Genomic DNA, 60,948 nt, shown 5'->3' with positions numbered 1-60,948 from the left:
GATAAAAAGAATCTGCTTGTAGATAGCTGGATGATTTGAAGTAGATGAGCAAGGGATCTGGACTCCCAGTGGTCTAGTAACAGCAGCAACAAAAGCCTCTTTAGCCTACAATGTAGGCTGTTAGACTCTCCTATCTATAGCTACTCAGATGTAGGCCGTTCCAGTGTTTGTCTCATGAAAGTAATTGGCTCTAGTCTCTATGCTACCATTTTCCAGGTGACCCCACTCCCTATTTTGTGATGGGTGACTCTCCCATTAGTAGACTTTGCAGTTCTTGGAAAAACCCAAAGTAGATTCCCTTAAGCCTGAAATCTGCTCACACCTAGCCTATATGTTTCCTTGAGTCTCTCTCATTCTGTGACACCAGCAGAACTTATTTGGGACTATACATTATATTACCATATACATAACCATATATTTCTATTTTTGTCCCAATAAATTCCTGTGTCTGAGAAACGTTTTTCTGTACCTTGTCTTCTAAAGCTCTGAATGCTTCCTCCTTCTGAATTTTCTTATCTAACTGCATGTCACTCCATTCATAAAGCTAGGTAAGAGTCTGGGAGTGAGCGCATTCTGTTGTTTGCAGGATGTGCTTACACAACAGACCCTGCTTCACATTTCTTTGTGCTTCCACTCCTGCCTCAGCATCATCCACTTCCCATTTAACTTCCTCCCTTCTGCCTTTAACCAGGTCACTTTAGCAACACCCCACCTTTGTCCACACCCTTCTTCAAATAAAAAAGGGCAATTGCCACTTTCTCTCTGGTGGAGTCAGTTGGAAATGTTTTAGGGAGAAATGCGCTATTGCAGGTTGGGGAGCTCTATGCTGAGTGGGGAAAACACTGTTGTACAGGTCAAATCACGGCGGAACACTGCCTTAGAATGTTTTCTGCTAAACTCTGCATATGAAGCTTTACGCCGCACCTTTCAAAAAACTTTCAGCGTTCATTTATGCTGGCTCCGAATCATGTGTTTCTATTTCTTTGCAATTTCTTGAGCGCTTTCGCCCTCTGGCATCACCACACCTGGATAATACTGTAAATAATAGTGTCAGTTTAAGTAGCCAATTTAAAACCTGGGCCACCATATGCAAAGAATGTATGGATCTTAAGTAGCGCTGCTTTGTGCCTTTAGTCTTTTGGATACACAATACAACAACTTGAGACTTGCAGAAGGTTCCTTTTAGACTGCAGGTGACTGGTTGTGGACGGCATTAAGCACTATTTCCATATTACTACTTTTTCTAATGTGTTATATTAAGATTGCAATAAGGAATCATAGAATCATAGAATCATAGAATCATAGAGTTGGAAGAGACCACAAGGGCCATCGAGTCCAACCCCCTGCCAAGCAGGAAACACCATCAGAGCACTCCTGACATATGGTTGTCAAGCCTCTGCTTAAAGACCTCCAAAGAAGGAGACTCCACCACACTCCTTGGCAGCAAATTCCACTGTCGAACAGCTCTTACTGTCAGGAAGTTCTTCCTAATGTTTAGGTGGAATCTTTTTTCTTGTAGTTTGGAACCATTGCTCCGTGTCCGCTTCTCTGGAGCAGCAGTAAACAACCTTTCTCCCTCCTCTATGTGACATCCTTTTATATCTTTGAACATGGCTATAATATCACCCCTTAACCTCCTCTTCTCCAGGCTAAACATGCCCAGCTCCCTTAGCCGTTCCTCATAAGGCATCGTTTCCAGGCCTTTGACCATTTTGGTTGCCCTCCTCTGGACACGTTCCAGTTTGTCAGTGTCCTTCTTGAACTGTGGTGCCCAAAACTGGACACAGTACTCCAGGTGAGGTCTGACCAGAGCAGAATACAGTGGCACTATTACTTCCCTTGATCTAGATGCTATACTCCTATTGATGCAGCCCAGAATTGCATTGGCTTTTTTAGCTGCCGCGTCACACTGTTGGCTCATGTCAAGTTTGTGGTCAACCAAGACTCCTAGATCCTTTTCACATGTACTGCTCTCAAGCCAGGTGTCACCCATCTTGTATTTGTGCCTCTCATTTTTTTTGCCCAAGTGTAATACTTTACATTTCTCCTTATTAAAATTCATCTTGTTTGTTTTGGCCCAGTTCTCTAATCTGTCAAGGTCATTTTGAAGTGTGATCCTGTCCTCTGGGGTGTTAGCCACCCCTCCCAGTTTGGTGTCATCTGCAAATTTGATCAGGATGCCCTTGAGTCCATCATCCAAGTCGTTGATAAAGATGTTGAATAATGTTTTTAACATCAGAACTAGGCTAGGTTAATGCTGCAAAATATAAAATCAGTCTAAAGTTTCTTAATACTGTACAGGCATTCTTGGAATCGGCTTTTGAGCACTTGTGTGTACATGTACACACATGCATCTGATAGCGGCACTAAAATTGAGTGTTTACACGGATGGCTTCTGGCAAATACTGCAGACCTTTTCAGAAAGATTGCCCAGGACAAGTCCATGAGGTAAAGAACAATCAGTCCTCAGAGAGGTCTGACTTGCTCTGATCTGGCTGAATAATGGTCACAATCCATAAAACTATGACCCATTTTTGCCCATGGACGAGATACCTTAGAATGGGCAGGCATCCTTCTGCACAGCTAGGCTGCTTCTACCTCTCCTCCTCACCATTAAGGGATTCCAGAGCAGATTTGTGGGGAGGAGAATGGGGAGAAAGGAAAACCAAACTCTTGTGCAATTTATGGGTTATAGTCAACTAAGTTCTATTCAGATTAGACCCATTGAAATCAATGGACCTAAGTGAGTCAATGCCATTTATTTCACTGTGCTTCCTTGAGCAGAGCTAATGTTGGGTGCAACCTTACGTCTTTTCTTGGCGTTAGTTGCAATGAAACAAGAGGCACATTCTTGCTTCCTCCTTAGGTAAACACTCATGATGGACTTCAGGTTTCCTTTGTAATATGAGGATTTAAGTCAATAGAGCTAGTGAGATCATAGCTGACCAAGCCTTGGATTTCCTCCTCCTTTTTTTTTTAAAGTTAAAAAAACCCCCACATTGATTGGAAAGCCACTTTGGAATTGGTTACTGCCTTCAGCAAAGCCAGTTGTCTTTGTGTCAAATAAAGTAAGAACACATATAGTATCAAGCGATTTATTACACAGGATCTTGACACTAGAGTCACAAGTCTGTCGATTACATTTCATCCTCTTTAGTTCATAGCAGCTATTTCTGGAAGTGATCTGGTCACATACACCCTGGTGGAAGAGATGCTATCTTTCCTTGGATCAAGACAGGCTTTGGGTCATGTTCCAAAAGTGATACATGTGTATATTTCAGAGAGTGAATTGAAAAAAAAGGAATTCTACAGCAGTCAGGGGTTGTGACACAGCAAACAAAGTTGAAGACAGCGTGCCAGTCTGATTTCTAGTCAAATTAGAGGGAGCTTATTTATAAACCCCTTACTCCTAACTGGAATCAAATTACATCTGGCTAAGTTGGATGGTTTTTCCTTTCCCAGGTGCTCTGGGAAAGCTGACAGAGTGAGTAAGCACTTGCTGCAGGTCCTTGGGATCTGATGCTTTTCCAGTGAAGATGTCCTTGTATATTATTTTGCTACAGTAAGTTCCAAGTTATTGTTATCAGGAGGAGATGAGTAGAATATGTTCTGTGATTACAGGGCTTGCCAAAAGAGAGGAACGGGTTATAACAAGATGAAATGCAGGATTCAAATTTGGAATCTTTGGTGTGGACTGTACTATTAAGAAGAGGGAAACATCTAGTGAATGTGAACTATTAGGCTTTCATACAAGCAGAATGAAGGAAAATAAATTATTTTAGAAATGATAATTTCCAAACGGATAATTAATGATAATTAGTTGACTAACCTCACTTGTAGATATTGTAAATTTTAAATATTGTACATGCAGGACTTGGCAAGTGGATAGCTGATGGTTAAGGATAATATGTTTTTTAAAAAACACTATTGTAATATAAGGTTAATTATAAGGGATGGAATGTGAATTAGAAATAACTAGGGCAGCAACAAGAAGAACCTTCGGACACATCAAGAACGGAACATGGGAAACCACTTTTTGGAAAATTTGTATTAAATTTGTTTTAATGTGGCTGATTTGGTAAAAAATTGGAAAAATCAATAAAAATGATTCAGAATTTTTGCTTCCTCACATGATCCAGAATGAAGCCTGGCACTAGGTTAGCTGGCTTCAAATCAGGAGAGAATCACAGTCTCCTACAGTAATAAATAACACTCTTCTATCCCAAACAAACAAGAGGTCCTGTGAGGTTTAATATACCATGGGCTTTTTCTTGATACAACCTGCTAGCCTTGATTGCTTAACTCCACGCAAGCACTTGGCTGGGTTAGTCTGCTGTCACTATTATTTAATTGTGGTCAGAAACAAAATGGATCCAACTGTGTCATGGGCATAGCCAGGATTTATGTTGGGGATGGGGACAGAACCTAAAAAAAGGTATTTTTATTTATTTCCTTGATGGGGGCAGCTGCCCCCTGTCCCCATCTGGCTATGCTCATATTTTGATGTCGTACTGATTTGTTGCCTTTTCTTGGACAGCATTTAGATGCACACAGGTTGCCCTCTAGGCATCAAGGTAAAAGTCAGTCGACTGGCACTTAGTGGTAGAGGTAGGGAAGGAGGGGATGTTAACAGTTTGTCGCAAGGTCTCCCCTGCATTTCAACTATCCTTGAGTAAAGCATGGCAAACTGTAGCATCAGAGCCTTGCTTTGAAAGAAAGTACAATAACATACCCACCCAAGTAAAGTCCTTTCAATAACAAAAACTTGCAGTGTATATTTCACTGTTTATTCAGATCAAGGCTTAACCTGTTAGCATCCTGACCCCCCCCCTTTAAGTTGCAGTAGCACAGAGTGTTACATTACATTACATCCCACTCTGCTAGTTGTTAGTCTTGCCCAATGAAAAACAAAAATTGCTTATATGGAGACTTGGCTGAAGACAAAATTTCCTGAGGACAAAAACCAACAGTGAAAACTTCCATTTGCATGATAAGCTGGTAGGCAGCTGAAATCCTGGAGCCCCTTGCTGATTTTGTTCTTCTTCCTGGCTTGCAAATCTCTAAGAAATCAATGTGTTATGCAATGTATCAACCTCAATTAAGTGAATCAAGAAGAGAAGAGAAAGTAAGCAGGGAGGTGAAGAAATTTTCAAAATGCAAGCTGTCAGCAATATGAAAACTAAACATTGCCGAGGGGCATAAAATATAGCACATATTGCTTTGTGGAGGAAAAAAAAGTAGCATGAGCATGGTATGATAAATTTTCAAGGGTGAGGTTGTGGGTGTAAAAGTTTGTGGTCTTGACTCGTAACTAGAATGGATGTCATTTCACATAATCACATTTCCAAAGGTAGGATCATAGAACTTGAAATATACTCCAAGTCCTGTAGTGCTTTCATGATCTTTATTGCAGCTTGTAAAACAGTAATTGAATTGCCCCCCAAACCTCAGGCTTTTATATACATTATTTATACAATGAGTCCCGTCTGATTGGCTGCTTCCCTCCTGGAGCCTGATTTGTCTTTTCCTGCAGGCCAATCAGTTGTTGCATTCTACATCCTACCAGCCTAATAGGCTGATTAACTTCCTCCTGGAGCCTGATTGGTCTTTTCCTGCAAGCCAAACGTTGTTGCATTTTAGGATCCTACTTGCCTATTATTCTAGGAACCAAGCTTAGTACATAACAGAACTGTAGAGTTGGAAGGTACCACAAGGGCCACCGAGTTCAACTCTGGCCTGCAATGCAATGCAATACCTCATGGTCCCAACTTTTGCCTTGCTCTGTTCCCTTACTCTTTGCAATGGGTTTACCTTAATTAAGCTCATGGCTTGCTCAAGAGACAATTCATAGACAATTTACGTTGGCCTTCTTAGCCACATCCTAGATGCCCAAGTCCCCTGATTTAGGCGGTTTCTGGATTCCTCTGCACGGGTGTGATTTTTGTCATGACAATTAAGCACAGCCTTTGAACTAATTTTTAGCTTTCCCATCACTTCACAGGTCAGAGCTTGAGAAGCAAGCGGGGATCCAAATTAGGGTGCGTGGGATCAGTGTTGATGTATAACATCTTTTGGACTATGAGTAACCAACGGCCTAAGCCGTGTTTCTGGCATCCCCGCTGCCACGGAGAGCTCGCCTGCTCTCCCAACGCAACGCAGCCTTCCTATTGCGTCTGCCATCCGGAATCGAGAGAGAAAAAACCCCACACAAAAAAGAGGGAGCCAGCCCGTTTCAGAATGTTTTGCGCATGTGCACAGACTTCTCCCCACCCGGCCTGCCCTTGCGCGCGTGCGCCGTTTCCTCCCGCGACCGGCGGGGCATTCCTTGGGCATGCGCTGGCCCGGCCTTTTAAAGTCTTTAACCCTTGAGGGGCGGCAGCTGGCCGGCGAGCTTCTCCGCGCTCCCTCGCTTGCCCTTCCTCCCCGTGGCTAAGCGGGAGCCCCGTCCGACGGGGCGGGAGAGAGCCGCGGCGTGGCAAGCGCGGAGGCGGGCGGAGCGGGGAAGCGCTCGCTTCCGAGGAGCGGCCGGCGCCGGGAAGCCCGCTGGGGGGAAGCCCTGTCCCTCGGGGGGCCTCCCAGCTTCTTCGGAGCCCGAAGGGATGGGTGAGTTAAGAGCCGCTCGTTATTGGTGGAGGAAAGGAACTCTTCACATGTTCAGAGGCTTCTGCAATGATGCTCCTGTGTCTTGGGGGTTTCACCTGAGCTCTGCCAGAAAGTACTTTCTGGACCTCCCCGGGGATGAGCGTGGGAAACAGGGTGGGCGCAGGGATAGGGACCGTCCATAGAGCAGAGAATTGTTTTCTTTCATTCTTTCTTCCAGGAATGGGGAAAGTGGGAGGGGAGGAGTCCTCCCTGATGAGGCGATACGTAAAGTGGCACAACAAATAGGAGGAGTAATTGGATAGAGTAGAGGTGCTCCCCCCCCAACCAATGTTGGTTTTGTGGTTAGCAGTGCACTCTGCACGTCCCCAGTTTCCTTTTGGAGTGGTAGAATGTGTGACTTCCCTTTATGAGTTGCAAGTTAATGCAGGAGCTGGAAGGACTTTTGAACTCGAGGCATCAGAAAGACAAGTCATTTCCAACTTGTCAAACTCACAATGAGATTTGAGGTTTGGTTTTGTAGGCGGCTGTTACTGTGCCTGCGCTAAGCTGAATAATGCTAGATAAGGTACAAGGAGATAAAAGAGTATCTATTTAGTGGACTAACACATTGAGCTGAGAGAATAAGAATATTTGAGGTTTTTATAGAAAGTCTTTTCTAGCCCGCAGAGTCTGCTTTGTAGTGCTCTTCTGGGAGTACAGGAATTTGTCAAGGGTTGTATGTAAGCTTTGTTGCAGCCTAGGGTTGTTGCAGCCTAGGAGCAGTAGCCATGCTAGAGAGCTGAAGCACCCTGCACACAGGTATTGAGAGCACTAAGTCATGGTTTCTTTGCCCTCAAAGTTTAGGATGTAAGAATTGCCTCACTGGGTTACATCATGGTCCCTCTAGTTCTGCAATCTGTTGCTTCTGAAATATAGCCAGGAAAATGTGAAAGTAAGCGTTGGCCTTCCCTGTATATTGCTACAGCTAGCAGCTGTAGATGTGTCCTCTCCTTAGGACAGTGATAGGGAACCTGCAGTACTCCAAATGTTGGACTATAATTCCCATCATGCCAGACCATTTACAATGCTGGTGGGGCTGGTGGAGTCCACAACAACATCTGGAGAGCCACATATTTTCCATCCTGCTCTCATAGGAGTTCACCTGCTCATTCCTCTGAACGGAGACTCTATGAAAATTGGATTCAACAGATCTTGGGGTTTTGTTTTGTTCTTTGAGAAAATAGTCCTGTGGAGATTAACTTCCAATTCACACAATTTCTTTACACAATCATTCAGTGCCTTTGCTGGGGTTACAATTTTTTTCACCTTCCGAATAGTGGTGATGCTATGCATTCCTATGTTTACATTCAAATGCTGTTTTATACTTCGTATGCATGTATTTATTACTACTACTACTACTATTAATACCAGGCCCTCTGTGTATTTCTTAAACAGAAAAAAATTGCCTGACATGCAATAACATCTCGCCCATTGCCTGAAAATAACGCATCAATTGATGTAGTCAAGGCCCTCCTTTTCTTGTCAATGAAACTACAGTAGACGTTCTTGGAGATAGTTCAGTATATGGTCCTGGAAATGGCATAGCTCCTTGTAGTTGTGCATTTGTTCTGCACTACACACAGGGCCGGATTTAGGTTTGAAGAGGCCCTAAGCTACTGAAGGTAATGGGGCCCTTTATATCTCCAGCTGTCCTTTGTCAACAACAAATTGCCACTGTTTTTTGTGTTGATTATATGCTATATGGTAATTTATGGACCTAATAGGTACCTAAAGCCATTTGCACATAACAAAATATGTATTTTATCAAAGTAATTGATATAGAAATGAGCAAACCAGTGATATGGGTGGGGCCCATTACTTACATCATAGGAGCCTACACAACACACAACACTGTTGCTGTATGTAGGTTTTATTTTATTTGTTTTTTATCTTATATTTTGGAAATGTACATCCAGGTGTTTTTTTCTTTCAATTTTTTGGGGCCTCCCAAGAGAGTGGGGCCCTGAGCTATAGCTTGTTTAGCTTATATGTAAATCCAGCACTGACTACATGGCCAACTAATGTTGACAGATATTGTGGGATATTCTTATTTTCTAGGGTGCATACTCAAATCCTTATTTGGGGGCAATGCCTTTTCAAGTAATAAGCTCCATTGAACATAGTGGGACTTACTTCATAGTGAACATGCACAGGGTTATTGATATTGAAGGGCAAAGTATTTGTGTATCTGTTTGCTGCCTTGGACTCCTTTGGGGAGGAAGGGTGGGATATATAAATTCAACAAATAAATAAATAAATAAATAAGGAAGAACCTTAAAGCATAGTTAAAAAAAAAAAAAAAGCTTGTGTTAAAACAGTCCTATTTAATTTTAGAAGGATTGCATAGAAGACTTATCTTACCCCAGGACTGGATTTTCTTTTTTTAGGCCTGGGATTTTAATGTGTTTAGAGGGTTAATGGGGACTCAAAGGTAGTATAATGATAAAGTGCTGGGAGTGAAACATATGCTGTGGACATCTTAATGATTGAAGTATAGGACCTTATCTTGTATAAATTTGGCTACCTCTGTTTGCTCTGTAACAATAAACCAGTTATTTCTGATCTTATGATGCAACCCATCTAATATTATAAATCAGTCTTGAGTGGGTTCTGATGAGATCCTGTCAGTGCCTCTCATGAGAAGTTATTACCCTTTGTAGCTTGGACATTTAAATCAGGTAGGTGGTGAGTGTTACTTTAAAATGGCTCGTGGATTGACTTGCAAGTCCTGTGATTGTCACATAAAGAGATGGTGTACAGAACTCTGAGAATCTCAGCAATATTATGCCTGTTTTGCAGGTCAGGGATAATTTTGCTACTTTCAGTCTTTCCACACATGATGAGTCGCAATAATATTTTGGAATGGAAGATCTTCCCTTGTTCTGTTGAGGTAAAATGTGAAGAGCCTCTGGTTAATTCTTCATGTTCATGAGCTGTTAATTAATTAATTAAAATGTGTATCCTGCACTTCCTCCCAAAGGGACTCTAGATTTCTTGATACATTCATGTCCATTAATGTATATATTATATATTTAAAAATAGCTATGATATGGCTTTAGGAGGAGGTTTTGTCTTAAACATGCTGCTGACTATTTCATCTTTCTAGAAATGAGGTCTCCAAAGTTGGAAGAATCCTAACATATTGCGGAGGTTTAGAAACTGGGTTCCTAACCAAACCTGTCTTTGCCCCCCAAAGGGCTTCAAGTTGACATCTGCAGGGGATGGACTACCTCCTTAGTGAGCCATTGTTCAGTGCTTCTATTCTGAGTACTGAATCTGTCTATAACATGCTTTAAAAACCACCCATGTTGGAAAATCCACTAAGAATTCTTTTTTTAAATCTTTTTATTCTGGATTCCGTAGGCAGATGCAATGGCTAAAAGGCAGCCTATAAATATAATTAATAATTGGCAGGACAGTCCAAACCCTGGATAGGCAGCAACGGAGGCAGTTCTGCATTTGCAGCCCCATTGCTCGTGCTGCCAAAAGGTAGTGGCGGCAAGCAAATCACTGCAGAGTGACTGCAGTGGAACTGAGTTCAGATCCAGAAGATCCTGGCTCAGCTCTTTTCCCTCCCTGCTCCCAGAATGTCCTGGTTTGAGGGTTCTTGCAGGCTAGCACCAGTGGGGTATTCTGATAGTGGTCCTTCCATCCGCCTGTTTGGTGGACAGAGTAGGGAACATTCACCCAATCCAAATCCTCTTTCCCTGCCCTCTAGCCCAGTGCAAAAGGAGTTTGGATTGCAGCATAAATAATGCAGCCTGTTGCTGTGCTCCAGCATTCCTACATTTAGAAAGTTGTTCCTAATACCCTGCCTAAATCTTTGGATGCAGTCTGAGCACATTCTTTCTTGTCATCTGTTTTAACCAATGAAACCAATTCCCACGCTTCTCAAGGCAAAAAATGCTTCTGAAGACTCTTAGTTGTATTTTCTCCATTCTTAGCTCTTTTGGTAGTTCTCTGCATGTCTTAATTTTTCATGTTTGTTATTCTTACATCCAGCTGCTTCATATCTTTAAGCATGTTGACCAGAACTGAATGTACTCCTCTTGCTGTTGCCTTGCCAATGCAAAATACCTAAATTCCAGCGTCATACATAGTACCGTATCATTGCAATCCAACATGGCATTGCTTTTCTTTGCAGTGGCACTACAGTACATTGCTGAGTCATATTTATCTTTTCATTAGCTACAATTCTCAATTCTAGACTCTTGAAACTTATACCATCTTAGTGCTACACTGTATCTCCATCAGCACCATACATTTAAAGCAGTATCATGAGCAGTCATAGCTTCCCCTAAAGGATCCTGGGAACTGTAGTTTGTTAAGGGTGTTGAGAGTTCCCTATTTCCCTCACCAAACTTGTTCCTAGAGTGATTTAACAGTCAATCTCTCTTTCTGGGGAATGCTGGGAATTGTAGGCCTGTGAGGGGAAATGGGGCTTCCTAACACCTCACAAGACCCGTAACAAGCTTCAGTTCTGAGGAGTCATTGGGGAAAGCCTTGACTGTTTAAAGGGGTATAATATTGTTTTAATTGTGTGGATGGGACTTGTAACCAAAATTTCCAATCTGCTTATCTCTTCCATAGGTTTGGTAATTGGGGAATAATCCACAAAACACTTTTCAGATTGCCAGTCAGATCCGTTGACCAAAATGCCTTGCAGCAGGGTAACTCTGAGCCTGATGGCAGAGGCTGCTTTTCCAAGAAGAGGCGTAGATAATCAGTGGCTGCACTTTAGATGCAAGTACTGGAAGTACTGGTTCCATTTTGCATTGTATGCAACACTGTGAGCAGCTTAGAAAAGGTGAACTTGCCCCTTACCAGCTGAGTGAGAGAGTGACTCACAGAATCGCAGGAGGAGTCCAATAGAGTTTCAGGGAAGACAAGCTTTGTTCTTCTCAGAAGTTAGGGAGATTTTATTGGGTGGTATAGAGCACTTTTTTACCCTGCCCCCAACCTATCATTTTTATTTCCTCCCTCCTTGCTTTACTCCTGAGAGAGAGAGAGAGAGAGAGAGGAAGAGAGGACCTTTCAGAGTCATTTCCTTCCTAACCCTCCACAGGGTATTTGGAGAGCACTTGGGAGTCTTCTGGGAGGAGGAGGAAAAAAATCCATTTGCACAACATTGGATCTTGCCCAATGTACCGTAACTTTTATAAAAGCTTCACTTAAATCTCAACAGACAAAGCTGTCAATAATTATAAAATAATAAGCACAGATTACACGTTATATATAATTTTTTTAATTTATTAGCTAAGACTGTATGGAAGCAAATGCATTAAACAGATAGACTGCTTCTATTAAATAATAGTTGGTGATTCAGCCCAGTAACAGTTCTAGGCTCTCTATATAGAAAGAAATATATTCATTCACTTTCACTGTTATCTCTGAGTTTTAGTACTAAGAATACAAAAGTAACCCAGCTTGTTTTTGTGAATTTTGTTGTATTGGTCTACTTTGTTCCTACTGACATGCTGCATTTTTCTTGATTATTTATTTTGTGCTTTATTTCTGTTTATTTCTAGGAGCATGTTGACAGTTTGTACTCCACCCTTACTGGGAGGATATATAGTAAATCTAAAATGAGGTTTATAAACTAAATAGCTCATTCCTTATGTTGAACACAAATTTCCAGGCAGTGTGAGGTTTTGCAGTTGTAGACTCTGTCACTCTCTTTTCCTGGACCTCAAAGGTATATGTAGTGTGAGAAGCGGGCTAGGAGCTTCTTTTTGTTGACTACATGGCAAATTCAGACTGTCATTCTTGGACTAAATTTCCCTGGGAATTAGTCTTTTTGGTTATCGGGACAATGTGTGCAAAGAAAAATGGTTCATGCTGGTGAGTAAATCTTCAATCAGGGATTGTAGTGATTAAATATGATACATGTATGAGTGAATGGTTGCTTGGAGGGTAGATGAGGAGGAAGAGAATGTGACGTATATATAACAAGATATAACAAATATAATGTCACACTGCCAAATAATTTGTGGGTTCTCTTGAGAAAAGAGATGCCTACAAATGCATATAATCAAAACATACTTTCCCTAGAAAAAATCCATCTTTATATTAGGTAAGGAGACAAACCCCAAGTTTTTGAAATGAGATTGGGAAGCTTATTCATACATCCCTTAATGTCTGAAATAACTGTTCTCGCTTGGGGAATTGTAAAATGTTGATTCACATGCTATATACACTAAATGTAGGGGAGGAAAATAACTTTTTAAGTCTGTTTAAGGAAGTTGTTGCATTTGACCTGTAGTATCACTCATCTTTGCTGTGTGTGCACTCTCCCATTAGAAATTTGAGACGGGGGGAATATGGTGTCCACTTCTCAATGACATTATTCTCTTTATAAACATGACTAGTCTAGTCTGTCCGTCTTGAGCTATGTTTTCATCTTTTGCTGTTCCTAATGAAGCAATGCTTGGAGTCATCATCCATAGCTCAGTAGCAAAGAACATGGCTTGGCATGCAGAAGATCCCAGGTTCATTGAAACTGCATTGCAAATATACTGTCTGTTAAGAAACTAACCAAACTCATAGCACCAGTGCAACAACGCAGTTTGAAAAGTCATCCAAAGGACTGTGCTTTTTGAAGGCAGGCACCTTTTAAAAGTCTGTTTAATAAATAGGTAGGGCAGGGTAGATTGGGATCGGCGAGGAGCAGAACTTAATTGCAAGTGTGCTGGTGATGATTCCTCTGGACCTGTGCTCAGGAGACAAGAGGAACTTAACTTACAAAATTGGTGCAGAACCTGCTAAATTGTGAGATTCTTACAGGCAAAAGTACAAGTGGTTGTCTTTTTCTAGTAGTATTGATTGTGCATTACATGCTGAGAACAATTGTGCTTTTTTAAAACGTGCAGAAGAGTGCTTGAATACGCCCTTTGTTTGTTCCATAAATCTTGGCTTATCCGGGGTCGGCTTTGGAATGATTGCCTTGTGTTTCTCTGTGTTTTGCGGAGACAGCAGAGTCACCACTTGGTCTGCCCAGAGATCCCTTTTGCCTGAGTGTACTCCCTGCACCACGAGATCTCAAGTTCTACAAAATCAAAATCAGCATATATAAATTAAGCAAATGTGTGTAATTTGCGATATTTGGCACAATTCTTCCGTTCTTACTATTTCACATAATGCATTATCCTTCTTGTTTTGGGGGTGGGCATCTGACTACTAGAAAATATAGTCAGCAGCTCTTGGATGTAACCGAGCACTGCAAACAGACTTCAGAACCATACCAAGAGAAAGATTGCTCTTTTGATGAAAACTAAATTCTGTGGGCGTGCAAGACTGCATGGCATGCATATGTACATCTAGTTCTGCAATCTGCTGTGAACCACATGTGTATGGGGAAGTATGAGTTTTTTGTCTGCAGGAACCCGCAGCTTCCTTGAGAATTGTAGTTGCAGTGCACAGTTGTTCATGAGAAGTACTCTGCTTTAGGGAATTGAGAAACAGAGAGAGAATGGAAAGGTTTACTTCTCAGAACATAAAGTCTGCCCAGTCAAGATCAAATGGCATCATTTACTTTCTGTCCTTGGGAAACCCTAAGTGCTACCCCCATAAACATTATCCACCCCATGCCCTTATATAATCTTCACCAAATGAAGAGTCTCTTTAATGGACTGCTAGGAGTTAGTGTTCCCAATTAATGAACCTTCCCTGAGTTCAGTTTGCCCTCCCGGAAACATGCAACTTTGGCAAATGTGCCTCTGGTGAACTAGTTTATTAAGAAGCTGGATTAGAACTAGGACTAGGAGGTAGTAAATGTCTCCAGTTGCCGTATTTATTTTATTTATAGTGCCATGCAGAGTTTCTTGTGGAAAAACAGATACTTCTCTTAGGATTTTGGCTTAAGATACACAATGGGGAAAACAAAGGGGAGGAGTAAGGAATATGCACAAATGCAAATGATGGGGCATCAAGAGAGAAGTGTTAATTCTGTCTTCTGAGTTTGCTTAGCGTGTATATGCATGTATTCTGCAGCTGCAAATAAGGGATAAGCTTTCTTTTGTATGTGCAAATGGGTAACCTCTGTTGCTGAGGGTTTGCCTTTTGTTATATCTCCTTGTACTGTATAGTGCATAGTGGGTATTTTCTAGGCGCTAACCTGCAAAACTAAATAGGGTTTTGTTACTTTCAGTCACAAAGCCAACCTTCACTGAGCTCGCTTGTGGGTGAAACGTGTTGCCTGGCTACACCAACCATCTTTTCAGCGAAACCAATCCAGCATAAACCAGGTATCTTGCTTTGAATATTAAACTGCTGTGCTTATATTTATCCCTGTGGTACACTTGTCCTTAGAATATTCAAAAGGACAAAATTATCCATGGTTGCCTACCGAGCAGGTGGGTGGCAAGATACCCTTTGCTCTGACTGTTGTAGACTTGCTTATCTATATGGATAAATATAGGCTAGCTACGTATCTACAGCTGGCCTACTTAACTGAGCATTAGCAGTTAAGCAATAATTCATAGATTATTAGAATTGTAGAGTTGGAAGGGACACCAAGGGTCATCTAGTCCAACCCCTGCAATGCAGGAATTTCAGCTAAAGCATCCATGACAGATGGCCACCCAACCTCTGCTTAAAAACCTCCAAGTAAGTAGTGTCCACCATCTCCTGGGGGAGTCCGTTCCACGGCCAGACAGCTCTTGCTGTTGGAAAGCTCTTCCTGATGTTTAGTTTTCCTTTCTGGTAACCTTCATACAGGTTGTTTATAAAAAACATTGAAAAACTGTGGGCCCAGGACAGAACCTAGTGGCACCCCACCCGTCACCTATTTCCAGGAAGACGAGGAACCATTAATGAGCACTCCTTGGGTTCATTCAGTCAATCAGCTACAAATCCACCTAACAGTTACCTCATCCAACCCACATTTTACCAGTTTTTCTGCAAGAATATCATGGGGGACTTTGAATTTCTTCACTGAATTTGCAGTTTACAGTTTTCCAATTCTTTCTTTTACTCCCTAAATATTGGTATCTTATTGGACAGTGCCTGCCAACCTAGCAGTTCGAAAGCACCTCCGGGTGCAAGTAGATAAATAGGGACCGCTTACCAGCGGGAAGGTAAACGGCGTTTCCGTGTGCGACTCTGGCTCGCCAGAGCAGCGATGTCACGCTGGCCACGTGACCCGGAAGTGTCTCCGGACAGCGCTGGCCCCTGGCCTCTTAAGTGAGATGGGCACACAACCCCAGAGTCTGTCAAGACTGGCCCGTACGGGCAGGGGTACCTTTACCTTTACCTTTATTGGACAGTGCAGTCTAGATTGCTCATAGCTTTCTTTAGCCAGTTAATTAAATATAAATATTGCTAAACATTTTGACATTCTTAAATAAATAGAACGCTTTCCTGCAAATACATCATTTTAATACTTGAATACATCTGCTATTCATCTTGAGAAATGCTGCCTTTAATATTTGTTTTCTTGTCAGATTATATACCAGAGCTACCATATTTTTTGCTCTATAAGACTCACTTTTTCCCTCCTAAAAAGTAAGGGGAAATGTGTGTGCGTCTTATGGAGCAAATGCAGGCTGCGCGGCTATCACAGAAGCCAGAACAGCAAGAGGGATTGCTGCTTTCACTGCGCAGCAATCCCTCTTGCTGTTCTGACTTCTGAGATTCAGAATTATTTTTTTCTTGTTTTCCTCCTCCAAAAACTAAGTGCGTCTTGTGGTCTGGGGCGTCTTATAGAGCGAAAAATACTGTAAATACTGTTTCAAAAATGAAGGCCTGAGACCCATTGCTGAAAAATGGAAGGCCCAGATTTAGAAGGCACATCAATGTTGATTTCAGTGCACACTGTCATTAGTGGCACTGGAACCCATGGTCGTTGTACCATGAATGGACAGAAAACTGCTCACTTTCAATAAAAACTAGAAGGGAGAAATCTTCTTGAAGTTTGTCAAATTTGGCTGCAAGAGGCTAGCAGGACTTCAAAGTCTCTTCTTTCTGATGTTTCCAAAATTACAATCTTTCTCGTGATTTCTTCTAGTTGACCAAACAAAGCTTATAGTTGTATTAAAACACATTTAATTGAATGTGGGTGGCACTGTGGGACGCGGGTGGTGCTGTGATCTAAACCACAGAGCCTAGGGCTTGCTGATCAGAAGGTTGGCAGCTTGAATCCCCGTGACGGGGTGAGCTCCCATTGTTCAGTCTCAGTTCCTGCCCACGTAGCAGTTCGAAAGCACGTCAAAGTGCAAGTAGATAAATAGGTACTGCTCCGGTGGGAAGGTAAATGGTGTTTCTGTGCGCTGCTCTGGTTCGCCAGAGGCGGCTCAGTCATGCTGGCCACATGACCCGGAAGCTGTCTGCGGACAAACACCGGCTCCCTCGGTCTATAGAGCAAGATGAGCGTGCAACCCCAGAGTCATCCGCGACTGGACCTAACGGTCAGGGGGTACCATTACCTTGACCTTAGTTGAACGTTACCCCAAACAAGTGTTCAAACTGAAAATCCAAATGTCATTGATTATCAATAATCTTAGATAGTAGATTGCTCAGATAAGCCCTGGTGTCCAGCCCACTTCGGCTGTGCAGCTCTGCTGGACTTCAAAGGCCACATTCCAAAGGCTCTGAGCAAAAAAACGCAGAGTTTACGCAGCAGCAAGAGAAAGCTGCAAAAACTTCTTCAGAGCTTTCTTCAGTGTGCTAAAATAAAGTCCACTCAGGATATTAGCAGCTAGAAGCAGTTTATTTACAGCAGACTATCCATTATCTATCACAGCGAACAGCATCGTGAAAACACGTCCTCTCTCCTCAAAAGCGAAAGTAGAGAAAAAGAACAAAGACTGGAGACTCTCGGACATGACGTAGAATCTCCCCCCTCCCAACAGTGGGCAGTGCGTACACTCTGAGCTGTTTTAACCCTGTAAGCTCAGGTTATCCTCACAAGATGAGCGTGCAACCCCAGAGTCATCCGCGACTGGACCTAACGGTCAGGGGTACCATTACCTTGACCTTAGTTGAACGTTACCCCAAACAAGTGTTCAAACTGAAAATCCAGATGTCATTGATTATCAATAAATCTAGTTTGAAAACATAAAAGGCACCTTTTAATGAAACAGATCGTAGGACAATCTAGTTCACTTTTGTGTCCACTGGTTAGCAGGGGCTCTCCTGGGTTCCTGGCAGATGTCTTTCCCAGCTCCACATGGAGATGACAGGGATTGAGCTTGGGACCTCCAGCAAAGCAGATAAGCTACAGCCCTCCCCTATCTCTGCATTTGTATCACAGAAGTTGTTTAGATTGAGCCAATGTCTCATAATTAATCATTTTACAAAGCTGAACTTTCATCATTTCTCTCTTTTTATTTTTAAATATATATTTGTATGCTTTACAAACAGAAAAATCACCAACACAGTTCCAGTGCAGCCAATGATCTAATATAGAGAATTTCACCTCTTCTTCTTTTTCACATAAATTTGATACATCTAATAGATGGCAGTATTATAAAACAGACTAACAAATAAGTAACAGTGATCGTCACTCAATTTTATTAGTGTTGAAATTTATAATCCTTAATTATTTAAATTGCTTAACTTTCCCTAGCAAAGTAGATGGATTTGATGAGTCCTGCACTATATTATTCCCATATTGAACGAAAAGCCTCGGCTTCTCTATAATTACATTTCCAAATTGTCTGACCTGTGCACCTCTAATTAAGTTTGTCAGCTTTCCCATGCATGTGAAGTCCTAAACCTTTGTTAACCAGACATCTAAAGAGGGACAATTAGTATTTTTTCCAATTTTGGCAAACTGTCATCCTTGCTGCAGTTAACCGATGAACCATCATTTCCATACCTTCCTTTTGTACAATATATTTAAGATAGCCAAGCAGTATTGCTTACCCCAGGATGCTGTTTATTAATGCCAAGGCTGAGTTTTTGTGCATGTCCACACGATATGTTAGCATGTCTTACAAACATAAACTTTTCTCAAGGTTAATTAAGAAAGTGATTTGCTGTGAGACGCTCTTGACAATCTTGGGCACTGGAAGATTTGCTCATTAAAAGTAGATGAGTGGGATCACTTTTAACTGTAACTGTTTTACTAAAGTGGACTTTAAACCAGCCTTCCCCAAGCGGGTGTCTTCCAGGTGTTTTGGACTACAACTCCCATCAGTTCCAGGGAGCCTGGCCAATGGACATGAATGATGGGACTTGTAGGCCCTACATAGGAAAGGCACCATCATGAAGAAAGCTGTTCTAGAGCGTAATGAGTATTTGTTTTTACGGTGCCATAGGGCTCTTTATTTTTGCTGCATCAGACTACACCCTTTATAAAACAGTGAACTGTAGATTGGCTAAGAGGACTTTCAGAGGTCATTTGTATGCACATGCACACATACAAAATGACATTAAAACGAGCAATGTGTGTTTCGTTCTTGCAAAGAAAGTATCCTTAGAAAGCCTGAGGTCATGCAAGGATATGTCATGCATTTCTGATTGTATACCTCAGGCTGAATAACCTGCCAAACTAACACCTCTTGTATGCCTGCCTGAACACAAGTTGGAGATATCAACAAGCCCAGTTATTTTCTGGTGTGAAAGAAAACTCTTTAACCTCTAAAACAATAACAAAAAAATGAACCATGATATGTTTTCTGTTGAGTTGATGGATGACAATTCATCCATTAACAGTTGAGGGAACTGGGTATGTTTAACCTGGTAAAGAGGAGACTGAGCGGAGATATGATAGCCACCCTTAAATATCTAAAGGGCTGTCACATGAAGGATGGAGCAAGCTTGTTTTCTCTTGGCCTGGAGGCTAGGACCCGAACCAATGGATTCAAGTTGCAAGAAAGGAGGTTCTGGCAAAACGTCAGGAGGAACTTTCTGACATTAAGAGCCATTCGACAGTGGAACCATGAGAACCATGAGAAGTGGTTCCTTGGGAGGCTTCAAAGCAGAGGTTGGATGGTTGTCTGTCATGATCTGGTTGAGATTTCTGCATTGCAGGGGGTTGGATTAGACGCAGTGTTTCCCAACCTTGTGCCTCCAGCTGTTTTTGAACTACAACTCCCATCATCCCTGACTAGCAAGACCAGTGGCAAGGGATGATGGGAATTGTAGTCCAAAAGCAGCTGGAGGCACAAGGTTGGGAAACACTGGATTAGAGGACCCTCAGGATCCCTTGCAACTCTACAATTCTGTGATTCTATTAATTTTATTTACATAGTTTGGTTCATTCCAGGAAAGTTCTGTCCCCTTCTGCAAATAGAAACCTTTAGACACTAGCATGGTTTCTACAACATAGTAGCATTGTAAGTACAGATTCAGAGACTGTTAGTAGGAATAAAAAAAACCTGTGTTTTTTTTTAATAAAAAGGATAATATTGCAGCTCTGTAGAATGGATTTATTTGGAAGTCTTAGCAAAAGCAGTAGAGAAGTCAGACCGACACTGTTGCTTCTAGTCTCTCTCTTCATTTCTGCCCATACATGATGGTGCATTTTCCTTGAGCATTTGTTGTTTGGAAACATACAAATAATTCTTAATTACTCTGTTTTTCTACAAATAAATGAAGATGAAATAGTCTGCTAGTATTTGTGAGGGTGATGGAAGATAATACTTAAATATATATTGGAAATATTATTTATTTGTTACGGTTCATAGGAAATAAAGGGGAAATCTTTGCAGTTCTCTTAAATCTTTGCAGGAACAAATTGCCCCCAAAGTACACTCGGTCAAATATAAGTGTTCATACTAATAACTCCATTGCTGTCACTTGAGGCACAGGTGGCTTGGTGGCATGGGGTGCCTTCCATCAGCTTACGCTGGTTACCTAACTATGAACCTATCTGGACACGGATAACTTGGCTGCAGTTATCTATGCTCTGGAACCTCAAGGTTGAATCATTTCAATGCATTTTATATGGGGCTGTTGGAAAACTGTTTGGAGGCTTCAGCTAGTGCAAAATGTGGTTGTCTCACTGTTGACAGGATCAAGACAAACAGATTCTGTACCACCAGTTCTGTTCCAACCACTTACACATTTCTGAACCCAATTCACAGTGATTGGTTCTGCTCACAATAACTCTGGATTCAGCCCAAGGTGTTTAAGCCAAAAAAGGCCAGGGCACTACAGTAAGGCGTGGTATGGCCTAGTATAGTGATTTCTTGTTAGTAGATTTGGCCTGAATTCTGCTGCCTCCTTGCCTTGTTTAATACCATTTCACATTCTTCTCTCCACCCTTATTGTTTTGTTTCAAGCATAACAAAGATGGTTCTACTTTAGTTTTGAAAACTGAAATGGTGAAGAAATAATACTGTTCCTATTAAGAACAGACCAGTAACCTGCGGTATGGAGATCCTGCAACTGGGCACTCTTAAAACAGCATTGGTGGTTCTGCTGAGCCAGTTTTCGCTCTATAACACACACCTGACCATAACACGCACATAGTTTTTAGAGGAGGAAAACAAGAAAAAAATTAAATGAAACAGTGGATGTATCATTTTTGTGCTTCATGCTGTGGCCACAGACATGTGATTTTACAGTGAGTTTGGGGTAGCCCAATGCAAAAATCCTGAGAATCCATGTGGATCCTGTAGCCATGGACATGCTATGTGATCTGATGGTGAATTTGGGGTGACCCAATGCAAAGATCCTGAGGATCCATGTGGATCCGTGCTTTGTAACCACGTTTTTGCACCATTGCAGCCCCAGGCAACAGTGGATGCGTGATTTTTTTGGTGCAGGCTGTAACCTGGTGCAGGCTGTAAACGTGCTTTGTAACCACGTTTTAAGTGGGGAGGGAAGGAAAAACACAGAAGGGACAAGGAGCACAAGAGGGGTGTGTGGAGAAGCAGCTGGCTAACAATGCAGGAGAGGGGTTTAATGGGAGGGAGGAAAGGAAGGCAAAAGTTTCCCTCCACCCACCCAAGCCAGCCCCCCCCCTCTCTCCCACCTGCATGTTTTCCGGCTGCCTGCGATTCCCTAGAATGCTGGACGCAGCAGCAGCAGCAGCAGCAGCAGCAGCACCGAAGCATGGAGAGGAGGAAATGGTCGCTGTCGGCTGCGCTCCTAGCCGACGGAACCTGAGCCGGGTGGGCTGGAGCCTGCGCGCAGTGTGACTAGGAAGGAATTAGAAGGAAGGACGCGATCCTTTCCTTTCCCCTCTGCTTGCCAGGAGGGCAGGGGAGTTCCCTGCTCTTTGTTGCGTTTGAGCAAACACAGCAACCAAAAACAGAAGCGGGGGGCAGTAAGACCCTGAGGCAGAATGCAGGAAAGCAGCATCCTCCTCTCTGCAGCGCGCGATCTGATTTTTGCCTGATTTTTGTCCCTGCACTCAGGCCAGTCAGCTCCAGGGACCACACATTTCCCCTTACTTTTTAGGAGAAAAAATGTGCGTGTTATAGAGAGAAAAATACGGTAATTGCCATAGTATAAAAAGACAGTGCTGCTTTTCAGAGTAGATTCTCTATAACTACTTCTTAGCTTTTCTTTTTATGATTTGGAAAACAGTATTGTTCCTTTGGTGTAACCAAAAATTGTTGGGTTTTAAAGACTCAAACAGAGAATGATTTTTTAAAAATCTGAACACTGGAATCTTTAAGAGCACAATGACATATTATCTCCCTCTACATATACAGACGTTAACTCTAGCTTTCTTCTGCCATGTAGAGATGGTCATTAGCCAGCCTGTTCCCATATCAGACAATGGGAAAAGAAAAAAGAAAAAAAGAACCAGAGCTACAGACCATGTCCCTGGAAGGTTTGAAGGTTGGTCCCATGTTCTGCTTTCCTTTTGTTTCCTCCTGATCTTTCACAGTAGTTAAGCAGTTGCTCAGTGTTGCTGTTTGCTTCATGGCAAAAACTCTGTTGAGCCATTGCATTTCTATAGCCCCTTTTGTGGGGGCTGCATTATGCCTTTGTGGTTTTGTTGTGTGGCTTCCCTCTTAGTGCTTTGCTTTCTTTGAAAGGCAGCAACGTGTTGAAATTATATGTGATTGTATAGTTTCATTTCATGGGGAGTAGTCTTTCTTCTGCTGTCATAGGATTATTTCAAAACAATTTTTAGAGAAGGAAAAGTTATCACTTGAGCCTGCAGTCCTATGAACATGTGTATGAGGGTATGCTCCCTTGAGTTCTTCAGGGCTTATTTCTGTATAAATGTGCACTGGATTAGGTTGCACTGCGCATGTTGAATTCATTGAGGCTTAATGGGCACTCTAGATCAGGGTCAGCAACCTTTTTCAGCCGTGGGCCCGTTCACCGTCCCTCAAACCTTGTTGGGGGCTAGACTATATTTTGAAGAAAAAAATGAATGAATTCCTATGCCCCACAAATACCCCAGAGATGCATTTTAAATAAAAGGACACATTCTACTCATGTAAAAACACCAGGCAGGCCCCACAAATAACCCAGAGATGCATTTTAAATAAAAGGACACATTCTACTCATGTAAAAACATGCTGATTCCCGGACTGTCCGTGGGCCGGATTGAAAAGGCGATTGGTCCGCATCCGGCCCACGGGCCTTAGTTTGCCTACCCCTGCTCTAGACTGTGACCCATCTGTTAAACATCTTCATTTACTGAGTTATTTCCTTGGTGCAGCATGTTCTCATTGTAGTTACTGTAAGATGTTATCACAAAACTACTCTAATGATTCAGATTTCCTCTGGAGACACCCTGCTCCCCATTTCAAAGAAACCTTGAAATATCTTGGCTTATATTAGTTAAGTTATCTTATCTCTATTTCATATTTTATTCTGCTTGTTTTATAAGACAGAAAACATAGGATCACAACCTTCCTGGGCATAGTCTAATATTTTTATGGTAAGAAGGTCTCAACTTCACTCCTTTGCTTTTGTCTAACTGAGAACAGATTGATCATAAAACTAAAGCTGCTGTTTCAACTCAGTTAATTACCAAGGGAGCACCTGTTCTTGTTTTATTATCAGGGGTAGTGATTAGCTCAGTTGTTTATACGTGCAGTTCATAAAAATGTTTTCTAATAATGATTTCTGTATACTGGAATTCTTTGGCAGATCTGTACAAACTCACTGCAGAGTTACTTGGTGAAGGATCATATGCCAAGGTTCAGGGAGCAGTTAGCTTGCAGAATGGGAAAGAATATGCAGTTAAGGTAAGTAAAGTACTCCAGTATTATTTTCATTCATTAAAGGTCTTCGCTGCCTAAAAATGTTCTTCACAGATGCTGCTGTACTAATGTATTCTGTCATAAATCATTGATATTGCTAACATCATGGAATTTAGATTCAGGTAGGTAGCCGTGTTGGTCTGACACAGTAGAAATAAAAAATAAATAAATAAAATTGTCCAGTAGCACTTTATAGACCAGCTAAGTTTGTTCTGGTATAAGCTTTCGTGTGCATGCACACTTCTTCACTGAATTTAGTTTTTAGATTTCTGATTCTTTAAACCATGGTATGTGGGATTTTGAATGAGCCCTGTGCTTGTGCAATACATCTTCCTACTTTGCCTACTTTGCTTAGTTTAATGAGTATTGTCCTAGCTTGGAAATAATAATAATAATAATAATAATAATAATAATAATAATAATAATAAATTATTTATACCCTGCCCATCTGGGCAGCTTCCAACAAAATATTAAGATACAGTAATGCATCAAACATTAAAAGCTTCCCTAAACAGGGCTGCCTTCAGATGTCTTCTAAAAGTCTGGTGGGAGGGCGTTCCACAGGGTGGGTGCCACTACCGAGAAGGCCCTCTGCCTGGTTCCCTGTAACTTTGCTGCTCGCAGGGAGGGAACCACCAGAAGGCCCTCAGCAGTGGACCTCAGCGTCTGGGCAGAACGATGGGGGGTGGAGACGCTCCTTCAGATATACTGGACCAAGGCTGTTTAGGGCTTTAAAGGTCAGCACTTTGAATTGTGCTCGGAAACGTACTGGGAAAACTATGCTTTGGTCAAACAAGGAAGATTGTCTTTTAGCTGAATGTGTGAGGAGGGAGCATGCAAGAACAAAACTCTTCCCCTCTTGTTAGACCATGGTTTTGAGGATTGGAATTGTCTGATTCATCCCAGTAAATTATTAAGAGATGGAAGCGGCTTCAGAGAGGCATATTTTCCATTGTGAAAATACATTTATTTTGTCCAATCAAATAGGCTGTGCTAGTTTTCCAAACAATACAGAAGCCTGCTCACCAAGGACAAAACTGAAAGAGGGAAAGCTGGTTGTAGTGTATATGCTCATCCAAAAGAATCTACAAATCTATGAGAAAACAGTGGCCAATTTCCAGTTTAAAATAAAGCTTGCTTTCTATCCTATGTTAACTAAATATTAAATAATCATTCAGAAAGTCTTATCCCAAACATTTGCACTAATATAGGCACATTACTTTTTAAATCTACAGCCATGCATATCACATGAGACTGCAGTGTTTGTGACTGCCAGGACTGTGCCCCATGCCTTATCTCCCATGATATTATCTCCCACTTCCTCTGCTCCTCTTTCTAGGTAGAAATTTGATTTTGAGAGGGTTCTAAATGTCTTCATTTACTTGTCTTCATTTCTTGTTGGGAAATAAAACTGTTGAAATAGGAACAACTTTATTCAACGTCACTAATTTTATTCTTTAACCTTTGGCCATGACTCAAGAAGGGAGATGGGTTGCATTAGAATTACCAATGCAGAAGTCTTGTCGATTTTCAGTGAGAGATGGGCAGAGCAATCCTAGTTCCCAGTCAGTGCTACTGGAAGGGTTACAGCCTTTCTCAACCTTGGGTCCCCAGATGTTTTTGGCCTACAACTCCCATCATCCCTGACCACGGGTCCTGTGAGCTAGGGATCATGGGAGTTGTAGACCAAAACATCTGGGGACCCAAGGTTGAGAAAGGCTGGTTTAGGATGAGACAGAGGTGTTTCTTGGCTGTGTTCTACTGCTGTGGATCTTCCCACTGTGCCCAGCAAAAGTGCAGTAGGCTACATGCTACTGCCAGCAGTGTTTCCTGCAGTGGTAGCCATTGTAAGATCTTGAAATGGAAACAGGCCATTATGGGGGCTTGGTGGATGTGGAACATGCAAAATCTGTATCATGCCAGTAAACATCTGTTATCAAACACAAAGCAAAGAGTGCCTAATATTTATATGGACACTTTTTTTGAAAGGTGACAAGATAGTAACAGTAGCTGCTCAGCATGATGTTTCTTGCTTTTTTTAAAAAAAACTGGCTTTTGTTTTTATAACAGATAATTGAGAAGAACGCTGGGCATAGTCGTAGTCGGGTATTTCGGGAAGTGGAGACATTGTATCAGTGTCAAGGTAACAAGTAAGTAATTGTTACAGCATTTAACAATACAATTACGAGTTTTAAGTCTTTAGTGTAATCATGTATTGGATGTGACATTGCTTTGAACCCAAAACAGTGTACAGTGGTGCCCCGCAAGACGAACGCCTCGCAAGATGGAAAACCCGCTAGACGAAAGGGTTTTCTGTTTTGGAGGCGCTTCGCAAAACGAATTTCCCTATGGGCTTGCTTCCTGCGGGTTCCCCCCCCCTTTTTTCCCTTTTCCTAAGCCGCTAAGCCGCTTATCAGCTGATCCGCTGATAAGCCGCTTATCAGCTGATCCGCTAAAAGCCGCTAAACCGCTAATAGCGCTAATCCGCTAAGCTGTCAATGGGCTTGCTTCGCAAGACGAAGAAACCGCTATACGAAGAGCCTCACGGAACGGATTAATTTCGTCTTGCGAGGCACCACTGTAGTTCGCTCAGTGAAACTTGGAAATGAAAACAGTTACGCTGTTTTTATGTTGATTAGAGCACTCCTCCATGTTTAGCAGAAAACACTACCAAAATATTAAACAATGATACCTTTTCGGTGGGTACCCCATAAATATTTTGGCTTTATTTATACAGAACAACAAATTTAACACAGATGCCTTTTTTTTTTTAAAGGAACATTTTGGAATTAATAGAATTTTTTGAAGATAATGCAAGGTACTACCTTGTCTTTGAAAAACTGCATGGAGGTATGTATGTACATGATTTTTTAAATTTTCTTGTAATAAATTAGCTAGATAAAGATAGAATTGTTCCCCCTCCCAATGTGGGTGGGCTGTTTTGTGTGGAAAAGGGTTCAGGTTCATTCCCTGGCATTTCCAGCTAAGGCTAGGAAGGATAGCTAACTGAAACCCTGGAAAGTTGCTACTGGTCAGAACTGAGACTTGGGAAATGTGTTTCCTGTGATAATGCATGCTTCTCTTACATCAGGGCTTGCATTTAGTTCAGCTCTACATAACTGTCCCATCACTGCCGCTTGTGTAATGGGACTTCCTCCTTCTCCCCTTGTGTTCCCCCTAAATATGTATGCATCCCCCCCAACACTCCAGAGTAGATTTGGGGATGGTGCAGCACATGTGTGGAGTGGGGAGTCCCATGGCACAAGCAGAAATCTTTGTGCCGATGGGATAATTACTTAGCACTGCATTAGAAACAAGCCAAGGCATCTTAAAAGACAGTGGATACTGATGTGTTTGGCACATGCTTGTGTAAAGACAATTTTATTCCATTGGACATTATCCTGATTTGAGCTCTTGGATGTTCTGATTACTTCTTTGCTTGTAAAAGAGATCTTGTATTTTATTATCTACAATTCTTTTGATTGCATATATTGAGTGTACCTCAGCACAGAAGCTGGGGTAGAAATTATTTTAAAAATACTTCTTCAGAGGTATCATTGTTAACATTTATTAAAGAAAATGAACTCACAATATCTGGGTTTGGGAACTGAAGATAATGTTGGTTTATATAAAGTGAATTTGCTGGGTGTTATGTTGAGTAATTTTCTATATATAGCTGACAGATGAAGAATTGGAGGTTCTCTTTTCTTTTTCTTTCCATTTTTTCTTTTTCCTTCATCTTTTTCTTCTCTCTCTCTCTTTATGTGTTCTTATCAAGATTAGCTTTTTAGTTTAGATGAATATCTGATATTCATCTTTGTATTTCCCCCCAAATTTTAATAATCTATTAAAAGAAAAAACCTATTCAATTATTTTTTGACATGTTGAAGCTAGATAGTATCTACAAAGCTTGTGTGTGTGTCACATGTGACCTTTGGGGGCAGTTATTTTAAAGGGAGGATGAGCACATAGTCTTAGTATTCATGTTACTGGAAACCTATTAAAAGAATGTGTAAATGGTTTCAGAATTCTAACTGCAATATACATTGACGCAAGCTTCTCAATAGTAGTAGTAGGAATGATGGTGATGATGATGAGTAGTTAGTATTTCCCCCTGTTTAGTCATTGGACAACTTGGATGTAAATCTGGTTTTTAAATAACTATTTTTTCATATTGAAACTTTTAACAGGTATGTAAAGCTTTACCCATCAAATGAGATCATAATAGTCACTTGTATAATTACAAGTTGTTACAGACTTCTCTGTGGATAAGTGTATAGGACAAATCTGAGAACTTGATTCATAAGAACATCTTATTCTGTCACCACCTACAGAGGCTTTGTCTGATTTTCTTAACATGCTGATAATCTATCAATAAAAGCCCATGCTCTGTTCCAGGAAGCTTCAAGTCTGGAATGTTTGTTGGCAGGATCCTGAACTCATTCAGGAAATTGTGCTCACAACTCATAGTGAAAATTTGAATATTATCGTGTAGCACTCTGGGGAGGGAGACATTGCTTTTGAGCACTAGAGCAAGCTGCTGTACTTAGCCATTAAAATAGATTAATTAATGAACCATTGCTTCCCCCTGCAAATAGCTGGAAGTCCATAAAATGTCACTGGTCCTGGTGGTTAGTTCTTGGGTCCTTTGGATGCTTGTTTCACACTGGATGTCTGCGACATCACCTCTGAAAATTATTTTCTGTGCTTACGGATAGCAGTTGGCATTTTGCCAGTTTTCCATTAATGCCGATAGGATGTTAAGTGCACAGAACTAGGTAGACCTAATGGAGAGGCCCTCAAAAACCCAGACTATTTTATGTTATTTGCCGGTTAGATGTGTGTTTACTTGCAGGGAACAGGCAGGGGGAAAGAACTTGAATGCATGAATTTCAAAATCGCAGGAACAAACATATGAGCTCTTGGCCTTGTGCCTCTCTGAAGTTAGCATGTTGCAAAACTCAGTGAAGTCTATTCTCCATTACTATTTAAAAAAATGGATTGCTTTGGCAAATTCTATAACTAGATTTATCACTTTATGGATCATATCCTCCCTCTACTTCAAGGCCACTTTGGCAGAGATAATCCAAGCCCTTTTTGTGCCAGGCTTGGGGGGCTGTATTGGGAAGAGGATTCCTTCCTCCCAGCCCTGCTGGCCCCTGTTGGCCTGCTGCCACCTGGGGAGTGATGCCAGCATCACTGCAGACCCAGAGCTCCCTTTCCACCCACCCACCAAACATGCAAGCAGACAGAAGTGCCACTGGTACCAGACATCAGAAACTGCAAAGTGGGCCTTTCCAGGCAGAGGGCAGGGCTGAGCCAAACCAGAATCCATTGGGTCCTGAGTTGACTCTCCTGAGATGTGCCAGTTGCTGAATGCCACCCCCTACAACTTCACCCTGGCCGCTGTGCACAGCTTTAGGCAAGGTGCAGCTATTTGCTTCAGGTGGTGGATCCAACACCCGCCCCCCCCACCCCCATGCTGCCAACACAGCCCTGTTACTCTCATCACTGCTACTGTGCCCTTGCCACCATGCTGTGGTGGCAGCGCAGGTGCAGCTGCAGGTGAGGGTGCAGTTGTGGTTATGGGGCTGACAGCAGTGTGGGGGCAGAGAGACAGCAGGGTGGGGAACTAGATCTGTAGCAGGGTGTGGTGTGGAGGGGTGTTCTGTCTACAGTGGCACAATGTCTCGAGCCAACCCTGGCAGCAGATGTGGTTGTGGCCTTTTCACCCCGGAGAACACTTCTAGGAAAAGTTGGGTTTCTTCTTATGGTGCACACGTACCAGGGTGATACACACCTAAAGTCAGATTGGATTTCTTCTTATAAGAAGAGTTTGGTGCATTCTGGCAGCTAGAACAGTTAAACGATAGTAACATGCTCAGGATTTGTCGAGCCTTTGGTTTTGGGAAATGAACAGAGGGGTAGAGACAAAGGGAGTGGGGAATCTGCTTCTTCTGTGCTGTGACAAGGATCATAAAGAACTTCACATCAATCGGTTTTGAGTATGCCCCAAATGCATGGGAGGGCTTTTCCTAAATTCCAGCCAGGCCCTCTCCCAGGGATGATGGGAATTGTGCTCCAGCAACATCTTGAGGGCAACAGGCTCCTTGCCCCTGTAGTATATGCACTTAGATTTGGAATAAGTCCTATTGAATTTAGGATTTGCTTCTGAAAAAATCATGCATAGGTCAAGCCGTGTGTTCTCTATTATAGAGCTGTGGAATTGTTGGCTGCTAAAAGCAAATACTTTACCATAGTTACCTTTGGCCTTGTTCATGTTGAGAGGAGAACCGTGCTATTCAATTTGAATCTTAGCATGTGTGTTCACACTACATAGTCTGTTGGATGCTTTGAGTCTAGCATAGTTTGCTTTCAAGTCACACTGTATTTTTCAAAGCACCTGCTTGCCTTTTTCTCCACAGGTTCTATCCTGGCCCACATACAAAAGCAAAAACACTTTAATGAGAGAGAAGCCAGCAGGGTGGTGAGAGACATTGCCTGTGCTCTGGATTTCCTCCACACAAAAGGTGAAAATGCGTTTCCTCCATTTTACAGGCTCATTAGCCGGCAGTGTTCAAGCCAGACAAGGTCTGCTAACATAAATACAAGATCAGCATGAAAAGCAGGGCATTTCCGTGATTTACTCCCTTTCTCCCCACATATGGCATGCCAACCAGCGCTGGCCATTGGCTTTGTGCCACCGTGTCTGTGATTAGCAAGAATTGGTTGACACGGTGATTCAGGGTACATGTCATTTGCAAAAGCCTACTGGTATTTGGAGATGATGACTAGTATTCATGCTGCACTTAAAGGTAACTATTGTGTCTGGTAGCCAAATAGGTTTGGGCTTTATGAAGGAAGCTGGTTGTTTGATCAAGCTCTTGAGTTAGGGATATTGAGCAAATTAAGGTTGATAAATACTTCTGCAAGCTAACTGCTTTTTTTTGCAGTAGGCTTTTAAAAGTTTAAGGCTCCACTTCATTACTACAAATGTTCCTGAGAGCAGGTATCAAGGGTTTAGTGATAAATGTAAGCTATATTCATCTGGTTCTGGAGTGGCAGAGGACCTGCCATGTTCATTTGTTGTGGGAACTGCCTGCAGTGCCCCCAAAATCACTTTGCTATCATTTTGCCCGTGTAAAATAAGTGTCAATGAGAGTGTTGCTTCAGGAATCATAAAGCAAATTATACATTTTTCTACAATTTTAAGCATGGTTTTCAGATTCCTGCATTTTATTAGGATTGGATCTTACCAGGGTTAGATTTAGTTCCCATTGATTTGAATGGAAACTTAAGTAGAAGTAACTGTCTGGATTCATCCCTTAGTAATAGTAGTTTGGTTATGCTATACTGATATTATTTGGGTGTGATCTACATTGGCTCCCAGTACATTTCCGAGCACAATTCAAAGTGTTGGTGCTGACCTTTAAAGCCCTAAACGGCCTCGGTCCTGTATACCTGAAGGAGCGTCTCCACCCCCATCGTTCAGCCTGGACACTGAGATCCAGCACCGAGGGTCTACTGGCGGTTCCCTAACTGCAAGAAGCAAAGCTACAGGGAACCAGACAGAGGGCCTTCTCTTTTTTTAAAAAATAATTTTTATTAAATTTCCATTTACCAAACCAATCATATCATATTAATTATTCCAAATTATACCAATAAAAATCATAAAATCCAAATATTTTGCCAAATTATAAATTTTGTGGGGGGTACCCATGCTTCGAGATCGGTAGGCGTCCAATCAACTTATATTTCTGCTGCTTTGATGTTCACAGTCCCATCTTCTAATCTCCTTGTTGTTACCCTTTTTCTTCTCAGTCACCTCCGAGTTGTTTCCACAAGTGGGTTAAAAGAAACAGTCTTGTTTATATTTCTGTGTGAACTTTGTAATGCTCTCCCGTAATTCCCATAATTCATCTCACATAGATCCTGTAATCTCCCGTAATTTATCTCACATAGATCCAATAGTCGAGCGGCCGTCGCCATCTTATTCAGTTCCGATGAAATACATTCTAAATGTCCGTTTGTTAATTTTCTCCGACCCGTTGTATCATAAATCAGCCTTTCCAGGAGGATTATCGCCCTTTTGAATTTACGATCCAAACCTAATACCAAATCAGTGGCTCATCCTCCCTAAGACTACAGATCTTACAACTGCTTCTTTCGAACTCGGGGGTGATTTATGGGTACAGCGGGCGAGGCAGCATCTTCCCACCCCCTGGGAAGACGAGGGAGACTGATTTACTCCCCATAATCAGCCTCTAATTACCCCGTGCGAGCCGGGTAGATGGTATTGTTGGCCATCTTCCAAGGCGCCCCTAGCGGCCCCTGACAGAGGGCCTTCTCAGTAGTGGCACCTGCCCTGTGGAACGCCCTCCCTTCAAATGTGAAGGAATTAAGCAGCTATCTTATCCTTAAAAGACATCTAAAAGCAACCCTGTTTAAAGAAGTTTTTAATATTTAATGCTGTATTGTTTTTAACGCTCGATTGGAAGCCGCCCAGAGTGGCTGGGGAAACTCAGCCAGATGGGCGGAGTATAAATAATAAATTATTATTATTATGCATTTTTTTTCTTTTAAGAAATCTGACATTACGTCACAAATGAGCAGCTGTTAATTTCCAGGCAAGCAGTTTAATTTCAGAGAAACTGGTGTGAGAAACAATCTCCAGCCAGACATTCATGCCAGAAATTTTAATTTTGCTCTTTTAGATCTCCAGAATATTCTTTTTATGCTAAATTAAAAGTTAAAAGCCAAGTAAAAGCTATAAGAAAGATTGAGGGAGTTTTCTTACTCATAATTTGATTAAAAACTGATGTAACTACTTTCGTATGTTGTTTTCTGGTACCACCATTGCAACAGCTTACCAGTGTGCTTTGAAGGTGGCAGAATTCCATTTGAGGGCTTAGAATTGGAGGGGCTTGAGTGGCTAGTCTGCTAGAGAAATTGATTTGTGGAAATAGCATTGCTGAGTTGAATAGCTTGACTTGAGATGGAGAAAGTGAAAACAAATACTGAAGCAGAGATGTTTTGTTTAGAGTGGCTAAGGACTGAAGCTTGGAGTCAAACACAAGTTGGGCGGACTTGAGGTGAAAACAGAAGATGAAGCTATTGGTTATAATCTGCACTGAATAATCGTTAGTAATGACTTAATGAGGTGTAACAGGGCTATGAGAACATCCTTTGTTTCTTGAAGTAAATAGAGGGGGGATGTCTGCCTGCCTACGCAAAATAACTTTGTATTATTAGCTTCTATCTGAAACCACTGAGAGGTCACTGGCATTTTGGCACTGGTGTGTGTGTGTGCGTGCTATCCTCAGAATGTTGATGACATATAGCTCTAGTTCTCCTTTCTATTTGACTCCAGGGGAGCAGTGGAAGTCCTAAATCAGTGCATGATATCTTTAAACGCTCTGGGCTGACCTAAACACCACAGAGGGTTTAACTTGGTGGTGACAACCAGGAAGGAGTCCCAAGGTCACGAGGAATGACTCGGTGACAATGCTGGTCCAGTGTGTGGCAGCTGTGAAAACAGAGAAATTTATGTTAGGGACCATTAGGAAATGGATTGAAAATAAAGCTGCCAGTGTCTTCCGGGTTGGCGCCATCGCCGAATGGCGGACTCCCTCCGAACTCTGGAGGGAGCCTGCTCGGCAGGGGCTGGGTTCTACCGCGCCGGCGACGCGGGGACCCTCAAAAACCATGGGCGCTGAAACCCATGGGCATGGTGACTCTGGCACCGTTTGCGTCCCCCCCGACCCGCGAAGGAGCCTTTTTAAAGGCTGCGGAGCGGGTGACGGGGGGGTGCTGTGAGTCCTCCGCTTCCCCTGCCGAGCGAAGCCGCATGCCATTCGACGGAGAGCGCTGACTTCTTCCATTGAAAATTTGGACTTTAAAAGAATAACCCGTGAGTAATTGGAACTTGGATTAAAAATGGGGAAAAATTCTTTTTAAATTCGGAGCGAGCGGGGGAGGTGCAAAAAGGAGTCAGCCTCCCCCCTGTTGTAGAGGAGCTAAAGCAAAGGATTTGACAACTAAGATCGAGTGCAACCTTTTTTTGATAAAATTATTAACTTCGCGATGGAAAATTATAAGACTGGGCTGGAGGAGAAAAGTGGAATGTGAATTAAAATGCAACTCCCCCCCCCCCGAAACCCCGGGAGCGATCCGTAAGAGCGCCGGGAGAGGAGAAATAGAGGTTTTGACAGCTGTCAAAGGAGCTGTCAAAGCGGAAGAACAAAAAGAGAACTTTGTTACGAGGACTTTGCTGGTCACATTTGTTACAAATTGGATATAAATTGTTTAAAACAAGGAATAATAAGTTACTTTGACTGTTGGGTGTGATCGGGAAGGAAACTGAGCTACTATAATCCCTCTAGAGGAGCTGTGGGACACTACAAGTATTGTTGGCATCGAATTTGAATAGGACTTTTTATCTCCTGGGAAACTGCAGAAATGGAACACTATTTTGTCTACAGAGGTCTACACACTAAAGGAGACAATAGATTTATCTATTGAAGAATGGAAGGGACTTGACGTAATGTTTTGTTCCTGAATAACAAAGCCTCTGCAGAGGAATTAGAAGCTTTTTGGAATTAGAACATTTGTGCAGGAGAGCAGGAAAAAAAAAAAAGAGGAGGAGAGAGAACAACAAGAATAACAAGAACTGGACAAAGTTGGAAGATAGACTCCTTCCAAGATTGGACATGTGAAATCAAAGATGACCAAAAGACGGCAAAGACTAATAAAAAGACGGCAAAGCGGACTGGTGAAGGACTGTGGTTTAGATGTGGGAGCTCCAGGATGACAGTAGATATTGACGGACATTGGGAACGCAACCGGGAAAGGGGGGAGGGAAATTTGGAATCCAAAGGGTGTTAAATTACATTTTATTCTTTTTTCTATTTTTCTGTTTATTTTAATCTGTATTGCATATTAAAGAGGGGAACTTGTGGAAGGGAACAGGTCGATTTTAGGGGATGGGAAAATATTTTTTAAATTGGGTCAATGATAAATAATTTTAAAATTTGGGGTAAGAATTTGTTGAATCTATTTGAAAGAATTGGAATACAAGAGGGGGAGGGGAGGGGAAGTCCTGGAAGGATGCCAATGAAAATTAGGTTTTAAATTTGGATGTTTTTCTTTTTCTGTTATATTTGAAAATCTTTAATAAATATTATTTTTTTAAAAAAAGAAAATAAAGCTGCCAGTACTATATTATATTATGTGAACCTGTGGTGAAGCCACTTGGAGTGCATTGTATAGTTCTGAATGAATACTGCAGAGCTGGAAAGGGTTCAGGAGAGGGCAACCAAGATGATAAAAGGGTTTCAGCAACTCACCTATAAGGAAATATTACAGTGTTTGGTGCATTATCGTTTAGGGGAAAAAGTTGACTATGGGGGAGAGATGATATGCATAAGATCAGGTCTGATGTGAAGAAAGTGGGCAGAGAGGTGTTTTTCTGTCTCATAAGATCCCGGGGCCACCCAAGGAAGCTGAATGTTGGAGAATTCAAGAAAGACAAAAGGAAGTATTGCACACCACATGCAATTAAACTGTGGAATTAGCTACCACAAGATGCCGTGATAGCCACTGATTCAGACAGCTTTGAAAGAGGATTGGACAAATTCATGAAGGATAAGACTTCCAGTGGTTCTGTACAACCTCCAGAATTGGAGGCAGTGTGCCTCTGAGTACCACTTGCTGGGGTCATGAGCAGGAGAGGGCTGTTGCCCCTGTGTCTTGGTTGCAGCCTTCCCACAGGCATCTTGTTGTCCACTGTGAGAACAGAGTGTTGCACTACATGCTCCTTTGGCCTGATCCAGCAGCCTCTTCTTATGTTCTTACGTTCTCATCCAGCAAGTTGAAGCTTAATCTTCAGACTGAAGCTCCATCCAGATGAGATGGAGGTGGAAATACTGTGAAGCCAATCTGGAAGAAAGTGTTTGACACGTTCTAGATATTTGAGGGAACTGTGTTTAGTCTGCAAAAAGAGCAAAGAGTCTTAGGGTACCTTAAAGACTAACAGATTCCATACGACGTAAGCTTTTGTGAACTAGACAGAAGGGTGGCTGTGGCCAGGGGCACTTCTGCTCATCTTCAACTGGTGTATCAACTGCAGCTTTTCCTAGAAAACGCTGACCTTGCCACAGTTACACATTCATTGGTTGCTTTGAAATTAGACATACACTTTTTGGGTTTGCCTTTCGAAAGGGTCCAGAAATTTCATTTGAAACAAAATGTTATTGGGAGTTCAGTCCTATTAAAGGATTGCACTAATAGGAGTCTTAAAAACAGCCAGGGTTGCAGGGAGGAAGCACAGGTCCCATATCATTGCCCTAAATGGTTTTAGACTCGGATGTTTGAGGGATTGTGTACATTATTCCACACTGAGGTCATTAAAAGAGGCTTTCTCCCATACCTCTGCTGTATTGGATCTTCTCATTAGGAGCATTCAGAGTACGGAATTCACTGTTCCAGGCAGTGGCGTAGCGTGGGGGGTGCAGGGGGGGCCGGCCGCACCGGGCGCAACATCTGGGGGTTAGGGTTAGGGGGCGCAAATCCACGGGTTAGGGGGTGCAAATCCATGGATTAGGGGGCGCAAATTACTTGCCTTGCCCCGGGTGCTGACAACCCACGCTACGCCACTGGTTCCAGGCATGCTTCTTCACTTCTTTCAGCATGTAGAGATAGCCGGTTAAAAAGATTACATTTCAATATTTTATGGTGCTGTTCAATGTTTTGTAGTTTTATTGTGTTTTATTCTTAAATCGATACTAAGCCATAGAGAGGCTGTGATTTCAGTGGAAGATGTAGGGTATAAATATTTTATATAAACCAAATAGGGAGCTAGGAGTAGTATGAATGCTTGCTGATCGCGAATTCTGTGGCTTGCTTCTTTTTAAACTGTCCATGGAGCTTGCTGCTCACTAGAGGAGAGAAATGGCAAGAGCAGTGATGCCCTGCAAAAGACTTTACACGCAGAGCTGTTAAAATTATGTTTTGGGAAAGAAGCCATGCAGTGGGAATACGTGTTTCTGGAATCATCTACTCCCATTTCTCTTGATTTTTGTCATTTAGTTTATGGTTCCACTGTGTACTATTAACATCTTTATTAAACAATAGCATGCACAATATTAAACAGGAAACTGAAGCAATTGTTGCAGTTTAGCACTTAATCATTTTGCTGTTTAAAATTATAGAAATCTCAGAAGGGGAGAGAGGCTTGTTTTTCATCACCTTGCTGCAGTAGAATGCTTGTTTTTTTTTTTCTTGCTGCTATTTAGATGTAAGATACTGTATTAGTGTTGTGCAGAAAGTTCCAAAATAAACTTTTTTTTTTCAGTACGTATTTTTCTTAAACATCTGAACAGTGCTACATACTTTATACAATATGAGGATTTCCTGTGGCGGGTTCAAGCCTCCCAGCAAAAGCCCCTTTCTATTTAATTTAGTGTCATGAAAACTACTGCAGCGTGGCTCTTTTCCATGCTGCTTGGAAATGTCAGAAGCCTCTGGTCACATGGAAGGAGATGATGCCCTGTCCTCATCTTACATTGCCACTGCCCTTCTCAGAAATATGATCAGTGCTGGCAGGGGAAGGAGGCATGGCGTGGGTTCCATCCCCATGTGACTGTGGCCATTTAGGGCTGCTCAATCTGGTTGACTGTACCCTAGTATCCTGGTTGGGTACACAGTGCAGCTTGCAACCTGCTTGATTACAGCTTCAGCCTGTATGTTAACACCAAGAAGCAAATACCGTTCTTTTCTTTTAAGTTTGACACAACTCACTTCTTATTGTTTTATATGTTAGGTATTGCTCACCGAGACCTAAAACCTGAAAACATATTGTGCGAATCTCCCAGTAAGGTACATCCTTCTTTTGTGATACTCTTTTGGTTGTTGTTAGGTGGGTTTCAGGGTTGAGTGAATTAGTTTCTGGTTTTTCTCCTTCCCTCGTTTCAGGTGTCGCCAGTGAGAATTTGTGACTTTGACCTTGGAAGTGGGGTGAAACTCAACAGCGCATGTACTCCAATCACTACTCCTGAGTTGACCACTCCAGTATGTAGACTACTATGTATTAGCTATACACTTGAAATGCAGGGAGAAGGATGGGCATCTTATCTGCGACACTTAATCTTTTGTGCCTCAGAGTTGCACAAATGTGCATAGTAATCAAGTTGCAGTTCAGTAGTATTGCCAAAGGTGGAACTTCAGACATGTTAGTTGAGTGTACTCCAGTCTCTTGCAGATATCATATGGTTGGTGCCCCGACAACTTCATATTTTTTAAAGGGCACTCAAAGTAAACTAGTCTTTTGCAGGGCAAATGTTCTTAAGTTATGTGAAGTGTGTATAGCAGACCTCACCCAACCTTCAAATCTGCATGCTCAATTTTTGCAGCTAAAGGAGACAATTTCCTACATAGTAATATTGCTCCAGCCCTAGTTCTAGTATGTATGATGTTGCACAAAGTCTGACTTCAAAGAGGTGCTTGAGAGGTGTCTTACATGTGTTTCCTCTCTCCCTCTCCCTCCAATCTCTGCAAAGAAATGTAACATCACATTCATGAGATCTGCTTCCAGTTTATGGGACCAAACTGCCACCCAGCCATTTGCGTGAGGGCCTCTGGGTCACAAGACTGGCGTATGTGGCTGGTAGCATGCAAAAATGACACATTGTGGGGAAGGACTTAAATGCTGCATAGAAGAATAGGAAGCTGCAAAAGTCAGACTTTTGGCCTATCTAGCTCAGTCTTGCCCTCACAAGAAGTAGCCAACAATGGTGCCCCTCCAGATGCTGTTGGACTACAACATCCATCATACTTGATCTTTAGTCGCGGTGGCCAAGGCTCATGGGAATTGTAGTTCAATAACATCTGGAAGGCACTGTGTTGGCTACCCCTGGTCTGCACTCACTGGCAGCAGTTCTCCAGAATTCAGGATGGAGACTTTTTGCAGTCTCACCTGGTGATGCCAGGGATCAAATTTGCATATGTAACCCGTGTGCTGTACCATGGAGACTATGGCTCTTCCTCAAGCCAACGCTCAGGGCTGTATTTAATTGGTAGACATGGGCATGTGGGAAGTTTCTGCTGCAGCATAACACAGTTTTACTGGAGGCAAGTTAACTAATCATTAACATTATATTGATAATGCTAATATTTCACCATCCTTTTAGGGGAATATTGATTTTAAGGGTTTAAGAGAACCAGCTGCAAAATGAACGTGTTTGATCTGAAAGGCATTAACTTCGTTAGTATTAAATAATATATGTGTTAATATAGCACCACCAATGTGTTGGGTGTTTTAACAAAAAGAAAGGCCTTGAGGAACTTGCAATCTAAAGTTTGATATGGGATAAAATAGAGGGAAAGGGAGAAAGTTATAAATTTGGGTAAACATGGGGGGCAGTGAATATGCATTCAATTACATTTCAGCTTATGGCTTCACAGCATCAGTGGTATTGAATGAGAGAGAGAGAGAGAGAGAGAGAGAGAGAGAGAGAGAGAACGAGCAAGCTGTTCCAGACATAATGGGCATGAAAGAAGAATGAGTGGAATGATTTAAGGGAGCAGGAAACCTGAAAAAAATGTAGAATTGCGGAAGCAAATATATACACGCTTCATATTTGCAAGTCCAAAGTATTGCAAGAATGAATTATGTCACCACATTAACAATTTCTTACTGTGCAGAAATAGTCTAAAATTGTGCTTTTTCAAATACCAATGTAATGTGAAATAATTGTATTCACACTTTTGTACACTGCCCTGGAATCTGTTGATAAAGGGCAGTTAAGCAATATTTGTAATGAATAATTACTGAAATAGCTAAGAATTAAAATCCTTCATGATATCATTTGCTTCTGCATAAGTCTTGCTGTTGCCCAGCAACTGTTTGGTATTTTATTGCCAGAGTTGTGGGTGGCAAACCAGCAATCTCATGCTTATTTGCAAGGAGTGTGAAATTTGCAATGAGTGAAAATCATTGGTTTTAAACGTGTTGGCTTGGTATTGTGTTATGAGTGTGAATTAGACTTACACTACAGATTTGTTCCTGGTGTTTCAGAGTCTGCATTTGCCTGCCTTGGAGTGAATGATTTGCAGTAGGTTGAATTTCCAGATTGTTAACCATCTGCATCTGTGGTAAAGTAGGTGGTTAACAAGGCAAGTACTGAGTACTTAGTTCCCTCCTGACCACTATCCTAGCATCCACCTATCACCTGGCCATTATCTTGCCTTGGATTTCCTCAACCATGTGTTCAAAAGTATCAGTAGAAGAACTCCCTGCACTGGGTTTATACTCTGCCAGCTTTGTATGAAAAGGTTGGATATTCAAAGAGCCATGAGGTTTCAACAGTTTTGTGAAAAATAATAATCTGATGTGGTAACATTAAAAAAAAAATGTATTAAAATGGTCTAAAAACAGCAACCACCAAGCAGAGGAGCATCTATTGACCAGTATGTTTTAGATGCTCCTTTGAAAACAAAAGTCCTGGGGCAGTTAGCAGAAGTTTCTCTGTCACTTTCATTTGGCTTGGTTTTGGTTTTTGTCTTAACTCTCTCATATGTGCTTTGCTAGTGTGGTTCTGCAGAGTACATGGCCCCCGAGGTGGTGGAAGTCTTCACAGAAGAAGCCACATTCTACGACAAGCGCTGTGATTTGTGGAGCTTGGGTGTGATCTTGTATATCATGCTCAGCGGGTACCCGCCGTTTGTGGGGAACTGTGGCGCAGACTGTGGCTGGGACAGGGGAGAAGCCTGCAAAACTTGCCAGGTAACTAGAGGAGTATGTTGGGTATGTGTGGAGGAAGGTAGCAGCAATTTCCACCCCTGCACATCTTCAGAAGTGATTTGATTGGAGAACGGCTATATGTTGTTGCCCTCGAGACATGCAGAGTTCCATTCTAAAGCTGTGTTAGCGAATACTGTTTGCTGCCCATAACTCCTTTGTCGCAAAGGGGTGGGATATGGATTCAATTAATAAAGACTAGTGATGCTAGTCTTCCATCAAAATTCAGGAATATAGGACTGTAAGGGTTTTAAGGTGACGGGTCATTCTGTAAAAGGTTGGAAATTACAGTTTTAAGTCAACTTCTGTCAACATAGTATATTTATGTGTGTGTGTGTGTGTGTGTTTATTCCAGAGCAAGCTGTTTGAGAGTATCCAGGAAGGCAAGTATGAGTTTCCGGAAAAGGACTGGTCTCATATTTCCAGTGATGCTAAGGATCTCATCTCAAAGTTACTGGTCCGGGATGCCAAGGAGAGGCTTAGTGCCGCTCAGGTGCTGCAGCATCCATGGGTACAAGGTGTAAGTACAGTGGTGCCTTTCAACATTTATTTATATAGCATCAGTAATAAGCACAGGTTTCTGCACAGGATATATCTTTGTCATGTACTAGGCTATAAAAGTGAATAGTGGTTGAGCCTTGAGCCATGTGGCTCATGTTTTTCATTAGCAGCTGCTAGTAATGGCCTAAATTATTTCCATGCATCCTCAATATCTCCACCGTAGCCTGAACAGGGATTTTAGCGAGAGACTAATTCTACGTTCAATTTAGGAAGAGTCAGGTTCTCCTTATGTTGATATGGGCAAAATGCAAAGTCTTATGTATTTTGTTCTTGTGATCTCTCTATTTCTATGTTCATTGCCTGTATCTGACTATCTAATTCCCCTGAAATTTAATCTGTTTATAAATGGTCATTCCACATAGTGAACTCCGTAAGGATCCATTTTTCTGCTAAGGCTCCTCAACTAATCTTGTATCATTTCCATTATGTGCAGCATGCTTCTGAAAGAGGACTGCCTACGCCACAGGTCCTCCAAAGGTAACCTTTTCCTGAGCTTCTCACACAACTAGATGAAAGGGTGGTTGTCGGGTGGATCCAATCGAATCAGGGGAGTTTAGGGACAAAGTAGTGGGCTGCATTAGTCAGAAGAGCTCTTTGCCAAGAGCACGTGACTTCCATTGTCTGAAGGACTACCGCTTACTGTGATTCTTACTTTATTTGGAAATTAATCAGAGAACTTAACTTAGTTATGTATAAGAGAGGCAGTGAAGAGACAACCTGTGCCTTTCTGCCAGCTTTAAGGTCTCAACTGAATTTTTCCTTCCCCACCTACAGGAACAGCAGCACGAAAGAGCTGACTCTCTTTGCAGCTGAGGCCATTGCCCTGAACCGTCAGCTCTCCCAGCACGAGAATCAGCTCAGTGAAGAGCAAGAGAGCATCACCCAGGCCCTCTGCTCCATGAAGCTTTCTCCCCCCTCCAAATCCCGCCTTGCCAAACGCAGAGCCATGGCTCAGGCCACGAAAAGCAGTGACTTCCAGCCTGCCCCTCATGCAGCCCTTTGATGTACATTTCCTGCTTGCCAGAGTTGGGGGTCAGCTTTTGTATGGTCATTTTAAAGAACTCATGGGTGCATCAGTGTTTTAAAAAGACTTTTTTCCCAACAAAGTTTATGATGAAGTCGATTTAAGGGACTATTTCGTTGGGATTTTATTTTTATTTTTTAATGAATGTGTTGAATTATATGATGTTCTTAAATGGCATTGCTGCTGTGTTACTGACATAACAAACCACATAGGGCAATGTTTGCACACAGTGTTCTGTAACCAGAAGATAAATCCCTGCCACCAGCCCTGTGAATAGTGGAAATAGGGCTTGGAGTTCACAGGCTCTTGAATGAACTTACAATAGTTGCACAACACCAGATCTCTACCTGCAGTCACCAAATAATTATGTGGACCATCCTTTAGGAAGCTTTGCTTATCTGCATTTTTAGCTTTCTTTGCTATAAGTTCTGAGTTTGAACTAAATGTACAAACTACTTACCTTTGGTGGTCACTTTCTGTAGTACTTGTAACTTATTAGGGGCCTTGTACTTGCCTGGATGTCTGTCCATGTGACATTCAGAAGGTTCAAAACATGTTTATTTCATGCAGAGATAATATCATCAGAATTGGGTCATTTCCACCATCACATCAAAATAACGTTTTGACCTGTTACAGGTTACATCTTAAAAACTGTTGTCAAAAATGAATTTTGAAACCAGCCCTCGGGATGTAAATACTTCCTATCCTTAGTAACACCTTCCTTCCTGTTTCGTTGTGATCTACTTCCAGGTGATCTACTTTTGCAATTGCTTGAAGCGATGGGTTTAATTCTTTATAAACCATTTCCGCAAGGAATGTACCTTTTCATTATGACCTACAGAAAAGATCAAATTGTTACTACCCCTGTGTGAGCACCACTGCAAAGCTTCCTGTGGTGGTGATCTACACAGAAGTGGGAATGTCTGAAAGCTTGTAATCATGTGCACTCTAGTGGCATGTAGCACCGTGGCAGTGCACTGCTTGTGACAGGTGTTAGTAGTGATGTCAAAGCTTCTATGTGCAGTGCCACCACTAGGAAGAGCTTCCTTCACAGTGCCCGCATCATGACCGTAATTTGGACTGGTCCTGATTTGGGGAGTGATGAGGTATTCCCCTAGCTCCTTGCTTAGATATTTCTCCTGGCTGGCTAAACTAATCCCATGATTGTTTGCTTCAAATGAGCTTTGTGTTGTAGCATGCTCTAATTTTAAACTTCGTCATCTTCCATTTTTGCATAATTGTTTTCACCATCTCCAACCACCTTAGAAGCACTTAATTGTTTGCTTGGACAGTGGTCCTTCAGGTTAGCAATGTAATTTCTAAGTGCAATTTTGGTGAAAAGTCTTTTTTTAGCAAGCAGAAAGATATACCATTGAGATGGGTAAACCAACATGGGGCTGCCCTTAATTTGGGTCATGGTGGGTTCTCAGTGTTGAAATATACATTCCATACTTATTTAAGGATATATAGTTGAAGGTGGAGCAGGGGAGTCTGCAGGGTTTGTATATGCCATTTTTTGTAGCACACATTTTCTCATGGTCATCTGTGACTTCTTAGCCAGCTGTTGCTCTGTCTGCATCCCTTCCCATATTATCTCAAGACAATTTGTTTGGAATAGGCTTGGATCATCTCAAGCCTTTCAGGCTCCAGTGCAATGAGCTTTTGAGTGGGTTTGTGGCAATATAAGTGATGGGAGTAACATCAGATTGTTTTTTAAATTAAGTATACCACTGAGGATTAAGTTCGTGGTTTGAAAATCACCTGTGGTTCCACAGTAGTCTTATTTTAACACAAAGCTAGTGACTTCATCTTCAGGAACTTAAGAAGCCTTGCTTTATTGGAAGTGCTAAGGCTGTTCACCTCAGGAAATTCAAGAAGATTATTTAAATTTGCTTGTAGTTGCTGAAAATTTAGGCCAGTGAATTGTGAAAAGTGGGAAGGATCTAACTTTTAAAGGATCAGTGTTCATGTTGAAGAAGCAGGAGATGGAACAAAGTCAACATGCTAGAAGGATCTGAATCACAGTTATCCTAACTCAGCCTGCCTATCTTCACGTTTTGCCTTTAAATAAAAGTTATGTATTTATATGCTTTTATTATTACTGCACATGAAGAATGCCTACACTTAAGGTCTTTTATACATTGTACCATTGGTGAAGGTTATTAATTATATTATTATATACTGTGGTTTTTAAATGTACTTTAGGCTGTTACAGTTTTAACGTGCTCCATAGCTAATGGTTTTTAAAAGGCATTGGAAAACTCAGGAAGAAATCTCCCTATGTATGTGACACATTAATTAATAGCGTACTGAGAATTAAACTTACCTCATCTCTAAACTGGGTTGCTGTGGTTTGTTTCCTTTTTACTATTTGAATTAATCTACAGATCCCCTTTTCTCAAACTGGATGTAACGTTGCAGCCCTATACAGAAGTATGCCCCATTTAGTTCAGTGGAGCTTAATCCTAGGTGTAGAAACGTTGCCTTAGAAATGCAGAGATTCTCTCACAGTAGAGTAGAGGTCTAAACAAAGGGAATAATACCTCCTCACAAGCAGCCCAAGGAGCACTGAACATGCTAAGTGACAACCTGGAACCATGGGCCATTTGGAAAAGAAAAATGGAAAACTCTGCGAGTGAATTGACCTCCTTGGACCCCTTATATTTTAAACTATCCTGAAGCATGTTGTGGCTGGCTGGCCAGAAGCTTGAGCAACAGGAAGTAAGGATACACTGCAACACTTTGCTGCTGTTTCTGTTAGTTTCAAACACTATTTTCAGCCCTGCAGATGAAATTAATAACTTGATTATATATTACTTTCTTCTTGCCTAACTCACCCACTAAAACATTTCTTGCTGTGTGAGAGAGAGGGAAAGCAAGTGCAAATAATCCAACAAATAAATATTGGAGTTTGTATTCCTGCAGTGCAAGAATTCTGCAGTGTGTCTGCATGGGTTCTTTACTATCGGTATTCTTAAACTGGATAATTCATCCTTTAGCTTAAACAAAGCTCTAAGAAAACTCCCTTTCCTCCTCTCCCCTATTGCTGGTATAAAAATAATCTATTGACCTTAGACCCATGTGGGTATATTTCCCCCAGAGACACTAATTTTGTGTATGATCATTAGAAAAGGGGCTGTTTTGCAAATTAGTTTTTTTAGAAAAGATCTGCCTATTTAATTCTCAAGGCTTTTCTTTTGGACCATTGCTGTAGTAAGGCACAAAACATCTTTGGTTTCTTTAGGAACCTGCTACCATGGCAACTGAAGGCTTGACAATTCTGAAGAAGCATATGTTGGTGCCCACTCTCAGAGCTTCCATTTTACTGCTTACTATTTCATTTATTCCTTTCATTTATTATTTGCTACTAATCCAATAATAGAGACACTGCAGTTTTGGGTATATGATTAAGAAGGCTCAGCCTTAGAAATGAGTAGCCTTCCATCTCTTGGCATTACCTCTTCTGCCAATAGGAGCAACAACACAACAATAAATTATTCACAGATGACAGAGCAATCTTGAGTGGGGTCAAGGACCACAGCATCCACAACCCTGCTGACCAGGACAGAAGAGGCAGTGTTTACTTTTTTGCTGCACCAGCTTCCAGGCTAGCAGCAAAAGCGTGTGGATCAACCTAGGATCTAGCATAGGGTATCTCAAACTTGGGCCTCCAGCTGATTTTGGTCTACAATTCCTATCATGCCTGACCCACTGGTCCTACTAGCTAGGGATGATGGGAGTTGTAGTCCAAAAACAACTGGAGACCCAAGTTTGGGAAACCCTGATCTAGCAGATCTATGGCCAGCCCTGCTCTACCCCCCTCACGACACATTTCAGGATCTACCACCAGCAACGTCACTTCCTGTGCCACACTTCTGTAGTGGGATCTCAGGGACGTCCACTGAACCCCTCCAGCAGCATGGACCTATTGTTTTAACAATAGATTGCCTTATGCAGTGGCAGGATTTAAACACTCTTAGGAGCCTGAGGGGATAATAGGAGAGCCTCCTTATTTAATGCAATTTGGAGGATTTGATTTGCAACAAAAATCATGAATTTCAATGGACTCCTTTGAAATTGTTAGAATGAATTTTTTTAAATGCTGATGCTTATTCTGTCTGAATAATTCTGAGTTTATAATACACACACCTGCTGCTTTGGGGAGCAGGAGAGTTGCACACCAGTGATAACCACTTTATCTGGTACTTGCTCAGTATTGGATTGGTGTAAAAGTAGTAAGCATGTATTTATGGTACTTGCTAAGGTGGAAAGGGGAGAAGGAAGCCTGGAGTGTTCTTGTCTACACAGTGGAAGTTTGACTGCATGATCATTGGGTCACACTGAGTGGTGGACCTTGGTGGGGTTTATTTTCCCTACCACTGCAGCTTGTAGCAAGAGTTGTTGAGTTTTGCTTTGCTTTTTTAATCTTGTAAAAGGCATTCTTGAACTTTAGCTATGGGGAAGGCTTGTAGCTCAGTGGAAGAGCATCTGCTTTGCATACAGGGAATTCCAGGTTTAATCTCTGGCATCTTCAGGTAGTCATTACTGAAGTAGATGGACCAATTGATCTGATTCAGTATAACAGTGTTGTCTTTATCAAGCTAGACTAGATGGACGAAGGGTTTGCTTCAGTATAAGGCAGCTTCCTATATCATATCAAGCCTCTTTCTCAAATTCCAATACCCTCAAGTATTGCAGCACTTCACAAGTCTATGTGTTTTTCTGTCCATGAGTTCATGGCTGCATGGCGAACCATTGGAGTAAAGTAATCATGGGTCTACAGGTTAAAAACACAGGGGAAATGGTTAACCACATCCTCATAACCATGGATCACCTGCTGATTTCAACCTCTTCTATTTTTCTCACAAAGAGAACCAACGGTTTTACGCATTTGCAATGTAAAGTATGCCTTGGTCCTCAGGCATTATTACATTTAACCAGTTCAGCTGAGAACAATATACACCCAAATATGGAATGTAAGGGCACTTCGTTGATACAGTACTGTGAAGAACATGCATAGTAAAGGTAAAGGTACCCCTGCCCGTACGGGCCAGTCTTGCCAGACTCTAGGGTTGTGCGCTCATCTCCCTCTAGAGGCCGGGAGCCAGCGCTGTCCGCAGGGTCACGTGGCCAGCGTGACAAGCTGCATCTGGCGAGCCAGCGCAGCACACAGAACGCTGTTTACCTTCCCGCTGGTAAGCGGTCCCTATTTATCTACTTGCACCCGGGGGTGCTTTCGAACTGCTAGGTTGGCAGGTGCTGGGACCGAACGACGGGAGTGCACCCCGCCACGGGGATTCGAACTGACGACCATACGATCGGCAAGTCCTAGGCGCTGAGGTTTTACCCACAGCGCCACCCGCATTTGGTTTACTCAATGGCAACAAATGACTCCTAATCTGTAGGGACAGGAAAGGTGCAAAAATACGTTGTCCTATTCAGCTAAAATCCTCATGGAGGCAGAAAGAGAGATCAGTTCACTTTGAAAGTCATAGAGAAATCTGTTTAAAACAAGTAATGGTATGTGAATAAAAAGAGTGGCTGTTTGAGAATAAGGTACTTAACATTTTTTCTTTCAACAGTGCTGGTGCCAATCAACCAGTTCTCTCCCGGTGGAAGAAACGTGCATGTTATGTTTATGCATTTTTCTCCTAGAGACAAAGAGGATTCATTTTTTTTCCTAGGGGGACTGGGTAGAAAGTGATGTGACATAGCTGGAATTGTTGCTAATCAAGTCACATAGCCTCCAACCTGTTTCTAATTAGGCTGTGCTAAAACTACCATAAATCCGTCAAAAGAAGGTCACTCTGCTGAATTCAAGTTTGAACTTTAAAATTTCAATAATTGCAACACCGGTTTCTCCTTCAGGATGGAATTTGGTGATTTGTGCAGGTTATGGTTCTCCTGCTCGATTGAAGTAGCTTCCTTTTTCTAGCCACGGCTTGAGCAGGATTAAGCATCCAGGAGGGAGAGAAGTATTATGTGCCGAAACACAAATGGAGTAGAGACTGGCAGCTAGAGATGTGGCTGGTAAATTTCCATCAGTTTATGAAACTTTGCTGCATTCAGCTACAATCTACTCCTTAGATTCCATGGCCCATAGGCCTCCCAACCTCCATAATTTCCTTCGTTCCTCCATTCCACGGTTCCTTTCCCTGGGCTGCATGCAAGAGATTCTCTTTCAGCTCCACTTCCATTGTACAAGTTCCTCTTCTCAGAAGCTCCTTCCTTCTCCATGTAAGCTCCCCTTAATGCCCTGCTTCTTGGGCAGCAACAAGCAAATCCTATTGAGGATGTGACCCTTCTACCAAAATAAGAGGATTTATTAATTCTTAGTGGGTGTTGTGGACTCATTGGATGCAGAGGAATGGTGGGAGGAACCAGTTGGGGAACCCCCGAGGGAAGAAGCCCAGAGCCCTGGGAGTGGTGGTGGAATGATGATGAGTAGTGAGAGGGAGAGGACTGGGAAGAGGAGGTGTTGGAAGCTGAAGGAGTAACAGGGCTTAGGGAGCTGGAAGAGTCTTTGACAGAGAGAAGGCCAGAATCAGAGGCAGAAGCCCAAACCAGTGAGCGGGAGGAGGGAGCCAGGGTTGAGTCACGCTGGTGAAGAGTCATGGGTGTCTCCCACTCCTGCTGCAACAATCTCCTTTCCCACGTGTCTTGCCAAAGGAAAGGTGGTTCTTTTAAAATGAGATTCAGAAGCGATACAAAATACACAAACAGTAAGCAATGTATACATACCAAGCAAGCACTTCAATCCGCCACTTGGAAGCCCTCAAGAAGTAGCGAAATGACTCCACCAGGTAGCCTCAGTTTGCACGGCCCTGCAGCCAATCAGTCTGCGCACAAGCTTCAATGAAACTCTGCCCAAACCGTCCGATTTTATAGATAACCCGTGTAGCTTGCCAGACTGGCTATGTGCAGATCATTCATTAGCCACCCCCTCCCAATGCCTCACTTTCTCAAAACATGTGTTATTTGCTGCTTCAGCCACTCACACTCTTGGCGTTCCTTCTCCTCTGTGATTATTCATCGTGGATCCTGGGCATCTGATAGGAGAGTCAGCAGGGTGTAGGTGTGGGGGATGCTGCCAGCCAGCCTAGGAATGATGCCTGGCCATTTCTGCTGTCCCTGTCTGGAGCGAGTGCCGCCTGGAATCCAAGCCAAGGAAGGCGGCCGGGATTATTCTCTGCCCAGACTAGCATTGCTCTTAGAGGGAGGGTGTGCACAGAAATCCCTCCTAACCAATGTCAAGTAGGCGCTTTTGATGGTGAGGCTTCACTGCCATGAACATCATACAGTAGCCTACAGATCATCAGTAGGCTACGGTATCAACTTGTATAACCAGTGCAACTTATTTTGTCCCTCTGCTATTTCATATCCATCATCTAGGAAAAGGTTTCTGACCTCTTAGGTGTCAGAGGGTAGTAATAAGCATCCGTTGTAGGAGGTCTGATGGAATTAGCCTAGTAATCCTCCCTAACTTCATGTAACACATAAGACTTGCAGGCCCACTGCTTTGAGTCATGGGAGCCTATTTTTAGATGCAGTTGTCTGAAGTCTTGTGTGACTTCATTTAAAGACTTGATTATAGAAATTGTCTGTTTTGTAGGACCATAACATAGTGGGTGAAGGAGCTCAGCATTCTGGTACTAAGAAAAACACTTTCATTCAGTATTTGGATTCTGTGATGGGAGTAGTCAAGAGGTGAAACTATCACTGTGATGGGAGTAGTCAAGAGGTGAAACTATCACTTCCCAATGGTGCCTTGTGTTATGTTTCTGGTTACATCTAAAACTGCCTTCCACTTCATCAGCCAAGCTGTTTCTTCGCCTCCTTCCAGTCTCTGTCTTAAAGGCTCCTTCTTCAGCATAGCCCTTCCTGAACTCCCCAAAGGCCTATGGAGCAGCCCTATTTGGTCACAGATCTCCATCTTTATTTGTGAATGAAGCAACTGAGAGTCTAATGGAATGGAGTTTCCTGGAAAAGGTAGGCTGATTCAATGCTTGGGTCTCTGAATAGGACCACTCTACAGTTGCATGTTCCACTTGTCCCTGATTTATAATGACTCAGTTTTCTACAGTGCCCTGCATATAAATGAACCTGAACTATACAGAGGGCAGTGCTTTTAAATGCCAACATTTACTCCAGGGATGGGGGACCTGTTGCCCTGTATAAGTTGCTGGACTCCAGCAGCCATGCCAATATCTTCGATATAATGATAAGTCTATAAGATTGGGTGTGTTACCTATGTAAAAGTGTTCATTGCATTAAAGCTGCCTGAAGAAAATGTTAATGAGATTCTGGTCAGGGTCACAAACACTCAATTTTGTTTTGAGACTGGCTTGTTGCAGAAGGCAATCACTCTAAAGAATGAAACAGGTGCATCATGGAAAGGAAAAGACATATGTCTGATGTATAAAAAATTCTTCCAATAACACTTCAAGGGTCATTTGTGCATTGTCAGTTGAGCATAGGGACCTGTCAATATTTCCAAAGGCATCTACTACCCTCCTTTTTCTTTCTGAGTTTGTAATGACTGAGTTTATGACTGTGAAATGTCACAGAGAAAAGTGCAAATATTTGGGACAAATATTTGGGAGGAAAAGCCTCTCAGCAGGACTTGAAGTGATGATCCTGAACACTTTTTGTCCCACTCTTCTTCAAGCATGAGCTGAGTCCAAACTTTGAAGAAACTGATAGTTTATACTTACTACCTAGTAAAACTCTCAAATGTTATAAAAGGTTTTTTTAAAGCTAATACCTGGGGCAGGGAGGAGTTGGTTTGTGTGCTGTGAGTATGGATGTGCTTTGGATGGAGGGCCACACCTGTCACTGTCATGTGGCCCTCAAAGCGTTGGCCAAGAGGGAATGTGGCTCTTAGATTAAAAAAAAGTTCCTAAATGGAGCTCAACCTTGGTGGTGAAAGAGCTGGGTGGGTTGAAACTTTAATTAAAATGGCTTAAAGAAATCTTCTAAATGGTTCCCTTAATTTTCTTGTAGCATTAGTTGCCCTTCTGTGTTTCTTTTTCCTCACTGCAGTCTTTTGCCGCGAGAACACAAAACAACTCGTGTATAGTTATTTGTAAACACTGTAATTTTTTCCTTCTATGAATTGCCCAGGGTACTCGGTTGGTGGAGTTAATGAAGATAATAATCCCCTAAAATAAAGAAAAGAACCCCCCCCCTCATTTCAATGTTTGGTGAATCTTTCTCTCCCTTTTTTCTTTGTGATGGCTCCCCCTTTTGTGTTCAGTCTCGGCAATGCATTCACATCATCATGTTAGCTGCATCATTAAGACAATCATGAGCCAGGCTGCTTAACAAGGGGAATTGTTTGCCAACTTCCTACTCTGCAGACACTTGACTGCAAATGAGCCTCATTAAGACCTCACTCTGGAGGAAAGTTGGGTCAGGTGCTTGGCACAAAATCCTAAGAGACGAGGGAGAGGAGTTAAATAAAACATGGTAATGTTCATGCTCTTGAGAATGGCTGGGGAAAAACACACAGATTTGGTATGGGATCATGTTTTCAAAAGCATTTTCATACTTTTGCTTCCATTGTGGGTTACTGAAACAATTGCAAGCTGATATCAGTGCTGCCTAGGGTAAGTTCAGAGGCAGTGGTTATATTTATATTCCCAGTGTCTAATTATCCCAAAGTTGCCCAATAGACTCCATGGCCATGGGTGTATTTGAAACCAGGTCTCTCTGCTCCTAGTACTGCAGTGTTTAGTCAACTCATTAGATTAATCCATTAAATCTTTTGATAAAGAAACTATTGCATTTACAGTGTTTAGGATACTGGCACTTTTATTTTCAATTCCTTTCCTAATATTCCCCAATATGAAATGTCTCTTTTTCACAGCTGCTGCACAAATGACACATGTATTTAATGATAGGGTATTTGTACAAAATGCTAAATGTTTATCTAAATACTTTGCATGATTGTTCCCAAGAGTAACTTAAAATTTCTCCATCTTTAGCATGGTTGATCAGAGAACCCTTGAATTGTGCCTAGATGATAACCAGCAACTAGATCAACACACTGGTATAAAATGCTTGCAAGACGCCCTCCCCCCCCAGACCTCCCACTGCTTTCCTGAATAGGAATGTGGAAATAATGGCCTGGATACCCTGAGTAGGATCTGTCTGTATGTGCATTTTCCTTTTCTCTCCCCACCCCCAAGTTTTGTATATTGCATGTTACAAAACTGGTGTATGTATCTTTAATCAGTGGAAATGGGTTTCTGAAAGAGAGGCAGGGGAAAAATGGCTGCAATCAGAGCTGTTTCTTTTATTTATTGTAGCATTTGACTCTACAAACTGAATTAAAGTTGCATTAGATGTGTTGCCACAGCAACGCTGACCTCTGCAACAAATAGAATCACTGGGAGGTAGCCCCTGCACTACTTTGATCTCAAGCAATAGCGGGGGCAGTGGAGATTGGTGATCCTTGAACCTGGTAGGACTGCTTTGGGGGGGGGGGTGTCACACAGGGAGGGCCAGAGAGATCTACTTTTCTCCTCACTTAAGCATTTGGACACAAATATTTACAAACAATGTTTTTGGGTCAACAATATAATTTAAGAGGTAATTTTTAACCATCTGTTCTGTGCACCTTTGAGTAAGCCTCATTGAACTCATTGGTGTTTACTTCTGAGTAGACATGTATGTAGGATTCCACTGTCAGACATATAAACTGGAAGTAAACAAAAAAGGCACATATCAGAACCAAACTATCAGTTTTTAGTCCTGCCCTTTCCTGACATTAGAAAGATAGTTTCATTTCTATGGGTTGGGAAAAAGAAGAAAAGTTATTTGCAAAACCTTAAAAACAATCAGATTTGATTAACACATAATTCCCTCACTTCATCTGTTGGTTCAGAATGTCCAGAAAACTATATGTCTCTTAAATTCTGTGTCTGACAGTGTACTCATGACAGAGGTAGAATCTAATCTGCCAAAATCAATTACTTTCAGAATCTAATCTGCAATCTAATATACCTACCCATTTAACTCAATGAAACCTAATTCTGAGCAGCCATGTATAGGATTACATTCCACCAGAATGTATTACAGGAGTTTAGGGACTGCACTTCTTTCTATTAAGGCTATTCTAACTAACAACCAACCAACATGTGACATCATCTTATATGGGCTGGGGTAGGTTTATGCCACAGTAACTGTATGTCCCATGCATTGCTGGGGGTTGTTCTAGATGACCCTTGTGGTCCCTTCCAACTCTACAATTCCAAGATTCTATTATTCTAGGATATGCAGACCTGTAAGGTAAAGGTAAAGGACCCCTGGACAGTTAAGTCCAGTAAAAGGCGACTTTGGGGTGCAATTCTCATATTGCTTTCAGGCATTTGTCCACAGACAGCTTTCCAGGTCAAGTGGCCAGCATGACTAAACTGCTTTTGGTGCAACGGGACACTGTGACAGAAACAAGAGCTCATGGAAATGGCGATTACCTTCCCGCCACAGCAGTACCTATTTATCTACTCACTTTGGTGTGCTTTCAAACTGCTAGGTTGCCAGAAGCTGGGACAGAGCAATGGGAGCTCGCCCCGGCATGGGGATTCAAACTGTCAACCTTCTGATCGGCAAGCCCAAGAGGTTCAGTGGTTTAAACCACAGCATCACTATTGACCTGTACCCCATTGAGAATTGAGAATTGTTTAGAAGATTTTCAGCACATTGCACTGAAGCATTTTAGGTAAGCTATTGACAAAGTTTATGTCTCAGCGTCTGGAAAAGGTGAGGGTATCTTTCATATATTATGGAAACCAAAGGCCCCACATTGTATGAGTGGGGTTCCTTGTGGAGGATCTTCCCACACAATGTCAGTCTGAATTTACGGCAGCATCCTGGAATGAAGCCGAATGCAAACAGCTCCCACACTGCCACCACAATGTATGAGGAATACCTGAGTCTTCTGAGGAATGAAAATCATTTCTGCACCTTTCATCTTTCCATTTGATTCTCTACTTTGGATTTATATTGTCAGTTTGCTTCATTGCTAACCTAGGAACTATGGCAACACATTGTTGACCTCACTCTGTATATTTCAAGAGATATTTATTTGCAGCTGCACTGTGGATGCAGCACTGTTGTAGATGTTGTGCATTTATATTCACAATGAAAGCGTATGGCCTAATGCATTGTGTCATATCATTCACAAGAGTTTGACAGAGTGCTCTCGCTTTTCCCCCATCCCCATGTGTGGTAGGTAGATTACGGGTATCACTTTAACCCACCTCTCAAAAAGGAGGCAGAGAAACAATTTGCAAGAGCAGGAAGATTAGCTTCTTCCTGAACTGTAGAACAAAACAGCCATGTTTTCAGGGACTAAAAACCAAATGAAAAATGGCTGTTTCAAACAGCATGAGAGAATCCTGAGGCTGCTGAAGTAGCATTTCTTAAACATGTAGCACTTGGCTTCTCACCCATATTTACATTGCTCTGCTTCTGCCCTTCTCCAGATGAACATATCTATTAGTGCAGTGGCTGAGTATGTGCAAGTCCTTGCCGAGAGCATGTGTGCGCATACATGGACAGCTGCATGTAAGGAGGAGAATGAGTCACATCATTGGTCCATCTAGCTCAGTACTGTTCACAGTTTCTGGCAGCACATGTCTAGGATTTCAGGATTTCCCCCAGCTCTAACTGGAGATGCCAAGGACTGAACCCAAGACCACCTTCATCTCATGCAAGGCATGTGATTGATGGCCTTTCTTGCAGATCATTTAGTTGGGGTGAAGGCATACTAGAGTGTGTCAAGAAGGGCAGCACCTCTTTGACCATCACCTGCACTCTCTTGTATTCATACTCTTTACCCTTACTCTCCTCCCAGGCTGAGCTACAGAGGAAGAAATGAGAAAGGCTGCCTTGGGCAGGAACTTATGCTAAACACTAAGTCAGCATTGCTCCAATGGCCTGGGAGTGCCTGGCATTCTTACTCTGCCTCCCCACTTCCATGGGTCTTATGCCCTCTCAGGGTGGTCCAGCCCAGAGTTTCAGAACCCAAGCGCTAATGAATATCAAACCCACCCAAAATGCTTGCGACTATTTTCACACTTGAAAGGAGAACAGCAACAGGGTAAGATCAGCTCAGCATGTGCGACACAGAGTCTTGATTTTAATTCTCAGCCACTTGGTTGTTACAGCTGTGGGAGCAGGAAAAAATTATCATACTAATTCTATTAATTAGGCTTGATAACAGCAGTAAGGAACACTGGGTTCCATAACAAACTTCCTGTCTTAATAAAGAAAACAGAGTACTATTTAATTTGCACAAAACCTTGGTAATTTAGTGTGAAAATTTCAGGCTGTGCTCACCCTTGGAGAACAAAGCAAACCAGATGTTTCTCTTTGCTTCACTGTATTCATAGGGTTGAATCCAGACCAAGTCATGTTTGGTCCCATTGAAATCAATGAGATTTAAGTTAATCATGGGTAACTTGCCTCATTGATTTCATGGCTAATTAAGTCTAGATCGGGGTAGGGAAAATCTAGGCTGTGGACCAGATCTGGCCTGCCAGGCTTCCGCATTTGGCCTGACAGACCATTTTCATGAAACCACAGCCACCTGCCTCCACCTGGCATAATATGGGAAGTCAGGTATGGGGCAGGCAGAAAGAAGGACTGAATTGCCCCCTATCCACAAGGGAAGTTCAACTCTGTTTAGCCTGTGGGTGCCTGCCAGTTACTGCTGGGAAGTGACATGCCTGGACCCTACACAAAGCAATACTGAACTCTCTGCACATCACCTAATACGTAGGGAGTTCAGTCCTGTTTGGGAAGTCTCAGCCCCCACCAGTTTTGAGAGGTCTGCAAGACAACCTTTCTGTCCATCATCAGTTGTTTTTGAGTTAGCACTGGGTGGTACGAATGCCCAGTAGTGATTAAATCTGTGACAGCTTGTTCAAATGTGTAAATAACCATTTGATGTCAATATCCATGTGCGAACTCCATGCACCTTAGCCGCTGCTTTTCTATGGACTCATTTTGGCTGTGCACCACTTCCTTAACTCCTTGCCCTCTCTGGCATTAACAGTCACCAGAGTTTCCTGGGGTCAGGAATGAATATAAGACTAGTTGAAGCCTGTGGCACAAGCATGCCTTATTTACCTTATGCCAGTGCAGCCCTCCTACTATAATTTGTTTGGAAGGTGGTGCTTGCCTGTCATATTTTCCATCTTAGGAAGCTAAAGTTCTCATTTCACTGCATTGCCGTGACTCTTTGGGACTGTTCCCTTTGTCTAGAACAATATGCTTTGGGAAAATGAAGTCACATTGTTTCATATGTACCAACCTGTTCCAGGTTAAGTAATTTGTTGTCTCAATTCTTCATTGCATGATGGAGCTCAGTTAAGGCATCATCTCTGTGGGAATATTGAGGGTGGCAGAGGAGGATATATTGTTTATTAATACCCTTCCTAACTTGCGCTAGCAAGTTCCTTCACTTAGCAGAGTGCATTCCCCTTCTTATGCAGCAGAAATGAACAGTCTACGAAGGTAGATTATAAAAAAATGCTTAAAATATGTATTTTGGGGTTGGAACTAGCTTTCTAGACTTCCAGCCATGTGAAATCCTCAAAAGTTTGGGGCTGCTCAACACCTGATAAAACCAGCCAGAGAGCATGATGGGGATGGTACTAATAATCATGTAGAGCTTGTTCCCATCAACTGTTCAGGCACTGGTGTGGGGGGTGGGCAACAGGGAATGCAAGAAACATACAGCGAAATAGAGCATAACAACCATTTTTGTGCTCAAAGCAATTTGTATAATCTGTAGCAACCTGTTCTGTGTCTGCTTCTTGAGAACAAAGTATACACATCTACATGTCCATGCACACATGCATGAACAGGTCTTGAACCACGATAGATGTATTAAATCCTGAAAGAACCGCAAAACGCCATATTCTGCTCTTGCAGATTTGTGACTGAATTAATGTGGAGGCAGTTGATTACTTTCTGTATGCACTGACCTTAAATTATTGGCATTTTTTAAAGCAACGACTTTATCTTTTGTGTAAACTGCTTTGAGGTTTCCTATAATCAAGTGGTGTATAATTTTATGAAATAATACATACATGCATATGGTGGGGTAGAGGAATGAGGGACCAATGGTCTTGGAGGGTTCACTTAGCTCACCTAGAGACACCCAAGTTTCCAGGAACCGTCCTTGATATCTATGGCTGTTGAAGCGCAAGCACTTATCAAGAATTAAGAGTAATGAGAGAGAGAGAGAGAGAGAGAGAGAGAGAGAGAGAGAGAGAGAGAGAGAGAGAGAGATGTTATTGGTACCTGTTTTTCAGCTATGGAAGCCCTTTCCTTTAGTGGCTCATCACGGCTTGAAGCAGGACATTTTTTGGAAGAGTTTTAAAAACCTTTGTTTAGCACCTGATTGATCAGGCTTTTGTGTTAAATGTATGGCAGAAGGAAGTAGGTGGGGACATGGCCCTGCTCCATGTGTTCCTTGAATGCAAGTAGATCTAACACCCGAGTAAGGCTTCTAAGAAGCTGCCTTATACTGAGTCAGACCCATCAGGGGTGGGCTGCTGGATCTGGTCGACAGGCCAGGTCATTATCTCCCCCATACCCCATGGGCCCTGTTGACTGGGGCTGCCCTCCAGTCGATGACATAGCTGTCAACTTTTCTCTTTTTTTAAGGGAAATTCCCTTATTCCAAATAGGATTCCTCGCAAGAAAAGGGAAAAGTTGACAGCTATGGTCAATGATGTGATGTCACAATGATGTCAGGTGACCCATTTGTGCCTGCATGATTGAAATCAAACCTTTCCTTATTTCATGAATGCTCAACATACCTGAAAAATGGCCACCAGCAGTGCAAAGACTTAAGACACTTTAATGTAACATATTAAAGATCCCCCCCCAACTATGAACTGCATTTTCTGGAACCGATAAATTTACTTTTTATGGTTTGTTATTATTTATTGTAGTTGCTCCTCTCCATCTTTGTTTGTGTTTGTCTAGACCTTTCATATTAAGCTGAAATGTCTCAAGCTGTTCTATTAGCAGCAAATTCAAAGTGATGGCTCCATTTTTCAAAAACACAGCAACATAATTCAGTCAGATTCTCTCTCTCTCAAACAACAGTGTGGGAAGTCCATAGTGGTGCATTTAGTTAACCAGCACTCATAAAACTCCTGTGTCATACTTATTGAAAACTGAGTAAATAGTGAATTGTGACTGCCCTTGTTGGACTGGCTAGCAATCCAAATAAAAAGATGCATTTGTTAGGCTTTCCTCTCCTTCCTTGCCTTTCTATTGAGGTCTGCTCATACTGTGCTTTACATTGTTAAATGTAAAGCGCCACCCTTTTTCACGTGGCAAGAAGTTACAGGGGTTCATCTTACCCAGCTTTGGTTCCCATTAGGAGGATGGTCACTGGAGGCATATTGGCGTTCTTGAATATTTGCATTTATTTACAAATATCCAGATTGAGTGTAGGTGGAAGAGACGCAGTTTGAACCCTCCAAAAGACAGTGGTGCTTCAACAAAACTTTAATCAGGGTTGGCTAATTAAAATTAATAGGCCTGATTTAGTCAGGTTCATGAACATCAGTGGGCCTGCTCTGAGTATATCTTGGATGGATTCCACCTAGTCACTGCTGCCATGCTCTAGAGAAGATTATGTAGCTGGGTGAGGGTCCAAGCTGAATATGGGAGCGTTAAGTTGGCCGTTTAACCATCACCAAAATAAGGGGGACAAAATAAGACAGTGATTTTCATAAAATCTAAAAATGTTAATATATGTGGAGTTTTGAAGTAAATAGAAATGAAATAACCTTGCCATAGTGAGGAAGGCTGTGACCTGTGTAGCATCTCAGGTGCTGTCCAGGGTTTTACCTGTTGTTGTTTAGTCGTTTAGTCGTGTCCAACTCTTCGTGACCCCATGGACCAGAGCACACCAGGCACTCGTGTCTTCCACTGCCTCCCGCAGTTTGGTCAAACTCATGCTGGTAGCTTCGAGAACACTGTCCAACCATCTCGTCCTCTGTCGTCCCCTTCTCCTTGTGCCCTCCATCTTTCCCAACATCAGGGTCTTTTCCAGGGAGTCTTCTCTTCTTTTCTTTTTTTTAAATAATTTTTATTAACTGGCCAATCACATCAAATTAAATCACGTCATATAAATTCCGAATTACAAAGCCAAATTTTTAAATTTTGTTGGGGGAACCCATACTTCAAGATCCAAAGGGGAATTCAGATCATCTTCTTATTACTGCGTTAATGTCCAAATCAGTCCCAATCAGTCCAAACAAAGTTCATAATTCTATCCAGTCTTATCTTGGTGTTGCCACATCATATCTTGTTCGTATAATTTCTCTTTCTCCTTTACGATCTCTTCTGTTAGTCTCCTTAAGCCGATAGCAGGTGTAATAATCCTGTGTGGATTTCCCGTTCCTCCACTAAGTCCAGATGGTTTCCATATATCTCCTTCGTAGATAACATCACTTTTTCCATCGTAAATTTTGGCATTTGTCGCTCTTAAGTCCCACCGAGGAGTTGATTCACGATATGTAAACAACTCTATTTCTCTCTTTCTCCTCCCAGACCCAAGAGCTCCCACAATGCCTCACAAAATGGCGAACGGCATTTTTCCTGACTGCGTCACTCCAAAACTCTTAGCTTTCCAGCTTCATCTTGAAACATTGCTTTGGATCGAAAGTTTATCTCCACACAGCCTTAAATCCACAGCTTAAGTCCTTAATTTCTGACTCATTAGGGGAGGGGGATTCTTGTTAAGTCACATAAAAAGGTAGAGGCAGGTTTCCTCCCCCCCCCCCAGTCATTACCGTATCTTGACGTTCTTCTCGTATTTTATTGTTGTCTTGTTATCAGAGATCTCTTCTGTCAGCAGTATTTACTCCCCTTTTTCCTTGATGTATGTGCAATTAATCACGTCCAAATTTGTTCCTTTTAAAGATCATTGCAACCAGCGGCGCGAATCGGGGACGGCGTCGAGGAGTGCCGAAAATCCCACAGGAGGGCTTTGCGCCTAGTGCTCCCACCCCCACAAATTCGGGGGTGGTATAGGGCACAGCAGGCAAGGGCCGTCCCCCCCATAATCCTGGGGGGGGGGTTTAAGGAGGCTAATTACCCCCATCATAGCCTCCAAATTACCTCGTGTGGGTCGGAGAGATGTTATTGTCAGCCATCTTCTGATGCGCCACCTAGTGGCCCCCTGGGGAGTCTTCTCTTCTCATGAGGTGGCCAAAGTATTGGAGCCTCAGCTTCAGGATCTGTCCTTCCAGTGAACACTCAGGGCTGATATCCTTAAGAATGGATAGGTTTGATTTTGCAGTCCATGGGACTCTCAAGAGTCTCCTCCAGCACCATAATTCAAAAGCATCAATTCTTCGGTGATCAGCCTTCTTTTATGGTCCAGCTCTCACTTCCATACATCACTACTGGGAAAACCATAGCTTTAACTATACGGACCTTTGTTGGCAAGGGTGCTACCTATGGATGGCCTCCCAATGGCTCTGGACAGCCCTTCAAACAGGGGACTGTCCTCTGACAGCCGTTCAAGTAAAGGTAAAGGGACCCCTGACCATTAGGTCCAGTCGTGACTGACTGTGGGGTTGCGGTGCTCATCTCGCTTTATTGGCCGAGGGAGCCAGCGTACAGCTTCCGGGTCATGTGGAACAGCATGACTAAGCCGCTTCTGGCGAACCAGAGCAGCGCATGGACATGCTGTTTACCTTTATGCCGGAGTGGTACCTATTTATCTACTTGCCCTTGATGTGCTTTCGAACTGCTAGGTTGGGTGGAGA

The 60,948-nt window shown here is 42.3% G+C and overlaps 1 protein-coding gene and 1 long non-coding RNA gene across 3 annotated transcripts; one reads left to right on the top strand and one right to left on the bottom strand.

The window, feature by feature from the left end:
* Positions 1-2,245: 2,245 nt before the first annotated feature.
* MKNK1 (MAPK interacting serine/threonine kinase 1) lies at positions 2,246-44,477 on the top strand. 2 transcript variants are annotated; one of them, XM_079980463.1, is made up of 13 exons: positions 2,246-3,562; positions 14,789-14,885; positions 22,279-22,377; positions 23,647-23,744; positions 25,830-25,909; positions 26,536-26,609; positions 30,185-30,289; positions 37,579-37,634; positions 37,731-37,826; positions 40,345-40,539; positions 40,910-41,074; positions 41,549-41,592; positions 41,890-44,477. In XM_079980463.1, the coding sequence occupies exons 3-13, from the start codon at positions 22,281-22,283 to the stop codon at positions 42,116-42,118; spliced, it is 1,239 nt and encodes a 412-aa protein (XP_079836589.1). In that variant the 5' UTR covers positions 2,246-3,562; positions 14,789-14,885; positions 22,279-22,280; the 3' UTR covers positions 42,119-44,477. The 2 variants fall into 2 exon arrangements, with proteins under 2 accessions (XP_079836589.1, XP_079836588.1); XM_079980462.1 differs by lacking the exon at positions 2,246-3,562 and adding an exon at positions 6,359-6,603.
* LOC307218341 lies at positions 31,791-37,572 on the bottom strand. The gene is made up of 3 exons (XR_013839923.1): positions 36,414-37,572; positions 34,976-36,236; positions 31,791-33,352 (listed from the first exon to the last, which is right to left on the bottom strand). It is a non-coding gene; the product is annotated as an uncharacterized lncRNA (long non-coding RNA).
* Positions 44,478-60,948: the final 16,471 nt, after the last annotated feature.

Source organism: Podarcis cretensis, assembly GCF_951804945.1.
Source record: "Podarcis cretensis genome assembly, chromosome: 6".
NCBI lineage: Eukaryota > Metazoa > Chordata > Lepidosauria > Squamata > Lacertidae > Podarcis > Podarcis cretensis.
The sequence above is the reverse complement of the archived record's forward strand: the minus strand, read 5'-3'. Positions and strand labels throughout refer to the sequence as shown.

What these genes read in the sequence shown, in the direction of transcription:
- MKNK1 (XM_079980463.1), top strand. Translation starts at nt 22,281, where the DNA reads ATGGTCATTAGCCAGCCTGTTCCCATATCAGACAATGGGAAAAGAAAA. An exon ending in CTTTGAAAAACTGCATGGAG is followed by an intron (nt 26,610 to 30,184) that starts GTATGTATGTAC and finishes TTTTCTCCACAG; the next exon opens with GTTCTATCCTGGCCCACATA. An exon ending in ACGCCACAGGTCCTCCAAAG is followed by an intron (nt 41,593 to 41,889) that starts GTAACCTTTTCC and finishes CCCCACCTACAG; the next exon opens with GAACAGCAGCACGAAAGAGC.